The sequence below is a fragment of the Nicotiana tabacum genome, chromosome 1, assembly GCF_000715075.1.
Source record: "Nicotiana tabacum cultivar K326 chromosome 1, ASM71507v2, whole genome shotgun sequence".
NCBI classification, from domain to species: domain Eukaryota; kingdom Viridiplantae; phylum Streptophyta; class Magnoliopsida; order Solanales; family Solanaceae; genus Nicotiana; species Nicotiana tabacum.
The window spans coordinates 37029425-37101513 of NC_134080.1; the positions used below are offsets into that span (position 1 = coordinate 37029425).

At 38.4% G+C, this 72089-nt stretch overlaps 3 protein-coding genes and 1 non-coding gene across 5 annotated transcripts; all 4 read right to left on the bottom strand.

Moving 5' to 3' along the window:
- Positions 1 to 30735: 30735 nt before the first annotated feature.
- Positions 30736 to 32853, bottom strand: LOC107826611 (glucan endo-1,3-beta-glucosidase 12-like). The gene is made up of 2 exons (XM_016653615.2): positions 31441 to 32853; positions 30736 to 30912 (listed from the first exon to the last, which is right to left on the bottom strand). The coding sequence occupies exons 1-2, from the start codon at positions 32798 to 32800 to the stop codon at positions 30881 to 30883; spliced, it is 1392 nt and encodes a 463-aa protein (XP_016509101.1). The 5' UTR covers positions 32801 to 32853; the 3' UTR covers positions 30736 to 30880.
- Positions 32854 to 38723: 5870 nt separating this feature from the next.
- LOC107826601 (uncharacterized) lies at positions 38724 to 51706 on the bottom strand. Of its 2 annotated transcripts, XM_016653595.2 has the most exons (5): positions 51487 to 51706; positions 49987 to 50104; positions 49724 to 49820; positions 41247 to 41333; positions 38724 to 39067 (listed from the first exon to the last, which is right to left on the bottom strand). In XM_016653595.2, exons 1-5 carry the CDS (start codon positions 51539 to 51541, stop codon positions 38933 to 38935), a joined length of 492 nt encoding a protein of 163 aa, XP_016509081.1. In that variant the 5' UTR covers positions 51542 to 51706; the 3' UTR covers positions 38724 to 38932. The 2 variants fall into 2 exon arrangements, with proteins under 2 accessions (XP_016509081.1, XP_016509090.1); XM_016653604.2 differs by lacking the exon at positions 41247 to 41333 and having other exon boundaries at positions 51487 to 51685.
- Positions 51707 to 53804: 2098 nt separating this feature from the next.
- LOC142165165 (small nucleolar RNA R71) lies at positions 53805 to 53907 on the bottom strand. The gene has a single exon (XR_012696107.1). It is a non-coding gene; the product is annotated as a small nucleolar RNA R71 (small nucleolar RNA).
- Positions 53908 to 55576: 1669 nt separating this feature from the next.
- Positions 55577 to 55957, bottom strand: LOC107826588 (uncharacterized). The gene has a single exon (XM_016653578.2). The coding sequence runs from the start codon at positions 55955 to 55957 to the stop codon at positions 55577 to 55579; it is 381 nt and encodes a 126-aa protein (XP_016509064.2).
- Positions 55958 to 72089: the final 16132 nt, after the last annotated feature.

A 72089-nucleotide genomic window follows, 5' to 3' on the forward strand; every position in this document is an offset into this window, starting at 1 on the left:
TTAAGATAATAATGGGGAACAAGGGATAATGGAGCTGCTGAAAATCAGGATAAGATCACTTAATAGGATTTAAAGTATTCAAAAGCAGATTTTAATGGAACTTTCTGTTTTTTTTTAAAAAAGAGAAAAGGGTCCAAGCAGCACTAAAAGAAAAGGGGCAGACCTGTATAAATACAGGATCTGATTCACAGATTAAAAAAAAGATCAGTTTTTCAGAGAGAGTTTTTAAAAGAGGGGCAGATTTTTAGGAAACAGATTTGAAACTCAGATTTTGAAGAGAAAGAATACACCTAGAGTGAGATAAAAGAAAGAGAATTAAGCAGAAAAATCAGAAATGAAAATCTGAATAGGAAGAAGAAAGCAGAAAAAGAAACAAAAAGAGAATATTCACACACACACACAATCTGAAACAGATACAAAAGCAGAAACAGAAAAATCAGAAATATGAATTTGAAATAGGAAAGAAACTGAAATCTGAGAAATGTTATTCTAGAATTTGTCCGTTGTTTGTTTGTGGATATTGTTCAGTTTGAATCCGAAATTTTTCTCAAGTTTCTGTCACTGTTCATCTGGGTTAAAGGGTCTTGTTCAGGCTTGTTGTGTTATTGGTATATTCTGCTGATTTTGTTACTGCTGCTACTACTGAAATTTACTCCTTCTTCCTTCATTTCCAGGTACATATCTTTTAAACTCTTGTTGTGACGAGCTTCAACATGACAAATAAATAAAGTTTGAATTGTAATACTGTCTTCTATTCGTTTAAGCTCATTAGTTTTAAATTCAGCTTTGTTTCATGTTGGTTAAATAGTAGTATATTTCGACGTGATGGCTGTAAGTTAAATGTCATTTCTTGAAGTTTGTATAAGTGTTGTAATAAGGTTAATTTCGAAATTTTCATTAAGGGAAGGTATAATTAAGTTGTCAAGGTAGGAAACATGGCATAAAGTTGGCCATTATTTAAATTTTATGGTGTTGTTAGCTAAGTAAAGAGTAATGTAGAAATATCAAGAAAACTACATTACTAACTTCTGTTGTTAAATAAGGTTAAGATGGTGTTGGTGGTATGTGTTTTTTATATATATAAGATAACAGATGTGTGTATAACCATTGGCGAAAGGTGATTTGATATAGCTCGTTATGATGTTAGAACGTTATGAATGTTTACGACATACAGTTAGGTTGCATGTAAGGCAATTTTATTGAATCTGTTTGTATAATAATTCCTTTCTTATCAACTTGATGCCTATCTACCCTCGTAAACAAATTAACTAAATAATTAGGCCTATTAGATTAAAAGCAAGTATATGAGAATGAAATGAGATGTACAAGCATAAATCGCAACCCTTTATATCAATGGTAAGTAGAAATAGAATTTGCACTAAATAAAAATAATGAAAATTCTTAAAAAATATTTCTTCCCTTTATAAATCATTTTTTTTAGTTTCATATGCAATTCATTCTTTGGCAGATATATATGTTGTATTTGCTAAAAATAGTGTTAATCATATTTTTATTCTTTTCTTTGAATTTGAATAGTCTGGATGAATATAATTTATATGCGGGAATTATAATTGACGGTCAACATTTAATAAATTGTGAATTCTTTTAAAAGAATTTAAAGGCATCCCTTAAATGTGAATTTCTCAGGATTTTCATATAAAATGTGTAGATATAATAAATAATTCGTGGAAAACCCATAATACCATTAAGAATATTTGGCGTAATTAGAGATGCGTTCGCGTAACCTGATTATATTTCTAAAAGCAATTCGAATTATGCGTTCGCGCAACTTCGAGTGAACATTTTAATAAAAAGGATTTCCCCGAGGATGTCAAAACAATTTCATATAACCCGAGATGTGCAGTTCATTGTATAAATACAAGGGTGACGATGTTCTTAATTTTATTTTAAATTTTGAATATATGAGTTTTAACAAAAAATATAATATGATCAATTTAGTTGTGTACACGTATGTGTGGCACGATCCCCTGTAATTATAAAAGGTATATAATACGAATATACGTACGCGTAATTCGTTTATATAATTGTAAACAATAAGTAAAAGCGGTAGTAAAATCATGCAATAAAAACATATTTAGTAAAATCAAGATAATTAAGCCAAGAATAAAAGCAGTTGAGCGACCGTGCTAGAACCACGGAATTCGGAAATGCCTAACACCTTCTTCCGGATTAACAGAATTCCTTGCTTAGGATTTCTGGTTCGCAGAATAACAAACAGAGTCATATTCTCCTCGATTCAGGGATTAAAACCGGTGACTTGGGAGGCCTTAAAATTCCCAGGTGGCGACTCTGAAATAATTAAATAAATCCCGTTTCGACTGTCCTTCAATTGGAGAAAATTCCCTAAGCACCCTGCGGGTGCGGAAAAAGGAGGTGTGACAACTCTGGCGACTCTGCTGGGGAGAATACCACTGCGAACCCAGAACCACTGGTTCAGGTTTTAAGAATTCAAGATTAAAATAACTGTTATAATTGGCTTTATTTATTATCTGATTTTTACATGATATATGCTCAATATGCTAAATGAAATTTTACCGCTTTAATATTATTTGAATTATGTATATACAATTGCTACGAAACCTCCTTCTCTCTGAGTCTTCTGAATTTATGGTGCACACGTGCGCGTGGCCCACCTTTCTGTTAAAGTCATACCAAATAAGACGAAGTTGGGACAAGTAACTAGGCCGGGTAGACTTTCGTGCTCCCGGTACGTTGCCCCCGCTTCGGCTCAAACTGTCCGTTTGGGTAAGCCAGGTTTAGAACAATCAACCTCAGGTTTTTCACCTAGAATAACTTAGCCATGTACCGGATCCCTAGTAGGAACGTCTATTTGCATCATGTACATTTGACCTTGGAGACTCAACACAGGGGTTGGGTCTGTCTAGGACAGGTGAACCCGAAATAAAAAAACCATCATGATGCATCCTACTTGCTACCTGTGCATTCATTTGCCTCGAACATGCTTGTTGACCAGCTTAAATGAAATCATGGTGAGAACCGAGGAATAAAATGGGTTGTTTTAAAAATTCCTAAAAAAAATAGTTTTAAATCTTGAAATAAAGGTATTTAATAAATAAAAATTGAAAATGATTTTTTTTTTAGTGTATATTTTCAAAATGAGTCTTGACTTTATTAAAATTAAATTTCAGATATAAAATGAGCACCACACAAAACCCCTCATCCACGAATACAGAAGAGTTTCTATTTCAGCTTCAAATGTGGTGGTATGAATTAGGCGAAGATGGTCAAAAATGGGTCGTCAAGCATTTGAGAAATCTCCCGGATATTATGAAAGTTAAACCCCGTGATGATCTGATTGCGGCGTTAGTAACTTTTTGGGACCCTGTTCACAATGTCTTTCGTTTCTCTGACTTCGAGCTTACTCCTACATTAGAGGAGATATCTGGATATGCAGGTTTTGACGGAAGTCTAAGAAATCAAAGCCTGATATTCACAAAGGCTCCCTCGGTACATCGATTCTTCGGTCTTCTGAACATCAGCAGTCAAATCAGGAAAAGCAATATCATCAATGGATGTTGTTCTTTCAACTTCTTGTATTCAAGGTTCGGAAAGCCAGATGTATTTGAAATTCATGAGAAAGGCCTTACTAACAAGCAAAACAAAGACACCTGGCAGATTCACCGTCGCTTCGCCTTCATGGTGGCTTTTCTGGGAATCATGGTCTTCCTAAACAAAGAGCTAACAATTGATATTCGCACGACAAAAGTTTTACAGGTCCTCACCACCAAGAAAAATCACACCCTTGTCCCCATCATTCTCTCAGATATTTATCGGGCGTTGACTTTATGTAAATCAGGAGCGAAAGTCTTCGAAGGATGCAAAATTTTGTTGCAAATGTGGGTGATTGAACATCTCCAACAACAGCCCAAGATCATACAGTATGGGCCAAGCAATGATAATGTCATCGAAAGTTATGAGGAGAGAATGAAAGATTATAAGTCCCCAGAAGGGATAGAAGCCTGGGTATCTCATCTAAGGGCTTTAACGTCAAAACAAATTGAGTAGACTTTGGGATGGCTCCCGATGAGGGAAGTGATACACATGTCAACCTCAAATAGTTATTTGCTATTATTGGGATTGAGAAGCATCCATCCATATGCGCCACTAAGAGTTCTAAGACAACTGGGGAGATACCAAGTAGTTCCTGATGATGAAGATTTGAGTATGCAAGTAATCGAATTACATCCTGAAGCCACTATTCCCGAGGCTTTAATTCAGCAAATGTGGAATGGATGTCGATACTTGAAAAGTGATACTCAAGTCCCAGACACTACAAGGGGTGAAATAAATCCCGGGTATGCAAGGTGGTTCGAGAAACGGTCTCGCGTGGATGATGTACCAGAAACCGAGCTAAGTAGGCCAACAAAAAGACCCCATGTTCAAAGCTTTAATGATAAAATCCAAGAGCGATTGATTTGGGGAGAAAAGGAAAAAGGGTACAAAGCAACTATCCATGCCTTAAAGGAAAATCTGAGGAGCCTCAGTCTGGAGAAAGATTTGCAAGCACAAGAAGCCGAAGGCGAGAAGAAGAGTCTAGCTTGTGAGAATGAAAATCTTCACGCTCGATTCCAAAAAATGAAAAGAGTTTCTGAAACACCAAAGAGGAGTTGGAAGGATCAAAAAACCATCTCCAATCTTTTTGAAAGAATGCAAGATTATGATTCCATTCTTGCGGAAAACGAAAGGGCGTTGAGCAAAGCTAAAGAAAGAATCCAACAATTAAACGAAGAGGCCAGATCTAATAAGGAACGCCAAGTAAGGCAATCCGAAGAAGACAGGGCACAATTCAATAAGGAAAAAGACCATTGGATACGATCAGAAGACCAACTTCGTGCACAACTAGAAGAGGCAAGAAGATGCAACAGAGAACATCAACAAGCAGACATCAACAAGGAAAGAGCGCAGGCAAGATTAGAGCAGGCCAGACTCCGAGCTCTATTAGAGTCAGCTCTAGATCGTGAAAATCGTGTCAGAGATATAGCCACCACTCGCCAGCAGCAATTGCAGAACCAAGACCAACGTCTCCGGGATTTCAGGGCACAAATTCACGACCTGGCGGTCTACACCTCTCAAAGTTATGTAAACTGCCAAGGAATGGATTATGAAAGGTTTACAGAGCATGCACCTATTTTTGCCCGCCATCTAGCAATGGAGTTGGAAAGGATGTATCGTACGCTGGGAGGTCATCCAGGTCAAGCCCCACATTGAGCAGATAATCCAATAATTGACAACAAAAGTGGAAAGTGGGGCATGTTGTGAGATGTTAAGAATTGTATCTTTATTTTTATTTAAGTGTGTGTGTTTCAAACCATTTTCTTAAAGTTTTCAAATGTAATTCCATCTTTGTATAATGAATAAAAATGTTTGCCTTATGTCCGAACTACGCAAGGTCTGATTCATGCGGGGGCATGATACGTAGGCAATCTTTATAAGATTCGACCACCACAATAAGGAATATAATAAATAAAATAAAAGTGAGTAACAATAAAAATTTCAAGAAAGCTGGGACGACACAAGCGGCCGAGCAAATGCATAATAGAAAGGGGATATTTGTCTAGGAGCATTGCATCTCAACGTGTAATTATATATGTGTTAAACTCTCAAAACTAACAAGTTTGTTCATTTCCAGAATTCAAGCAGTTAGTTTCTCTAAAGAGTATACTGGCATATTATCATTATCACACGAGATCAAAAGGACCAATACCCGAAAGTATGTCTATCCCAGATGTTGACACAGGTATTGAGCTAGAGGAGATGGATGTCGGGAAAATGAAAGAAGAGATGTTTAAACTCAAGCAGCAAATGGCTGAGATGTACCAAGCCTGGTCTACAGGACAGTTACCCCCGTCTTACCCAACTAACCCTGCTCCATCAATGACCCAAACTCAGGATAATATTACCACTGAATTATCCCCAAATTTCCCCATTTACCAGCACTACCGAGGCACCACCTCTCAGACACCGCAATCTCCACCTCCGAAACCAGTTCCATATTTTCCTCCACCTATGACTCCTGTTTTCGTAGCACCTCCCCCGCTACATTCCACAAATCTCCTAGTGAGCCTACATTCCAGGCCCAGGACAACCAATATTACCCCCGGAGCCCACCCTCAAAGCCTCCGAAATCCATTCAACTGCTCCTCGTTTTGATCTCCCAACCAAAATTGACAAGCCAGCCAAAAATGCTGAACAAGAAGAGATGTTCAGGAAGGTCAAGAATATAGAACAATCGTTCAGAGACATGCGAGGATTAGGTGGGCAAGTCAGTGTAGCATACAAAGATTTGTGCTTATTCCCAAATGTACAATTACCAGTTGGCTTCAAGATGCCCAAATTTGACTTATACAATGGGCACGGCGACCCAGTAGCCCACTTAAGGGGTTTCTGTAGCAAGATGCGAGGAGCTGGGGGAAAGGATGAATTATTGATGGCTTACTTCAGTCAAAGTTTAAGCGGATCAACTTTGGAGTGGTATACACGCCAGGACCATGGGAGATGGTACACCTGGGATGACCTGGCACAGGTATTCGCATACCATTTCCAATACAATCTGGAAATCATCCCAGATCGTCTATCTTTAACAAAATTTGAAAAGAAACACAATGAAAGTTTCAGAGAGTATGGCTTCCGGTGGAGAGAACAGGCAGCAAGAGTGGATCCTCCTATGAAGGAGAGTGAAATGGTAGACTATTTCCTCCAAGCCTTGGAACCAACTTACTATGCCCATTTGGTTTCAGCGGTAGGTAAATCATTCAACGAAGTAGTAAAAATGGGAGGTATGGTGGAAGAAGGCCTCAAGACAAATAAAATCATGAGCTATTCAGCGATTAAGGCGACTACTCAAGCTATTCAAGGCGGGGTAGGAGGAATCGACAGAAAGAAGAGGGAGGAAGCAGCAGTAGTTGATTCAGGAATTTGGTCAGGACCAAGAGGTTCACCGCCTTACTATAATCAACAACTACCTCGCCAATCAACTTACCACCATGATTCATCCCAACACTACTATCACCCTTCGGAGCCTCATTTTTCCATTAACCATGCACAAGCATACAACCAGCCACCTGTTCACGCTAATTGGCGTGCTCCTACTATACCAAGTACTTACCCACGAGCCTATCCCGGACCAGGTTTCAGGCCTAGGCCAGCATTCAGGGGAGAAAGGGAACAGAAAAAGAAAACCTACACTCCATTTGGAGAGTCTTACACTAGTCTGTTCCACAGGCTGAGACAGCTAGACATGCTAAGACCAATACAATCCAAGCTACCCAATCCTCCTCCAAAGAATCTGGATTACACCATTAGCTGTGAGTATTGCTCCGGTACACCAGGCCATGATACGGAGAAATGCTGGCATTTGAAAAATGCAATACAAGAGCTAATTGATACTAATAAAATCGAGGTTCAAACCCCCGAAGCTTCCAATATCAACAGAAATCCAATGTCAGCCCATCAAGAGGCCAATATGATAGAAATCATACAAGTTGATGGAGAGACAAAGAAGCCGTCACAAACTGTCATGATGATCAAGTCTCATGAAGCCAAGCCAGATAAGCAGTTAACAGAGGAGAAACCGGTACCTAAGAAGAGCAGAAATGGTGATGAATCATCTGTGGTAGACGAAAAGGGGTCTTCGAGCAAGGTAGCCACAAAGCAAGAAAGGTTGAAAGTGATAGTACCAGGGGTTGCCAACAAACCCATTATATTCGTGGAAGGAGCCCGTACAGATCGGGTTATTATCAAACCTGTAACCCAGCTACCACTGATCAACAACAAAGCTATTCCATGGAACTATGAACGGGTGACTGTAATGTACAAGGGAAAAGAAGTCAAGGAAGAAGTGTGTGAGGTGCAAGGCTTGACTCGTTCGGGAAGATGTTTTACTCCCGAAGAGTTAAGAAAAAAATAAAAATAATCCAACACCAATAAAGAAGGCTGTGACGGAAGAAGAAGCGGAAGAGTTTTTAAGAAAAATGAAACTCCATGACTATTCTGTTGTGGATCAACTGAAGAAAACGCCCGCTCAAATTTCATTATTGTCATTACTGATCCATTCAGAGGAGCACCGTCTGGCTTTGATGAAAATCCTGAATGAGGCTCATGTTCCTGAAAAAATCTCTGTAAATCATTTGGGAAGAATAGCCAACAGAATCTTTGAGGCAAACAAAATTACATTTTCTGATGATGAATTGCCTATGGAAGGTACTGAGCACAACAGAGCTCTTTACCTCACCGTGAAATGTGAAAACTCCGTAGTAACCCGGGTATTGGTTGACAACGGGTCAAGTGCAAACATCTGCCCTCTCTCCACTTTAAGCAAATTGAAAATCAAAGAAGAGAAGATCCAGAAGAATAGTATTTGCGTACGGGGGTTTGACGGTGGAAGCAGAGATTCATTTGGCGACATAGTGTTGGAACTGACAATAGGGCCAGTTGAATTCACAATGGAGTTTCAAGTACTGGACATAACTGTTTCTTATAATTTGTTGTTGGGTCGACCATGGATCCATGCTGCTAAAGCAGTCCCGTCAACACTACATCAGGCTGTCAAGTTTGAATGGGATCATCAAGAAATAGTTGTGCATGGGGAAGAAAGTTTAAATGCTCACAGCAGTGCCATTGTACCGGTCGAGGGAATAGAAAATGACCAGGGACCATGGGTATACCAAGTATCCGATACAGTGTCGGTAGAGAAAATTCCAGAGGGGAAGTACCTTCCGAATCCAAAGATATCCTCTGCATCAATCATGGTAGCCTATGAAATGTTAAAAAATGGTTTTATACCCGGCAAAGATCTGGGCTCATCTTTGCAAGGAATTATACAACTAGTATCTCTCCCCGAGAACTGGGAAACATTCGGTTTGGGGTTCATACCCACTATCACCGACGTGAGAAAAGCCAGAAAGCTGAAACACAAGGCATGGGTTCTTCCAAAACCAGTCCCACATCTGTCAAAGTCTTTTGTCAAGACCGGTGCTAAAAATCGCCCGATAGCAACAATTCCTAAATCCCGGGTCAATCCTGAGGAGGAATTAATTGAAAGATTCGAGAAATTGTTTAATGACGTGAATATGTTGGAAAGCGGGGAAGGGTGTAGCAACGCAGAAGTTCAATTCGTCAGGCCAGAGACAAAGCTTAATAATTGGAAAGCCACTCCTCTCCCCATTCGAAAGGAGTCTTGGTAGTTTATTTTGATTTTCTTTCAGTTTGTTTGGGTTACCTCAGGGTTGTAATCCCAATGCTTATCTTACAGTTTGTTTGAAGTGTGCAAACCTTGTTATCTTTCATCATCCAATAAAATACAGTTTCCTTTTTCATTATCATTCCTGATAGTTTTCTTTTTCCCTTTCTTCTTTTTCTGTACAGTTCTTTTTACGCTGGCTCTAGTGATATGGCATGCATGAGGAATCCTCAGCCCAGTCTTAAAAATCAGTCTGGTTCCGAAGTAATAATTCAAGAAATATATTGTGATTATGAATCAGAATATGATAAAGATGAGGTTTTTGAAGAGATTAGTAAAGAGTTAATTCACTTTGAGGAAAAAATCAAACCTAACATGAGTGATACTGAGGACATCAATATAGGGGACGCAAGTAATATCCGGGAAACTAAAATAAGTGTCCATCTCGAACCAAAGATTCGAGAAGAGTTAATTAAAACACTCATAGAATTCAAAGATGTTTTTGCATGGTCATATGACGACATGTCAGGCCTGAGCACTGATTTAGTGGTTCACAAATTGCCCACCGATCCAACGGTGCCTCCTGTCAAGCAGAGGTTGAGAAAATTCAAACCTGATATGAGTGTGAGAATTAAGGAAGAAATCACCAAACAGTTGGAAGCAAAGGTCATTCGAGTCACTCGATATCCTGTTTGGTTAGCTAATATCGTTCCTGTGCCAAAGAAAGACGGCAAAATTAGAGTATGCGTCGACTACCGCAATCTCAACAAAGCAAGTCCGAAGGATAATTTCCCATTACCCAATATCTATATTTTGATCGATAATTGTGCCAAGCATGATATAGGGTCTTTCGTGGATTGTTATGCCGGGTATCATCAAATTCTAATGGATGAAGAAGATGCAGAAAAGACGGCATTCATCACACCATGGGGAACTTATTGCTACCGGGTAATGCCATTCAGTTTGAAGAACGTCGGAGCAACCTACATGAGAGCGATGACCACAGTGTTTCATGATATGATACACAAGGAGATTGAGGTATACGTGGACGATGTGATCATAAAATCAAAGCATCAGGCCAACCACGTTGGGGATTTGAGGAAATTCTTCTTAAGACTTCGCAGGTACAACCTCAAGCTTAACCCTGCCAAATGCGCATTTGGAGTTCCATCTGGAAAGTTGCTGGGATTCATAGTCAGTCGACGAGGCATCGAGCTAGACCCGTCAAAAATCAAAGCCATCCAAGAATTGCCACCTCCAAAGAACAAAACTGAAGTAATGAGTTTGTTGGGAAGGTTAAATTACATCAGCAGGTTTATTGCTCAGCTCACAACAACCTGTGAGCCAATTTTCAAATTGTTAAAAAAGGATGTTGCGGTCAAATGGACCGATGAGTGTCAAGAAGCGTTCGATAAGATAAAAGGGTACTTGTCGAACCCACCTGTGTTGGTCCCGCCAGAGCCAGGAAGACCTCTGATTCTTTACTTGACGGTCTTGGAAAATTCATTTGGTTGTGTATTGGGGCAACATGACCTCACCGGCAGAAAAGAGCAGGCCATCTACTACCTTAGCAAGAAATTCACAGCTTATGAGGTTAAGTATACTCATCTGGAAAAGACATGTTGCGCCCTAACGTGGGTAGCTCAGAAGTTGAAACACTATTTGTCGTCCTACACTACTTACCTCATTTCGCGTTTGGATCCGTTGAAATATATTTTTCAAAAGCCTATGCCAACGGGAAGACTTGCAAAGTGGCAGATATTGCTCACAGAATTTGACATCATCTATGTGACTCGGACTGCAATGAAAGCCCAAGCACTGGCCGATCATTTAGCCGAAAACCCGGTCAATGAGGAATACGAGCCGTTGAAAACCTATTTTCCCGATGAAGAAATAATGCATATCGATGATATCGAGCAGATTGAAAAACCTGGTTGGAAACTTTTCTTCGATGGGGTTGCTAACATGAAAGGAGTCGGGATAGGAGATATAATCATCTCTGAAATAGGGCATCACTATCCTGTTACGGCTCAACTGCGATTTTATTGCACCAATAATATGGCTGAATATGAAGCTTGTATTATGGGGTTAAGGCTAGCCGCAGACATGGGTATCAAAGAAATCTTAGTCATGGGAGATTCAGATCTTCTGGTACATCAAATTCAAGGAGAATGGGAAACCCGAGATTTGAAGCTCATACCATACCAACAATGTCTACATGATCTTTGTTAGCGGTTTCAATTAGTGGAGTTCCGGCATATTCCAAGGATCCATAATGAGGTCGCCGATGCATTGGCTACCTTGGCATCAATGTTGCACCATCCAGACAAAGCTTATGTGGATCCACTACATATTCGAGTCCACGATCAGCACGCTTATTGCAATATGGTTGAAGAAGAATTTGATGGTGAACCATGGTTCCACGACATCAAGGAGTATATCAGGATGGGGATATATCCCGCACAAGCCACAGGAGATCAAAAGAGGACCATTAGGCGATTGGCAAATGGATTCTTCTTAAGTGGAGGAGTTTTGTATAAAAGAACACCAGACCTTGGATTATTAAGATGCATAGATGCCAGACAAGCTACGGTTGTCATGTCTGAAGTACATTCGGGAGTTTGCGGACCCCAGATGAGCGGATATGTACTGTCCAAGAAAATCCTCCGAGCTGGTTACTATTGGCTTACCATGGAGCGAGATTGTATCAATTTTGTGCGCAAGTGTCATCAATGCCAGATACACAGAGATTTGATTCATTCTCCACCATCCGAGTTGCACACAATGTCGACACCATGGCCCTTCGTTGCCTGGGGCATGGATGTGATTGGACCAATTGAGCCGGCAGCATCCAATGGGCACAGGTTCATTCTGGTAGCCATTGATTATTTTACCAAATGGGTTGAGGCCAAAACATTCAAATCAGTGACCAAGAAAGTTGTGGTCGATTTTGTCCACTCAAATATCATATGTCGATTCGGAATCCCAAAGGTGATCATCACAGATAACGGTACTAATCTTAACAGTAACTTAATGAAGGAAGTATGTCAACAGTTTAAGATTACACATCGCAACTCAACCCCATATCGGCCCAAGGCGAATGGAGCAGTCGAGGCAACCAACAAAAACATAAAGAAGATACTTTGGAAAATGGTAGAAGGTTCAAGACAATGGCATGAAAAACTACCATTTGCATTATTGGGATACCGCACTACTGTTCGCACTTCAGTAGGAGAAACTCCTTATTTGATGGTATATGGCATTGAAGCAGTAATTCCTGCAGAAGTTGAGATTTCTTCCCTTCGGATCATCGCCGAAGCAAATATTGATGATGATGAATGGGTCAAAACCCGTCTGGAACAGTTAAACTTGATTGATGAAAAACGATTGGCCGCAGTATGTCATGGTCAATTATATCAAAGAAGAATAGCAAGAGCATACAACAAAAAGGTGCGTCCACGGAAGTTTGAAGTGGGTCAACATGTGCTGAAACGTATTCTTCCACATCAGGTTGAGGCAAAAGGCAAATTTGCCCCGAATTGGCAAGGACCATTCATTGTGACCAGAGTATTATCGAATGGTGCACTATGCTTAACAGATATTGAAGGCAAATGCATAGACATGGCGATCAATTCTGACGCGGTAAAGAGATATTATGCATAACTTTTTGAATGTTTGTATTTAGCATTATTTCGAAGATTGGAATGACAAAGGTAATTTATTCTGTTAACCAAACACTATACCCTTTGCTTCCCCTTTTGAGCCATATTTGTTTCTTTCCTACCCTCTCTTGGAATCAATGAAAATCAAATATGAAATAACAATAAATAAATTTAAAAAAAAATCACTATTATTTAGTGAACTACGTTCGACCTGATTCCTCAAAGAAGGATACGTAGGCGCCTCACGGCTCGGTCATAGGATGCACAATATACATTATGTGCACAAAAAGAAACATCAAGCGACCCCAATCAAGAAACTGGGGCAGAAATAAGAAAAAGATTCCAAGAGTTGTAATTTTAAACCCATATCAAAACTGTTTAGCTTTTGTTACCTTTCCATTTCCAACCATATACCAAAAAGACCTTTCGATCAATCTTAGAAAGATGCTGAGTCAAGCAAATGAAGATGGTCCATAACACTCTGGTACAAACAAGAAAAGAAAGTAAAAATGAGAGAGTCTTATAAGTGAAAACCCACCCGGGCACCATAAGATGACAGAAGTTGAGAGAAAGTAAAATGAGAGAGTCTTATTTGTGAAAACATTCGCAGGCACCATAAGGCGAAAAGGAAGTAAGAAATGAACAAATGAGGAAAATTTGTCGGTGAAAACTCTTTGAGATATTGCAAGTCAAACAGGTCTGTAAAATGAAAAATGAAGTTGGGTTATGGAAATTTTGGAGAAAACAAAAATGAGACAATTAAAAGGAGATTGATTAAAAGACTGGGTTGATTAATCCGAATGCATACCCTGATCATTGGCGCCAGTAACTCCAATCAGATAAGTTTTTATTCCTTCTCCAACAGTCATCCAAATTTGGAATTTTCTTTTCATTCTATAATTGTCGAAATCAGCGTGTTTCATCACTAATAATCTTACTCTTCTAAAGCCTTTGAGATGAGTTTTGTTCCAAACAAATAAGAAGGAATGTCAAGGTATACTACCAAGATTCAAGATTACATGATGCAAAATACGGCCATGAAAGGCGGGAGATAAAAATAATAAGATATGAGTGTAAGAAAAATGGAATCAAAAGCGGATCAGCAATGTCAGGAGAACATATGATTACGGTTAAAAGGGTTTAAAGGAAAACATACAGAGGGGAATCCTATAGTTAAGGATCAATTACAAGGACAAACAGTCTTTTCAACCATTTCAAGGCAACAAAACAAGACAGAGAAGCCCCACCGTCGGCGAGAATGCCCAGTTAACCCTCCTGTTTTAAACTAACAAAGTTTTCCTTGATTTTAAAACAGGGGCAAAAACAACATTTGTGTCAGGAAAAACCCGATGAAAAGAATTGAAGAAATCAGGCGTCCACCTGGAGAATGAGGACAAAGAATTGAAGAAGTCAGGCGTCCACCTGGAGAATGAGGATGAAGAATTAAAGAAGAAATCAGGCGTCCACCTGGAGAATGAGGATGAAGAATTAAAGAAGAAGTCAGGTGTCTACCTGGAGAATGAGGATGAAGAATTGAAGAAATCAGGCGTCCACCTGGAGAATGAGGATGAAGAATTGAAGAAATCAGGCGTCCAACTGGAGAATGAGGATGAGAATTGAAGAAATCAGGCGTCCACCTGGAGAATGAGGATGAAGAATTGAAGAAGTCAGGCGTCCACCTGGAGAATGAGGACAAAGAATTGAAGAAGGCAGGCGTCCACCTGGAGAATGAGGATAAAGAAGTTAAGAAGAAGTCAGGCGTCCACCTGGAGAATGAGGACAAAGAATTGAAGAAGTCAGGCGTCCACCTGGAGAATGAGGATGAAGAATTGAAGAAGTCAGGCGTCCACCTGGAGAATGAGGATGAAGAATTAAAGAAGAAATCAGGCGTCCACCTGGAGAATGAGGATGAAGAATTAAAGAAGAAGTCAGGCGTCCACCTGGAGAATGAGGATGAAGAATTGAAGAAATCAGGCGTCCACCTGGAGAATGAGGATGAGAATTGAAGAAATCAGGCGTCCACCTGGAGAATGAGGATGAAGAATTGAAGAAATCAAGCGTCCACCTGGAGAATGAGGATAAAGAATTTAAAGAAGTCAGGCGTCCACCTGGAGAATGAGGATGAAGAATTGAAGAAGTCAGGCGTCCACCTGGAGAATGAGGACAAAGAATTGAAGAAGTCAGGCGTCCACCTGGAGAATGAGGATAAAGAAGTTAAGAAGAAGTCAGGCGTCCACCTGGAGAATGAGGACAAAGAATTGAAGAAATCAGGCGTCCACCTGGAGAATGAGGATGAAGAATATAATTGATGCAGCAGTCAGGCGCCCGCCTGGAGAACAAGGGAATACAATTAAAACAGCAGAAGTCGGGCACCCACCTGGAGAACAAGGGAATACAATTGAAGTGTTGAAGTCAAAAGCTCGCTCATATGAGAAAGGAGCACATTTAGAGTCAATAAAGCAGAGGAGTCCAACAAAGTCCCCAGCAGGAAACGACAAGAGTCCCAAACAGATGAAGAAAATACGGGACACAATGAAAAGGAATACGGAATAAGCCAAATGCCCAAGAGTCACCAAGATATCAAGACAACAAGAAACGTAAGGGCATGATCTAGATAAGATTTTATAATTCATGTATCATAATCTAGTTTAGCTTTTTGTATTACCTTTGAAGTAAGGTGTAATAAGGAGGTCAGCAAGCAGTAAAAAACAGCACGAAACAGCAGTAGCATCACAGTCCCATGGTAGTCCCAGCTACTCAAAACTTCCCGAACTACATTGACCTGATTCCTTTATAGCCAAGGATATGTAGGAAACCTTTGAAGCAGGGGTTCGGTCAAATCTTTCAAAAAATGCTTCCCACGGAGTATTTGAACGGGCAAAAATCGCTCGTATCCGCTCACTTTATCTTTGCACGAAAACTCTTCGAGTTTCCGCACAAAGAGGGGCAGCTGTGAGCACGTGATTTTTGCCTCACGAAAACTACTCCAAAATAAATAATAAATAAAATAAATTTCTTTTAGTGTGCAATTTTTGAATTTGCGTGGTGTTTGTTAAATATTTGTGTTATATCCGTAAATGTTTACTTTGTCATAACAAAATGAATAAAAATAAAAATATATGTTTCATGCATATCTAGAATTTAATTATGCATTTAATAATTGATTCAAAATAAAATCACAAAATATGCATTTGTTCTATTTTAAATATTTCACTGTGTGATTAATGTTTGGTCTGTGTGTTAAATAATTGTTAAAAGGTAATTAATATCTTTGGAAGGGTAATTTTTGTTTTTATAATTTTAATTAAGATTTTAATGATTAATAATAAAATTAGAAAATAAAAAATATAAGTTGTAAAAAGAAAAATCGGACCTGGACCTAAATCCATGCCCAAACAAAATAAGCCCCATAAGCCCAGTCCAAACAAACCTGTCCGGTCCAATTTAAACGAGCCAAAACGACAGCGTTTGGTCACGCTTCATCAAGGACCGCTGGATTGAATCAATCCAACGGCGGAGATCTCACCCCCTTACCCGTAACCCTTTACCCGACCCTTTGACCCGATCCAGCTTGACCCCGACTTTCAACCAAACGACAACGTTTGGTTAAGTGAATTGATCTCAACCGTGCATCTTAATTGATCCAACGGATGAGATCAATCCACCCCACTCGTATATAAATCCAATCCACACCCCAGCCCCCCAGACTAAACACCCCCCCTTTCTCTCCTGTTCATCATCGTCTTCAGACGATGCCCCTAACCCTAGCCGCCCTAATTCCCCATCGCCTGAAACCCGGCGGCAACAACGCCGCCGGTCACCACCTTAACACCCCAGAACCCCCTGAACATCCTCTATCCAGATATGTTAGCCACTTGGTTCGAATCTTCCTGAAGGTTCTCGAATCTTCATTTGAAGATTCGAGCCAAACTCAGATCTAAACCAAACAGCCCCTAGTTAACACCATAGCATCCCTTATCCATCCTCATCACAGATCTGTTAGTAGCATGGTTCGAATCTTCATGGAAATACTCGGATCTTCATTTGAAGATTCGAGTGAAACCTAACCCTACTCAGATTCCTTCCAAATTAACACCAAATGACCCCTAGGCTTCCCTCACTCTTGTGTCGTCTTTGGTTCCCTTCGAATCTGCCCGGAAATGTTCGGATTTAAAATCCAAGATCTGAAACCCTAAATTTTCCAATCTTGGAATCTTTTTCAATTCAAACGAAGGATTGAGTTTTAATCGGCCTTAGTCAAAGTATTTTCAGTTGAAAATACTTCGACTAAGGTCTGTTTGATTTCAAAAAGTCTGAATCCAAGTTGAGCTTGAGTCTAAATAAATTTGAAGATTCAGAGGTATTTTTCTATTTCTTTTGTGTGTTCTACGTGTATTTTTGTTTGTTTTAATAACCTGTGTAATTTTTCATATTTTTGTTTATTTGTTCTATGGATTCTGTCTCCTACCCGTCTACTTAATCCAAATATGAATTGTTTCTGTTGGTTGTGATTATTTACAATGTGTGTAATCGACTCGATTAAGTTCGTCGATTAGTTGTATTATAAATCCTGCTTCTGAAAATGTTGACTGAAACAACCTGTTTTGGATGGATTATTTTGCTATAATCAGTTAATTAGTTATTGTTAATCAGTTGTTTCTTGTTTAATAAATCAGTAAATTCAAATGAATGTTGTGTGTATGTTGATTTCTGAACCAGTAAGTTTCCAGGCATTGTCAGTATATTGACAATGCTCCTGTGTTTGCCTGATTCTAGTTCAAAGTTGAAGTTCAGTATAATTTGTTATGTTGAAATTCAGTATAATGTTGTTGAGATGTTAGGTAAATTCAATTTCACAATTGTTGGGTAGATACAACTATGTTAGGAACTTAAGAGAATTGGTATTAGCTGTTTTAAATCAGGTTGATAATTAGGTTTGAACAGATTTTTAAATCTGTTTCATAATAGATCCTGATCTTGTATTAATGGGCAGTAAAAAATAGTAGGTCAGGGGCATTTTTGGGGATGAAACAGTAAAAACAGTGTGTTAGTGCTAGTGTATTATAATGGAATGTTAGTGGCTATAGCTTAAGATAATAATGGGGAACAAGGGATAATGGGGCTGCTGAAAATCAGGATAAGATCACTTAATAGGATTTAAAGTATTCAAAAGCAGATTTTAATGGAACTTTCTGTTTTTTAAAAAAAAAAGAGAAAAGGGTCCAAGCAGCACTAAAAGAAAAGGGGCAGACCTGTATAAATACAGGATCTGATTCACAGATTAAAAAAAAGATCAGTTTTTCAGAGAGAGTTTTTAAGAGAGGGGCAGATTTTTAGGAAACAGATTTGAAACTCAGATTTTGAAGAGAAAGAATACACCTAGAGTGAGATAAAAAGAAAGAGAATTAAGCAGAAAAATCAGAAATGAAAATCTGAAGAGGAAGAAGAAAGCAGAAAAAGAAACAAAAAGAAAATATTCACCCACACACACAATCTGAAACAGATACAAAAGCAGAAACAGAAAAATCAGAAATATGAATTTGAAATAGGAAAGAAACTGAAATCTGAGAAATGTTATTCTAGAATCTGTCCGTTGTTTGTTTGTGGATATTGTTCAGTTTGAATCCGAAATTTTTCTCAAGTTTCTGTCACTGTTCATCTGGGTTAAAGGGTCTTGTTCAGGCTTGCTGTGTTATTGGTATATTCTGCTGATTTTGTTACTGCTGCTACTGCTGAAATTTACTCCTTCTTCCTTCATTTCCAGGTACATATCTTTTAAACTCATGTTGTGACGAGCTTCAACATGACAAATAAATAAAGTTTGAATTGTAATACTGTCTTCTATTCGTTTAAGCTCATTAGTTTTAAATTCAGCTTTGTTTCATGTTGGTTAAATAGTAGTATATTTCGACGTGATGGCTGTAAGTTAAATGTCATTTCTTGAAGTTTGTATAAGTGTTGTAATAAGGTTAATTTCGAAATTTTCATTAAGGGAAGGTATAATTAAGTTGTCAAGGTAGGAAACATGGCATAAAGTTGGCCATTATTTAAATTTTATGGTGTTGTTAGCTAAGTAAAGAGTAATGTAGAAATATCAAGAAAACTACATTACTAACTTCTGTTGTTAAATAAGGTTAAGATGGTGTTGGTGGTATGTGTTTTTTTATATATATAAGATAACAGATGTGTGTATAACCATTGGCGAAAGGTGATTTGATATAGCTCGTTATGATGTTAGAACGTTATGAATGTTTACAACATACAGTTAGGTTGCATGTAAGGCAATTTTATTGAATCGGTTTGTATAATAATTCCTTTCTTATCAACTTGATGCCTATCTACCCTCGTAAACAAATTAACTAAATAATTAGGCCTATTAGATTAAAAGCAAGTATATGAGAATGAAATGAGATGTACAAGCATAAATCGCAACCCTTTATATCAATGGTAAGTAGAAATAGAATTTGCACTAAATAAAAATAATGAAAATTCTTAAAAAATATTTCTTCCCTTTATAAATCATTTTTTTTAGTTTCATATGCAATTCATTCTTTGGCAGATATATATGTTGTATTTGCTAAAAATAGTGTTAATCATATTTTTATTCTTTTCTTTGAATTTGAATAGTCTGGATGAATATAATTTATATGCGGGAATTATAATTGACGGTCAACATTTAATAAATTGTGAATTCTTTTAAAAGAATTTAAAGGCATCCCTTAAATGTGAATTTCTCAGGATTTTCATATAAAATGTGTAGATATAATAAACAATTCGTGGAAAACCCATAATACCATTAAGAATATTTGGCGTAATTAGGGATGCGTTCGCGTAACCTGATTATATTTCTAAAAGCAATTCGAATTATGCGTTCGCGCAACTTCGAGTGAACATTTTAATAAAAAGGATTTCCCCGAGGATGTCAAAACAATTTCATATAACCCGAGATGTGCAGTTCATTGTATAAATACAAGGGTGACGATGTTCTTAATTTTATTTTAAATTTTGAATATATGAGTTTTAACAAAAAATATAATATGATCAATTTATTTGTGTACACGTATGTGTGGCACGATCCCCTGTAATTATAAAAGATATATAATACGAATATACGTACGCGTAATTTGTTTATATAATTGTAAATAATAAGTAAAAGCGGTAGTAAAATCATGCAATAAAAATATATTTAGTAAAATCAAGATAATTAAGCCAAGAATAAAAGCAGTTGAGCGACCGTGCTAGAACCACGGAATTCGGAAATGCCTAACACCTTCTTCCGGATTAACAGAATTCCTTGCTCAGGATTTCTGGTTCGCAGAATAACAAACATAGTCATATTCTCCTCGATTCAGGGATTAAAACCGGTGACTTAGGATGCCTTAAAATTCCCAGGTGGCGACTCTGAAATAATTAAATAAATCCCATTTCGACTGTCCTTCAATTGGAGAAAACTCCCTAAGCACCCTGCGGGTGCGGAAAAAGGAGGTGTGACATCCACTTGTAGGGAATATAAAAAAAGAAGAAGAGAAAATCAAAATCTAGAAAAAGAAAAAAAGTGTTGGTGTTTGTATATATTATAAAGACAATTACTCCTTACTCGTAGTAAATATTGCTTTATCTGTGCTTAAAGAAATTGGGAGCTTAGTGTTAATATGATGTGAAGGTTAGGTTTGGTTCAACTTAAGTGTGGGGTTTGAATTTGTGAAGTTGTATGTATTAAAGTGCTCAGGAAGGTGAAGCCACTATTATCCAAATTGTATTCTACCCGTCCCGCAGCCTACATTACAACCAAATGAAAGTCCCACTTGATCTTTGACTGAATGAGCTCAATTAGTAGTGTATTACACTACAGGCAAGCCTATGATACATCTTTTGTGGCACATGAACTTTGATTCTGAGAGTGAGTGAATTATGTCTATTTTGAGTTCCTATTTATTCGTGAATTTTATTTTGTATGGAACTACTCCCTATTTTTTTGGTGTGAAGTCACATGACTTGCAAATGAAAGGTAATGACGTTGGCCTCTATGTTAGAGTAAGTGAGCAGGTTGTGAAAAAAATGAGTGGTGCTTTTGAGTCGAGTTTTGAGGCAAGGATGTTATGATGGGGTGCTTAGTCTGTTTTAAATATTCTTGGCATAATGTGTTTAGGGAAGTTGTTTAATGAAGAGGTCGTCCCTATGTGAAGTGTAGTTTGATTGCTCGAGGACGCGCAATGTTCTAAGTCTGGGGTGTTGATGGTAGGCTAGAAACTCGTGTATTAGTCGTAGTTTGCACTCCAATTACTGTATTTTACTTGTGTTTGAGCTTAAATGTTAGTGTATTGCACTTATTATGTGTGTTTATGCCTTGCGTGAAGTGATTTCGAGCTAATTTGAATATGTTGGAGCTTTGAAGTCTGAGTAAAAGCTCAAGAAATTAAGTTGAGATCACATTCGGGGGTCGAGGACCAAGTATATATATCAAAAGTGAGAAAAAAGATTACTCTGAGAAAAATGCACTACTGCGTCGCGGGGCCCAGGGCGCTAGTGCAAAATTCCTGCATAGTGAAAAAATTAACTCTCTAAAGAACCTCACTAATGTGGCGCATGGGGCGTCGCGCTAGTGTATTTTTGCGGTCCAATTGTCCCACTTTGACTTGGAAACGGTAGTTTTGTCTGGAACCGTTTCTACATAGTATAAATATAGCAAAACACGATTTTAGAGTACTTTTGACCTGAGAAGCTTTTGGAGAGAATTAAAGGCTACAAGACGCAAGATTTTCATCATCTTTCCATCAATTCAAGACGGGAGTTTGGATTGTAATGTTAGATTAAGGTTTTCTTACTTTTTAATTATATTTGTGATGACTTTTTCCATGATTATGGAGTAATTTTCCTTAGAGTTTGACGGATATGATGTTTTGATTGATATTTGAGGATTTTAACTCTATTTCTTTATTTGAATTCTTTTATGGTGCTTTGGATTGTTGCAACTTTATTCACCAGTTTATTTAATCGAAGGAGGAATATTTTGGTGATTATCTTTGCAGTATTTTATTTGGTTTAATTCAATGATTCTCTTATGTAGTCTAAAGAGCTTGTTGAATTGTTGATTAAATCAAGTTGGGAGAATATTCAAGAGATATTTTCCTAAAGACGAATCCATTAATGCATGTTTGTATATTTTCACCATGCTTATATTAGTTCACCTCGTAGAATTAAGATTTAACCGAGGGAGGAGTCTTGACTACACGTTTGAACTAATCATCGAGTGAATTCGTGAGAACCATTAGAACATTAAAGTGAATTAAACTGGAGTTAGATCCCAAATAGGTATCTTGCACCTATCCTGTCAACACCCTTATTTCTCACATTGATAAGAAACCAACTCTGCTAATCTCTAATTCTCTGCAATCAATTGTTAATTGCTTTACTTTTAATAGTTAGTTATAGTTCATCATCATTCCAACCAATGGGTTAATCATTTTGAATAGCATTTCAGCCAGAAATTACTTGAAAATGTTTAAATCCAATCCCGGTGGAAACGATAATTAAACTATACTATCTTTGGCTAGTGAGCATCGATTTCATATTGTGTTTTACGCTCTTTAGCGATAGTAGGCTCGTGATCGTGAAGCTTAAAAGCCAGTTTTCTACGCGTTCATGTAGAAGGAGGGCTGGGTTTGGGAGACAACGTCGTTGGTTTTCGCGTTCGCAAAGGGGCTCTCCGCGTCCGCAAAGAGTTGGTCTGGTTGACCTTCGCGAAGAAGCTTTTCTGGGCGGCATGCAGCTTTGGATTCGCGATCGAGAGCCTTCTTTCACGATCGCAAAGAAGGAATCACTGGGCAAAAACATGTTTTAAAATCGGGACTTAGGATATTCCTTTTCATTTCTCACTTCTCTTGGTAGAAATAAGCATTTTCACCTAGCATCTTAAGGTAATTAATTTTTACATAATTTGAGTTTAATACATAGTTTATGGATAGATATTAATATAGAAATGATGAAAATTTTGGGATTTAGTTAGAAAACCTAGGTTTTGGCAACAAAATTGATGTTAGAATTGGATATAAATTATATATTTGAATTCGTAAGGTCATAGGTAATATTTATCTACAAAAATTTTCAGAATCCGGGCATGTGAAAACGGGGTGACTTTTATGAACTTTCTAAATTGTGTTGGAAAATTACTCAAATAGTTAAATTTTGAACTTTTGGGAATATATTGATTAGTTTGTATGACCTTTGGCTAGTTTCAGATTGTTCGACATCGATTTGAGGCAATTTGTGAGGTTGGAGAGCCGGGTAGCGAACTTGGAAGTGTGTCACGACCCCAACCCCGGTCATGATGGCGCCCAACACACTGCTAGGCAAGCCCGACCATTCAACAACATTATCCCAAATTCTTATTTAGATTATAGATAAATATCACAGAGAATTTACTAAGTCATTTCATTCAAGTGTATAATTAATAATAAAATATGCGGAAGTTCAATTAAAATACCACACCATAGCCCAACAGAATCCGGTGTCACGAATATGAGCCTCTAATACAGAATATCCACCTATTACAAGTCTGTCTAGGAAAAATACGGAATAAAAGATAGAGATAGAGGGGAGAGATCAAGGTTGTGAATGCCATGCAGCTACCTCAACACTCCTGGATACTGCTGTTCAGCTAAACAAATCCTCACTCAGCCTGTGGTATACCTGGATCTGCACGCAAGGTGCAGGGAGTAATGTGAGTACTATGACCCAGTGAGTAATAAACATAAATAAAGGCTGAGAATAAGAAATCATGAAAAAATACAAAGTAAACTATAACTGGAAGTTTAGAACAACAAATAGTGAAGCAACAAGTCAATTAAGTCAGAGTACCAAATACTGAGATAGGTATAACAGATAAAAACAAATGCATGAGTGCAATGCAATGCATATGATGGTACACTCTAGTACCCACTACGGCGTGCAGCCCGAGCCATCCATTTATTTATCGTCGACGACGCTCACTGGGGGGTGTGCAGACTTCGGAGGGTCTCCTACAACCCAAGCGCAATATCAAGCCATCTCGTGGCATCAAATCTAGGCTCTCGACCTCATATCAATCTCAGTATAATCACCCAGGCTCCTGGCCTCAATATCAATGTAATCAACCAGGCTCTCGGCCTCAATATCAATGTAATCAACTAGGCTCTCGACCTCAATATCAATATAACACTGTTACGGCGCGCAGCCCGATCCATGCTCAGTCCAGAAATCATCATAATCTCCTTAGACATTTGTAAAACAGTAGTTCTCAGCCCGAAATATCATTTAGAAATATCATTTAAGTTTTCAAATCTTAGAAAGATGGCTGAGTTTGCAAAACAGTATTTAAAACCTTGGACTGAGCTCAAATGATATGCAAAATATGCGAAAACAGTGATATCAATCCCTGAAGGATTCAAATAATTGGCAAGAAGCCCAAATGTAACAATTAAATCCAAGTAAGGATGATTCTCAATTTCGTTCAAGTAGAAAATACGGTAAAAATATCTCTCGGGACGGACCAAGTCACAATCCCCAACGGTGCTCTAACCCACGCCCGTTATCCGGCGTGCAAGTCACCTCAATATAGCGTTACGATGTGAAATTTCGGGATTTCAAACCCTCGGGACATTAATTACTCACCTCAAGACGGTCAAAGTCTAGCTCGCTATGCCCTTGCCTCTCAAATTATCCTCCTCGTGCGACGAATCTGCCCAAAATCACAACGAATATGTCGCACTATGCTAAAGAGACAATACCCAATCGAAAGCAATCGAAAAATATCAAAATTCACGAATTTGACAAAACCTGAGCCCCGGGACCACGTCTCGAAAAATCAGAAAATTAACATCACTGGATTCCTTGTCTCGCCACGAGTCTATACATACCAAGAACTTCCAAATCCGAGTTCAAATGGCCCATCAAATCCTAATTGTTTAGTTTCAAAATTCAAGCCCTAGTTCTTGATTTGTAGGCTTATATTTCATGAATCTCAAGGTGGAATTCACAATAAAAACGAGTTCTAAGTCCAAGAAACTTACCTCAAGTTGTTCCCCCTTGAATCCCTCTTTAATCTCCACCAAGAAGCTCTCAAAATGATCAACCATGGAGGAAAAATGACACAAAATCGCGGATGATTTGTTTTGTAAACTCAAATTTTTTGGAAGTACTGTTCACCCGCGTTGTTACTGTTCACGCGCGTGGTCACTATTCACCCACGCGGTTATTGTTCACGCGCGGTTACTGTTCACGCTGCTAAAACAATACAGCAGCAGCCAAAGAAATTGCAGCACTTTTCTTTTTACTAAAATGGCTCTAACTTCATCATACAAACTTGGAATTCGATGATTCTTGTTCCTATGAGTCACAAATAATGATACGAACATAGTCCTTCAATCGAAACTCAATTCAGAGCTCGTTTGCTTAGTGCGATATCCATTTCACTCGTTAAACAATTAACTCATGTTTCATGTCAAAAACCCAATAGCGACTTGATGATATTAGACCAAACTTTCCAGATTACTCCTATAATTCATTAATTAAATTCTGGATATCTCGAAATAAAATTTCGATCTCTAGAACTAAAAATGGACCTTTGGATCATTACATGCTTATGCTCAAACGGCAAAAATCTTCCAAAAACTCTTCCAAAACTTATCCGAGCCTCATGGGACCCCGACTAAACATGACAACATAATTCATAACATTATTCAAACCTCTTCCAATCATCAAAACACCTCAAACAACATCAAATTACCCAAAACTCATCGAATTCAAGCCTAATTTTCTAAAAACTTCCGAAATACACTTTCGATCAAAACCCGACCAAACCATGTCCGAATGACCTGAAATTTTGCACACATATCCCAAATCACCTAACAATGCTACAGAAACTCTCGGAATTCCATTCCAACTTTCGGATCAAAATCTCACCTATCAACCGGAATTCGCCAAAATACTAACTTCGCCAATTCAAGCCTAATTCTACACCGGACCTCCAAAATTACTTTCGATCACACTTCTAAGTCACAAATTATCCCCCGAAGCTAACCGAATCATCGGGATTCAAATCCGAGTCCTCTAACACATAAGCCAACATCCGGTTGACTTTTCCAAAACAAACCTTCCTTAAAGAGACTAAGTGTATCATTTCCTACTAAAACCAATCCAAATCAACTCGTTCACACCCAACACTGATAATGAAGCATAAAGAAATAGGAAATGGGGAAACCGGGGTGTTAACTCATGAGACGACGGGTCGGGTCGTCACAAAGTGGGGTAAGTCTCTTGCCTAATTTTGTAAGAGGGAATTATCCTCGAAGTGCTTAAATTGTTATTTGATATTAGATGTGGATGCTACATACGCACGAAGTGATGAGAGTCCGTACGTAGCTAAAAAAATGCTTATGTTCGGTTAGACTTAGGATTTTATCATGCAATATTTGTACTATTTAAACTCAATTTGTTAGTTTGATTACTTGAATTTAATTTGATTAGGGATTATGTTAGGCCGATTTTCATTACCTGGAGTTTTGGCAGAATACTTGATTGTTGGTAAAAATTATGCTTTCTTTATGTGTCTATCCTTGTGTTGTAATTGTATGACTCATAGATCGAAGAGTTTCTCTATTTATGTGGATCAGACCATAGGCCTCGATAGTATATTTGGGATGCATCCATTGATTGGTCGTACGACCTCGGTAGTGTATGTACACAATTATTATGGATCGGGTCATATGACCTCGGCATAACTCGTGTGTAATATCGCTAAGAGTCAAAATATACTTGATATTCTTTCTTGACTTGAGATTTGATATTTACTTGATGGTACTTATTTGTTGAGATGTTACATATTATTTGGAGATTTTGGACTGTCATTATGTTAAAAGATCATGTTAATTATCATTTGTTATTACATTGTTAATGTTGTATTTTATGCCTGTTTATAGTTCTTGTACTTATTTATTGACCACTAGTAAGTGTCGATGTCGAGTTGTCGACCTCTTATCACTACTTCTTAGAGGTTATACTAGATACTTATTGGGTACGCGTTGATTTACGTACTCATGCTACAGGTCTGTACTAATTGTGCAGGTACTGAGGCAGGTACAATTGGTGGCCATTCAGGCGCGCATCCCCATTATCTACAGCCTTAGTGGTGAGCTGTTCATGCCGATCTGCAACACCTAGAGTCTCCTTCCTGTTATATTTTTTTCGGTCTATTTCATTTCAACGAATAGCTATAGTGGTAGATTGCTCATGCATTTGTAACACCGAATTTTAGAAAATTTCTAGTAGATGGTCACCTTCTAATTTTATGTTTTACTAATATTTTATATATATATCCAGGATTCTCTATGCATTAATTTTTTTATTTAATAAAAAGTCACAATTTTAAAAGTAATAAAATGAATAAGTAAATGGATAGTTAATAGTTGGCTCGCCTAACGACGACGTTGAGCGTCACCAAAGCCTAGAGTGGAAATTTGGGTCATGACAAGTTCATTATCCTTGACCGTATTTATTGTTTTAACTTTGTTATTCTTTCCTCTTATGTAGGAGAAAACACTGTGAGTGTAATACAGGGGTTGGGATCCCCTTCAGTATCAATTCGTCCAGTATTTCTCAATGGAATGGTAAGACATCGCCACGTGTCAATTCAAACTTTTAATGGCTAAGATTTGCTTTACATTTCATGAGTCATTTTTGTAGTACTTTAGGATCGAAGGAAAATTCCTTTATAGAGTTCCATTGCCGTGAACTTTGACGCCGGAAGCATAGATGGCTAGATGCGTAACCCAATATTCTAACTTACTCCAAGATTCCTTTTCGAAAATATGAGTTGAATTTGGATGTCCTCCCTCAATTTTCAATAATTCTTTATTTCATCTTTGCAGAAACATACCAATTTCATATTTTAATTATGAGTGAAAGTCACTAAGCATTGGATCATAGCATCACATACGCATTGCAAAATCATCATTGTCTTACCTTTGATGTCTCCTTCGATCATTTAGGGAAGTTTGTCCCAAAAAAAGTACAAGTACAAGATCAAGACAAACCTTCACGAACAGAGAAAAGAGGGGTGGCTGAAGGAGCGAATAGAAAGACGAGAGAAAAAAAACGGAAATGTTGCCGGCAACAAAGGTTCAGGTCATGTAAGTTGCAGTATTCCAGAAACAAGTTGTTGTTTGCTTTAAAATACTTTTTTTAGGCTTTAAAATAAACACAAAACGACTCACGAAATGTTAAGCAAATCTTAGCCTTACAAAAGTTTAGTTTAACACGTGGCAATGTCTTACCATTCCATTGAGAAATACTGGACGGATGGGTACTGGAGGGGATCTCAACCCCTAATACAGAACTTCTGCTTGAAAATTGTTTTCTCAGCGTTATGAAGAAAAACTCTAGAAGCTAGGGGTTCTCATATTTATCAAGTTCATCCAATATTTGATTAGCTATTAGAAATGAAAAAAATCCAGCAAATATTTTTGTCTGCAATTGTACTTTTTTCTATGATTAGGCGTTTACACGAGACTCTCCGTTGGTTGTTGACTTGTCAACCCCAGTGGATTCAGCTGCTGATCTTTGATTTGGTTAAGGAACATTCAGGTTTGTGTTTCTGAATTACTGTGTTGGTTATAAATTGTACTCATTTCCTCCTCTTCTTCTCCCCTATTCTTCCTTTCGATCTTTGATTTGGTTCAGGAACTTCAGGTTTGTGTTTTTGAATTAGTGTGTTGGTTATAAATTGTACTAAACTCACTTATGGGAAAGAAAGAACTATTGGGGAGTTGATTCTTCTATACTTGCCAATGGAGCTACTCAACTTCAATATGCCGATGCACAGAAAGATACTGTATTGGTGGAAAATTAAACTTAACACGTGGATTAATGATGTATTGACATCTGGCCTAAGGTTTAGAACAATAAAGAAGATTGGAGGTCGGAAGAAAGGCATGGGAAAACGCCCACGAGGTTGTTTACAAAGAAACCGTATCTGACGGTTGGGAAAGAAGAGATAGTCGCGTGATACTCAATTAACGACTATAAGAGAAGGAATATTCATTAATAGTCGCGGATATAGAAAAGGAATCGACATGATCCCTGATTTGGTGGGATTGATTATTATTACCATAACCGTTACAAATGATTCAAATAACGAGCAATCAATGTAATTAATATTGGTAACAAGAGAGAATTAAGTGTAGCAAAGCAGTTACATATTGTATCTTTATATAAATTCCCCTCACCAAATTTTGTATGATCATCAAGGAATTCTCAATAAATACTAGTAGTTTTATTTCTTTGCTTGATTCTTACTATCTACTCTTGGAAGGAGGTTACGATTATCTATAAGATTTTCTTTCCTTTATTCTCTTAATATTTAGTTACCATTATTTCTTACATTTTTTATATTAGAGAAAGTGAAGTAGAATTGATTTTCTTTCCTTTATTCTCTTAATATTTAGTTACCATTATTTCTGACATTTTTTATATTAGAGAAAGTGAAGTAGAATTGATCATTAGTAGAGCCGTCAATATGGGCTTGGCCCGTTGGGCCAGCCCGTGATTTAGCAGGGTTGGCTAGAATTTTTGGAGCCCGTTTAAAAATGAGGCTTTTAAGCCCGGCCCAAGTAAGCCCGTGACCCGTGAGGCTTGACTGAGGCTGGGCTGGGCGACTCGTGGGCCTAATAAAATATTTATTTAAAATATATAAAAAATAAAAAGTATATTGCCTTTAGAGGTGGAAAGTCAGAATTGGATCTTTACTAAGAGGAACCAAAACTTGATCTTGAGAAGTTTCAAGAGATAATGTTGTCATGTATTGGAAGGACCATTCTAGAAAATATTCCGATCTTTCAATGATGGTGCGTGATATATTTAGCATTCTTATTACCTACCATCGAAATAACCATTTAGCATTGGTGGCGTATTCTTACAAAGTACAGAAGTTGCATTTATTATGAAAATGTCCAAACACTTGTTACTACTCTAAATTGGCTGCACAGGTTTTCCCGAAATCAAACTGATAATATTTTTTTTATGTGAATTTAAATATTATTAATTTTTAAAATTTAATTATTGTTAATATTTAACTAATTAATATTGCATATGAATTGTAGATGAAAGTGAAGATGTTAAGACAACCTTGTCACAAGCAGATTCAAATGTGTTTGACGAAGATGATGTGTTGGATATCTCGTAAGCATCATGAACGTTCTCTTGAATAGTTTGTTTTAAGTTTTGACTTTTAATGAATGAAATATAGTCTTGTCTTTTACCTTTTTTAGTATTTATTGTGATATATTTGAACAATATAAAAAGTTATTAAATTTTGCAAATTTTTTCCAATAAGATATTTTTTAACTTTTAAATAATTATCTTTTTTTAGGTCAGAACTTAAAGAAAAAATATAAAATTATATTTTTAAAAATGATGGGTCGGCCCGTGGGGACCCGCGGCCCACATAGGGCTGGGGTGGACTGACCATTATAAGGCCCATAAAAATGGTGGGCTAGCCCAGCCCAGCCCGTCAATTGCTAAAGCCCACATGAACCGAGTTGGACTAGCCCGACCCATATCGACCGCTCTAATCATTAGAAACCAGATTTATTCTATATTGCTTTAACCACAAAAACTACTTTTTTGGTTAAAGAGATACCATTACCAAATTGAAATTATCTTAAAAGTACCCTATCTTTTGATTTGATATGTAGGGCATTGATGTAAATGATTTTGATATGTTTATTTTTCAAATTTGAAGGGGTCCCAACACCCCCATTGCTGCAGTAAACTAGAAAATTATGATGGGGTCTCTATCAAAAGAGAAAAAACTTTATCAGATGGTAACAAAAAACCTTTGATTAGGGATACTAATTCATGAAAGAAACATAACATTAATAATTACTCCTAATCCAACAGTAAAAATGGATTGAAAAGACTTTGAATTACATTGATCTCACACTCCTTCCCCTTTCTGATTCCTTTATCACTGCTGCGAATAGAAGCATCTTCCATAACCTGATTAAATGACAAAAGCAAGTAAACAAAGAAGTCTGCGTTGAATAATACTCCTATATTGATCTAAATGAGTAACTGAATTCGGATATGTATACATTACAAATGCAATTAATGTCCAAGTCAGATCTTTTAATAACATCATCTTTATATAACAAGGATTCATTATAACAACCAAGTTTTTCCGGAATGAAAATTCATGTTCTGTTATAATATACTCCCTCCGTTTCAATTTATGTGAACCTATTTCCTTTTTGATCCGTGCCAAAAAGAATGACCTCTTTCCTTATTTGGAAACAATTTACCTTTATGCAATGATTTATAGCCACACAAAATACATGTGCCTCATTTTACACCACAAGTTCAAAAATCTTCTCTCTTTTCTTAAGCTACGTGCCCAATCAAATGGGTTCACATAAATTGAAATGGAGGGAGTATATTTTTTATAATAGCAATTCGCTATAGCATCGAACAATATCTGAAACAAACGAGACTGTTATAAAGAGGTTTGCATGTATTTGATTTACTTACTTGGATCACTGAAGGTAACAAGGCCAGTGCCTTTGAAATCACAATTCCAGTAATTCCTTCCATGCATTTGGTAATATGTGTTCATCGCGTAAGAAGCATGAGCATGAATTTTATCAGGTTGAAAACAATCCCCATTTTCATAAATTTCTCTACAATCTACACCTCCAGGTCCACAACAAAAATCCAGCACTGCTTGTATTACCTTCTCATCTGCATGTGGTTTAGCCACACACCAAACTGAAGGTCCCCTTAACGACGCTTTTTCTCCGAAACCAAAACTGATTTTGCCATTAGTATTGCTGCTGCAGAATTGACAACTCAAATCCACATCATATACCTTTGATCCATCACCATTGAAAATCCCAAAATTTCTCTCACTTGTTCCTCCTTGTTTCTTGTTTTCGTTGAATAATGCAAAGACAAAAATATCAATGTTGTCTTTTGGGCTCATGGGAGTACCTTTATTTGACTGTGCACGTTCAACTAGTCGGGTGTTATAAGTCCTAGCATTATCAGTGGTTGCAGCGGTTTCTCCTTTATCTCCTTTAGACGGCCATCCAGATTCAGACACCATAATCTTAATTGTCCGGTTTCCAAAACCGAGTGCATTTACTGCTGATCTAATTGCATCAATTTGTGCATCTAACATGTTGGTGTACACGTAACCTTTAGGGTCACGTACCCCGGTTGCATTTCCGAGTAATGCGTACTCTAAATTGACCATACCGGGATTGTCCCGGTATGCAAAATACGGGTACGCATTAACCATGAATGGAGCACCGGTATCCGCCAAAAACCCGACAATGGAAGTCATAATAGGAAGGAGAGTAGTGGCAAATGTGGAAGATGAAGGTGGAAATGAAGAAGCAAGAACAGCCATGCTATGTGGTGTAGTCACTTTGATTTTTCGGTCTAGTCCACGTGCTAGTAAAACTGAATGCAGATTTTGCATAGCTTGGACCAAGGCATTATGGTCTAGTTTATCATCATCATTATCAGTGGTTAAATACTCATTTCCAACGGCAATGGCAACAATGGAAGTGGCAGGAATGAAGGGCAAGATACGAGCGGCGAACCACTCGTCAGCAGCAGATCGGGTGGCGCTTAAGTTTGAAACATGGGAGTTTTCTACAGCAACAATGAGGTCAATGGCAGTGTTGGAAAAGGCTTCAAGAATTTGAGGGTTGGTATCATAAATCTTAACCTTGTCAATGATGGTGGACTGAAGTAGCTGAGCCACTTTCTTTGGTGAGGGCAAATTGCTTCCAATTGTCCCATAGTTTATGCCCACGCCGTTAACAGGGCTCAGCAGGAGGAGAACGAGGAGTGGGAAAACAATAGTACTACAAAGGAGAGACATTTCCGCCAACTAGCGGTTAATTTTCCTTATGGGGGTGTGCATATGTTATGTATCTTATGGGAAAATCTTACAAAATTTACATGATTAACTATTACTGTGTCATGTGAACTATGGCAATTGGTCAAAGTTGTGGACTATTTGGGTGGGTCAGTTTGTGTCCAAAAGTGCTTACACAATTATGAGTACCCAAAGAGCTAAGCTGGATGGATTTGAAATCTTGCAATTGCAAAGACGAAAATGTCAAAAAAGGCGCTGCGCAAAGTCGATGTTAGATTGAAATCCGTGCGTTCTGCATCCAGCTAGTTGGAGTGACAGTGTTTGTGAGAAGGCAGGTCCCAGCTCCTCGACTCATCTCCCTCTGGTATCCAAAGAGTTGTTACTTTCACTTTGTTCTCTCTTTGCTAGTGCTATAGGTTTTAATTCTCAACTAGATAGGATAACAAGCAAATTTTTATTTTTTTTGGTTGTAATTGGGTAACAAGCAATTTCAATGGACTGCCTTTGATACATTTAATCACTACGCCACGCTACGTGTTTAAATTAAATCTCTCTTTTATTCTCTTTTTGATGATCGTGAAATTCGCCTAGAGCTAACCTTTAGGACTAACCACTTCCTCCTATATTCGGAGATAACAAGTCTACCCTTCTATCCTTCTTCACTTAAATACAAGGTGTTAACCCCTCGACAAAGTTCCTCGGCAGATGTGGATTGTGACAAGGATTTTCATGATGGCCTTGGCACACAACCTGAAAAATGAGGCAACAACATGACTGGCAGCTCAGCATGACAGACTATGCGGGGTTGACAAACGCACCTTGACGGAGGAAAGGCGCATTTCACATGGACGTGCGGGTTGGCATAACAATGGCAAGGCAAAGCCATGTCAAAACAGGGGCCAAGACATGGCAAGGCAAGGCAAGACAAGCAATAACATTGACGTGGGCAGATTTGATCAAGTTGACTTGACATAAGCGGGCAGTTATGGTAATGGCGTATGCAGCTAAGTCAATGGGCGGCAAGTTGTGGCCATGACATTGAGGTGGAGCAGTGTCAAAGGGTAAGGCTGGGTGCAATGCCAGCCTTGGACGCGCAGCAGCTGGGCAAAACAAGCACATGCAGTGCACAAACAGCAACTACAAAAAGTGTGCAGGGCATATGACAGGGAAGTTGGCGGTTATAACCACATCCAAAGCATGACTGATCATGGGGCTAAAGTGGATGCACATTTTTTAGCATGTCTATCATGTTTTCTCATCAGTTAGGGCTTGTCAACTGATTGGTTTAGATGCTGCCAAGTATAATTGGGCAACTTGCACTATATGTGCATAAGGCAGTCCCAAAGGGGCAAAACTTAGTCTTGTAGAAAAATTGTTAGCCAAACTCGTCTAAGTGTATTCTTAAGGGTGGAAAATCATTTTGGGGCAAGGTGCCATAGGGTTGGCTTTATTGTGTTCTTATATTCACATTAATACGAGTTGGGAAGAGACTCCTATAAATTTCGCGTGTGCCTTTACTTTACTTGTTGCCTAAATTTTCTAAGTCTTAAACATCCCTAAAATTATTCTAAGTTGTTGAAAGGCTGAAGTCAAGGCTGGACTTGACTGTCGTGCAGTGGTGAACCTCGGGCAGAATTCGAGTGACATAAATTACCCTTGTGACAACTTGTATCAGAGCGTAGTTGGATCGTGGTGAAGACACGACGTTTAGTGGTTGAATTTCGTGAAAGATGGTTGGTGGCAACGCAAAACTAAGGAAAAAAGTTGTTGCATTTAAGGCACTCGTCGGTACTGTTAATGGTGATCAATTCCTGACTATTGTGACTCGTCTCGCGTATCTTGAGGCAGAAATGAACAGGCTAAGCCAGGAGTGTATATATCTGAAAGCGAAAAATGGCTTAATGTGTCGTGCTGTTGGCAATAATGATACGCAGCGTGGGGTAGATCGTATCAAGGTCAAAATACCTGAGCTTAAAGAGTTTAATGGTGCAAGGAGTGCCAAGAAACTCGAATATTTCATGTGGGATATGGAGCATTACTTTTAGGCTGCCCATGTGCGAGATGAAGATAAGGTCACCATTACGACTATGTACTTAGTGGATAATGCAAAGCTTTGGTGGCGGACGCGTGTGGCAGACAATATAAGTGCTGGTACCTCTAAGATAGACTCTTAGGAAGGGCTAGAAAAAGAGTTGAATGATCAATTCTTCCCCAGCAATGCGGACTGGATTGCTAGAGATCGTTTGAAAAAGTTAAAACAAACTGGAACGGTGAGGGATTATATCAAAGATTTCAGTTATTTGATGTTGGATATAAGCAACATGTCCAAGGAAGACAAATTGCACAAATTCTTGTACGGGTTGCAGTCGTGGGCGCGGATGGAACTCCGAAGACAGAACGTGAAAGACCTTTCTAGTGCCATCGCTGCTGCGGATGCTTTGGATGATTTTTGGCTGGGACAAGACAGTCCTGATTTCTCTACACTTCAAAGTCCAAAAACGGAAACAAGGAAAAGGCAAAAGAGTGGAGGAAAAACAGTAATGACAAGGGAAATGTTATTGAGGGTAGTGGCAATGGAAAGGAACGACAATGTGTTGGACCTTCGACAACCAAGGGACAAAACAACAAGATTGGTGGTTATTTTATTTGTAAAGGACCACATATGGCGAGGGACTATCCGAAACTTGAACGGCTTACAACATTGTTTGATGATGAAAAAGGTGAAGAGGAGCTGAACGAGGAAGAACATGAGCAGGATACAACATATTTAGGGCCTATGGTGGTGCTGGAAAAATGCGAAAACTACTTCGAGGACAACAAATTCTTCGGGAAGGGGTGATTTGTTAGCCCCTTGACAAAGTTCATTGGCAGATGTGGGTTGTGACAAGGATTTTCATGATGACCTTGGAACACAAATTGAAAAATGGGGAAACATCATGATAGGGCACAGCATGTCTGACTATGCGCGATTGACAAACACACCTTGATGGAGGCAAGACGCATTTCATATAGACGTGTGGGTTGGCATAACAATGGCAAGGCAAAGTCATGTCAAAGCAGGGGCCAAGACATGGCAGGGCAAGACAAGCAATGACATTGACCTGGGTATATTTGATCAAGTTGAGGGCGACTTGACATAAGCGGGCAGCTATGTCAATGGGCGCGTGCGGTTAAGTCATGGGCGGCAAGCTGTGGCCATGACATTTGACATTGGAGCGGAGTAGTGTGAAAGGGCAAGATTGGGCGCAATGCCAGCCTTGGACGCGTAGCAGCTGGGAAAAACAAGCACATGCAGTGCACAAACAACGGTTACAAAAAGTGTGCAGGGCACATGACAGGGCAGTCGGCGGTTACAACCACATCAAAAGCATGACTGATCATGCGGCTTAAGTGGATGCACGTTTTTGTAACATGTCTATCATGTTTGCCCATCAGTTGGGGATTGTCAACTGATTGGTTTAGATGCTGCCAAGTGTAATTGGGCAACTTGAACTATAAATATGTGCATAAAGTTGTCCCAAAGGGGCAGAACTTAGTCTTGTGGCAAAATTGTTAGCCAAATTCGTCTAAGTGCACTCCTAAGGGCAGGAAATCATTTTGTGGCAGGGAACTAGGGTGTTCTTTGTTCTTGGCCATAGGGTTGGCTTTATTGTGTTCTTGTATTCACATATTAATACGAGTTGGTAAGAGATTCCTATAAATTTTGTGTGTTCCTTTACTTTACTTGCCGCCTAAATTTCTATGTCCTAAACGTCCCTAAATTTATTCTAAGTTGTTGAAAAGCTGAAGTCAAGACTGCGCTTGACTGCCGCGCAGTGGTGAACCTCGATCAGAATTCGAGTGACATAAATCACCCCTGTGATACAAGGCTCAGTTAGCATGACTCAAACTTGTGTATGTCTACATTAAGTGGGCATTTGGACATAAATTGTGAAATTCCGGAAAAAAGTGAACTAAAATTTCAAGTGAAAATGATATTTGAAAATTAGAGTTGTGTTTGACATGAGTACAATTTGGAGCTACTTTTGAATTTTTGTAAGTGATTTGAAGTGAAATCTTGAAAAATAACTTTCTGGAGTTTTTCAAATTTTTGAAAAATTCAGAAATTCATCTTCGAGTGAAATTTGAAAAAATTACATGGCCAAACAGAGATTTCGAAAAAAGTAAAAAATTCTTATGGACAAACAGGCCCTAAGTGACATAAGAATTGTAAAATTTCAAAAAAAGAAATGTAAAATAAAATTCAAATGAAAATAGTATTTGAAAGTTAGAGTTGTGTCTGGACATGAATATAATTTTGGGTTGTTTTTGAGTTTTTGTGAGTAATCTGAGTGAAATTTTTGAAAATCATACTTTTTCGAGTTTTTCATATTTTTGAAAATTTTCAAATTTCATCTTCAAGTGAAAATTGAAAATTTTATGGCCAAACACTGATTTTGAAAAAAAAAGTGAATTTTTTTCGAAAAGTAGTCTCGTACAATAATAATATACTAGCAATGAACTTTAGAATGAATAAAAAAGAACGTGAAAATTGCACGGGACGCCCTATTTGGTCGCCCCATTTAACATATACCTATTTTTTAAAAAGTTTTAACTTGTACCCACTTTTTAAACAACTTCAACCCTCTTTCTCCTCCTCCTTCTCCTCCTTTGTTTTCTTCTTCTTCTTTCTTCTACTGTTGTTGGTGCTGCTATGAAACTTTAGTTCATGGGATGATTGCCATAAGTATGTTTATCAGATTATTTAAAAATAAATTATAAATAATTACGTAAGTTAGTAGACAATAATTTGTGAATTTTTCACGTACGGGAAGTTTAAGATCACACTTAGTGATTCTTTTCATGATAATTCTGTTCTTTTCACGTTTATTGTTTCCAAAATTTATGATTTAGATACTGTTGGCAATCTGATTATTTTACAGTAGTAATATACTATGAAAGAATAAGGTGATTATTTATATATTATGTTAGAAAGCTTTTTCAAAAACTTCAGCTTATATAGTGCTGAAGTTTTTACAAATGAACTAAATAACTTCAGCATCTTCTACTGAAGTTTACGAAAAAACTTTATGACAAAACTAATGAATCCAAGACAAAAAAATTTCAGCTTATTTAGTGCTAAAGTTTTTACAAATGAACTAAATAACTTCAGCATCTTCTACTGAAGTTTGCGAAAAAGCTTTATGACAAAACTAATGAATCCAGGACCAAAAACTTCAGGTTATTTAGTGCTGAAGTTTTTACAAATGAACTAAATAACTTCAGCATCTTCTGCTGAAGTTTTCGAAAAAGCTTAATGATAAAACTAATGAATCCAGGACAAAAAAACTTCAGCTTATTTAGTGCTGAAATTTTTACAAATGAACTAAATAATTTCAGCAATTACAAATAAAAACTTCAGCAAATAGAGAATAAAACTTCAACAATTACAAACAAAAACTTCAGCACACTAGGTTTAGCAATTTTTGCTACTTCAGGCCCGTCTACTAGAATGCTGAAGTTTGCGTGATTGTCTTTGCTACTTCAGGTCCGTATGCTGAAGTTACGCGAAAAAGTGGGTACGCTTGTAATTTCTTTTACAAAGCGGGTACAAATTGAAAGTGTGACCCACAAAACGGGTATAGATGCAAATGCCCCAAAAAGAACATGATCCCTGATGAACGTAGTTGAGAAAGGCAGCAATGCATACAACAAATTCTTGTCGCAGCCTTAAGAACAATTGAGCAACGTCGTAATACCCTCGAAGATTTCGGAACGTAAGAGAGTTGGAAAAAGAAAAATAGAGAAATTTGACTTCAATGAATTTCTATGCTACCAATCACAAAGGTAGTTACAAAAGCCCGCACCAGAAGGTAACTCCAGAAGATATATATCAATGTACAGTCAACCAAATGTATATAGAGGCAGAAGAGAGGTATGGGCAGTGTGATAGAAAGGATTATAAGCATGTAAATTAGCATTTGAAGCTTGCACCACATTCATATAAAAAACAGAGATTGTAATTTTATTCCTCATTTTTAGGTATCATCTCATAGCGAAGATCAACTACACTAAAAATGCAATCAAGAATACTCCGAATATGCTCTATCATCTCAACTGAAGAGTCGATAACTTCACTTGTCCAAGTCAGGATTCTTAAACTACGGCTTCAACATCATCTGGGTTCCCAGTAGCTCCATCTTCAGTGTCTTCTGACCTCAACTGAGCAGAAATGCCATCAATAGAAGAATTAATCTGTTCAATCTTCTTTGCAAGTATCTTGCGTTGTTTCTGCAGGGAGAACATACACATTTCACAACTAGGAAAAGAAAAAAGAATATTGTCATCAGCTTGCGGGGTATTTAGAATTCCACAGTTCCAGCCCATGAAATAGCAACAAATTATTGATTCCAGAAAGGAGGAGACTATGCAGAATAACAAATTCAGATAATGGTGACAGTTTTGGTTCATCTTTTCTTTAGCTAAGGGTCTATTGGAAACAACCTCTCTGTCCGTCCACCCGTCCAGGGTAGGGGTAAGGCTGCGTACATCTTACCCTCCCCAGACCCCACTTGTGGGAATACACTGGGTCGTTATTGTGGTTGTTGTTGGTGACATAGTTTTGGTGGAGCAAGTCATTGGCTTCTTATGTCATTAAAAATAAAAGAAAGTAAGAGAAACCCCGAACCAAAATAAAGTGAAGAAACTTTTGGATGCTGCTTGTTAACTTGTTTAGAGAACACCTAAATGGGTTCACTGAGAGACAAAGGATAGCAGCCATGCTAGTTATTTAGAAACTTGTTATGAGGGTTTTGTCCAGTATCAGAATGAAGTAGAACTAAGAAAGTTTAGTTCTAAAACTGTAGAACACCCCACATTGGTAGCCTCAAATCCTAGTTATCCATGCTTGTGTGCGCGTGTTCACGTCCCTCAGGGCTCAGGATATCTTTTTTGGGAGAAGTTTTATTTTGTCATATAACTGACACTAGTTGTATGAGGCTCCTTTTTGTCTCACAAATTTGTGGACCCCAATCTTACACTTCTACGTCCACAAAACTATGAGACAAAAAAGTTATCTCATACCACTAGTGTTAGTTGTATAAGATACAAAATAAAACTTTTCCTTTTCTGCCATTTCCCCTTCGCATCGCAAATATAATTGGCACATATTTACATTTTTTTCTGATTGGTAGTTCATAACTACATACTATCTATTACCGACTTGTCCAAGTACAATACCCTGGTCACATAATCTGCTTCTATTTGGGTTATTTGATTTCAAATTCTCCCAAAATTTTAACTAGAAATGATTGCACTCTCGGTCCCTCAGTTATCAACCAATTCCAATTTTTGTCCTATGTGATATCTAACAAAGCCCATTTATTCATATTGTCCTCCCCAACATATTCCTGTAATTTCAATGGACCACGTGAGTAATCGTCTTTTTAAAGAGGGGATCATTTAATACTTTTATTCCATATCCAAGTTCACGAACTATTAGATGACAAGGATATGTTAGTGGACAGACCAATGAACATTAAAATATCAAGTTCAAAACTTAAGAAGTTTATCCAAGTTCACGAACTATAAATGGCGAGGATATGTTAGTGGACAGACCAACGGACATTAAAATATCAAGTTCACAACTTAAAAAGGTTTTGACAATAACTATAGGACCAAAAGCATTTTCCCTAAAACTTAAACAAATAAATTTACTATTTAGAGGTTGAATCGTGTCACCGTCTCATGTACACTCTTTAACTTTATTAGAGATGAGACTCTTTAATTTATTTATATTAGGTGTTCTATACACCATTTCATGCGCGGTTATTATTCCTTTTAGGGCTAAGCACCTGAAAATATTTTGTTGATAAAACTCGAAGGCAAGACTCCTGTTTAGGATGTTGAATTATGTGGCGATAAACTTATTTATTTATATTGCATCTTAAACATAGGTAAATTTGACCATAAGAAATGTTTCAGATTCATATAGTATTTAGCTTTACAACTACAACCCACGAGGATTTTAAATGACGCTAAAATAGAATTTGGAAGAGCTACTGAAAATGGTTACAAAGCTTAGATTTCTTTGGATAAGGTAAATAATTATTGATGTTGCCCAACAACCAGTACACCGAAAAAGTAAAGAACTTGCACCAAAATATGATTCTCTACAAAAGCCACCTAATCAACAAAATGCTTACATTTTAACAGGAAGAGTCAGCTCATTAAGTTATGCTTGGAAAATAGAAGTGATATGTGTAAATCTATGAATTTCAGATCATTTGAATCCAAACAGAGCCTAGGTGGATGCACTATATATACACAAGCAGAACCACCAAAGAGGAAGACAAATAGGAGCTCTATCAGGAATATGCACATTCAGCTTTAAAACTTTATCCATTCTTTAAATTATTCATGATATACGTTTCCTGCTTCCTAATGCAAGATATGTAGAAAATCAGCCTACCTCCAATTCCTTTTCTTCATCATATATAAACTTGGGCAATTTTTTCATGATGTCCTCCTTATCTGTTCCAGATATTGCTTTACTGATCTGTAAAAACAAAATTAGAGATAATTGGCGCATTTACAAAAGAGAATAACTGAAAAAGACAATCAACTAGTGATAGACTGGATGTATTTGTAATGCTTAGAGCATAGAAAACTAAGGCAGTGACGATTATAATACCCCAAAATTAAAAGGGTAGTTTGGTCATTTAATCCAATAAGTAAAGTAAACAATAAGAAGATAGATAAAAAAACCAACAAAGTCGCAAACACCATTCTGGTGCTTTCTCATTCTTAACTTGGGAGAACTAAGGAAGGGGGCTGCCAAGAGAGCCAAGGTATTCTCTTCAATACAAAGGAAAGAAAAATCTTAGAAACTCAGGTGGGAGTAAGGAGGTGAGATAAGAACTTTCGGGAAGAGGTCTCCACTATCTGAAACCCTATTTCTTTCACTTTCTAACCGTTGGGAAGAAGACCCAAGCTTTAATTAGGGAATCTTGGTTGGGCTTCAGATGCAACATTATTCAGGGCTGGGAATGGAATTAGCTTCTAAAGTCACGGGTGGAGCCGAAGGGACCAATTGAGGATTACATTCCTTTACATTTACAGGATATCGAGCCAGTGAGAGATGACTATTGGAGAGCCGAGGTATGCAAGGAGGAGATCCATGGGACCTGAGGCTTAGGAGGAACGTGCAGGACTTTTAGATAATCAAATTCCATAATGGAAATGCTTTACAAACACAAGATATGACAGACCAGCCAGGACCAGTGCATTTAAAAGAGAGAAGTGCCAAAAAGTGACAATGTAACGACCCGACCGGTCATTTTGAGCTTTTGCACTTCGCTCGCCAGTTCTCGGGCATGACTAGCACCGTGTGATGTATTATGACTTATGTAATCGTCGATTTTGGTTTTCAGGGTAATCGGAATGAATTAGGAAGAACAATTCTCAGTTTGAAGCTTAAATTTGAAAGGTTTGATCAAGTTTTGACTTGTTAGTATATGATCTCGGATTTAAATTTTGATGATTTGGTTAGCTCCGTTAGGTGATTTGGGACTTAGGAGCGTGATTGGAATGTATTTTGGAGGTTCGTGGAAGGTTTAGGCTTGAATTGGCGAAATTGGGATTTTGGCGTTTTCCGGTTGATAGGTAAGATTTTGATATAGGGGTCGGAATGGAATTCCGGAAGTTGAAATAGGTCCGTTGTGTCATTTGTGACGTGTGTGCAAAATTTCAGGTCATTCGGACAAGGTTTGATAGACTTTTTGATCGAAAGCGGAATTTGAAAGTTTTTGGAATTCTTAGGCTTGAATCCGATGCAAATTTGGTGTTTTAATGTTGTTTTGAGCGTACCGAAGGTTGGAACAAGTTTGAATGATGTTATGACATATGTTGGCATGTTTGGTTGAGGTCCCGAGGGCTTCGGGTGCGTTTCGGGTGGTAAATGGATCAATTTTTGGACTTTGGACTAGGCAGATTTTCTAGTATTTTGTTGCAGAGAAATCCTTCTTCGCGTTCGCGAGAGGTTCTCGCGTTCGCGAAGGGTTAATGAAAGGGGCAGTCAAGTTGTTCTTCACGTTCGCGAAGGTGTGTGAGTTAAGGCTACGCGTTCGCGATTGGTGTTCCACGTTCGCGTAGGGTCGAGCGGTGAGGTCAACGCGTTCCCGTGTGGCCCTCGCGTTCGCGAAGGAGAGAATTTGGCCAGTGAAGCTTTGAGCTTCCCGAACGAGAGGGTGATGTCGCGTTCGCGATGAAGAATATATATTTTTAAAATTGAGGGTTTGGTCCATAACTTCAAAATTTCATTAAAGAGCTCGGGAGAAGGTGAACTTTGAGGAGATTTTTAGTGGAGCTATTGGGGTAAGTATTCTTCACTCATATTTGGTTTAATTCCATGATTTAGTCTTGAATTTCATCATTTAATTTGAGAAATTAGAGTGAAAATTGGGGAAAAATGGAAGAAAAGTTTGAGAATTCTTTTGGGGATTTGAATGAGCAATTGATGTTGGATTTTGATGATTTTGGTATGTATAGACTCGTGAGAGGATAAGGATTTTATTGATGTGACTTTTATCGGATTCCGAGACATGGGCCCGGGGTCGGGTTTGGCCAATTTCGGAATTTTTGGTATAAATTGGATATTTTCGAATGGGCTTCGTTCCCTTAGCTTATTTTGATGGTATGAATCTGCTTTTGGCTAAATTTGGAGCATTTGGAGGCCGAGCCGAGAAGCGAAGGCATCGCGGGCTAGAGTTTGGACCGGATCAAGATAAGTAATGATTGTAAATGCTGTCCTGAGGGTATGAAACCCCAGATTTCACATCGTTGTGCTACTTTAAGGTGACGCACACGCTAGATGACGAGCGTGGAGTCATGCACCGTTGGGGATTGTGACTTGGTCCGTCCCGTGCGACTGTTAAGTCGCGTATTTGATTTAAAACTGTTTGATATCATTGTATTCTGAAAAATATTGCTATATTTTGGGCGGAATGCCATATTTGGGCCTCGTGCCAACTGTTTTGGACCCTTATGGGACTTTTACTACTTTTCCTCACTGTTTTGACTTAATAATTGTACTCAATCATGTTGTATTTTAGTAATTTTCTAACTCAGCCTTATTTACTCAATTTTACACTATAAATGATATTTGAGCTGAACGCCCTGTTTTATTGATAGTCCGAGTGACTTGTGAGGTTGATGGCTGAGAGAGGCCGAAGGCCTGATTGTGAGGTTAATGACTGAGAGAGACTGAGGTCCTAGTTGTGAGGATTATATATTTATGGATCGGGCTGCATGCCGCAGCAATATATATATATGGATCGAGTTGCACGCCGCAACGATATGTTGGATCGGGCTGCACGCCGCAGCGATATAGCGCTTGGGCTGTAGGAGCCCCTCCGGAGTCTGCACACCCCCAGTGAGCGCAGTCGACTATAAATATGGATTGGGCTGCACGCCGCAGCAGTTATTATATGGTAGCTAAGATCTTCAAGCTTAGAAGCAGTGAACTCATTTGGATAATATGTAGCAAGTTTCATAATCTTGTTTTTATCATAATTTGCAAAAGAATCATCGGGACTCAAACTAACCATACCAAGAAGCAGAGCAGTATTCACTTCACTAAAACGACTTCACTAAAACGACTGTTAAGCTCTGAAAGTTGCAAATCGATAACAACACAAAAAACCTCTACGTACAAATGATGGAAATATGTAACAATTGAGCTTTTACGCTTCGACTTTCCAAGTGCATACTTCTCATCCATTTTTGGGATTACAATACCATTCTTATCACATAACGAAGAGACATCTTCTATCAAAGAATTCCATTTAGATTCTCTCATTGTTTGCAATTGCCTCTTTGTGAAATCAACAAGTTTCATTGCACTAACAATATCTTGATCTTTTTTTTGTAGGGCCATATTCAAATCATATGTAATTGCCAATAGTTTTTACATCAAATGTAATATACAAACGAACTCATAAGATCTTATATCTTCCACTAGACTTTTGGCTAATGCTTTCTCCTGATAATTTGAACCCTCATTTGCAAGAACTCCAAGTATATGAACAATCGATGAGAATAAAGAAATAAAGTTACGCAATGCCTTAAAGTGAGATCCCCAACGGGTATCACCTGGTCTTTGAAGCCCAAGTTCTTGATTTAATCCACTTCTTGTATGAACTTCACCAAGCACTAATAACTCATCTAATTTTTCTGCTTGATCATCTCTAAGCATCTCCCTATGCTTATAAGAACCTCAAACAACATTCAAAACATTAGCAAGAATGTCAAAAAAATTATTTACATCATGGTGTTTCTTTGCAACAGCTACAAGAGTCAATTGCAACTGATGAGCAAAGCAATGTATGCAATGTGCCGAAGGATTATCTTTCAGAATCAAAGTTTTAAGACCATTGATGTTTCCTTGTATGTTACTAGCTTCATCGTACCCTTGTCCCCGTATTAGAGATGAACTCAATGAATGTTGTAAAAGCAAAGAATATATTTCTTTTTGTAATGCATGTGCAGTTGTACCTTTAACATGAACAAGACCAAGGAATCGCTCAATAAGTTCACCCTCTTTATTGACATAGCGCAGAACAAGAGCCATTTGTTCCTTATGAGAGACATCCTTAGACTCATCAACTAATATCCCAAAAAAATCCCCATTCAAGTCTTCAATAATTGCTTTCACCGTTTCTTTTGCACAAGAATTCACAATATCTTTCTGAATATCAGGAGAAGTCATGGTATTATTTTTTGGAGCTTTTTCTAATACCACATTTTTCACATCTTCCTTCCTATCTGCATACCATTTTAAGAGATCTAAAAAATGGCCTCTTCTAGTAGAAGTTACACTCTCATCATGGCCCCAAAAAGGAATTCCTTCTTTTCAAAAGATACCTTATCACTTCAATTGAAGCATTCAAACAAACTCGATGTTCACTTTTAATTTTCTCAGATTGCTTGTCCAAAGAAGTTAGAATAGATTGTGCTTGGTTCGTCAAAACTAGCATCATCTTGAAACATCAATTATGAACACTACTCACGTCACCCACATGTGATTTATTTCAACCTCTAAAACCATCCGTTGTGAAAGCATCACCTACTTTTTTTCCATATCCTCCAATCTCATTTTTAAACAAGTAACAACATAAACAAAATGTTGCATCTTGTTTAATGTTATATTCTAACCATTGAGAACATGAAGTTTTAAACCATTCAGGATTAAAGTGACGCATTATTCCTCCAAAATCTCTTTTTGGAAAGACAAAATCAAGAGGTTGACAAGCTCCATTTTGTATATAATTTCTCCTTACACGGTCAGGTAAATTAGGAGGATATTCTGAAATTGGTTTTCTTTTAGCAGGATCGGGCTCATAATCCCACACTTTATCCGATGCTTGGGAAGGATTAATATTGTTATTAATAACTGGACATGGGGAACTTGTCAAAGGAGAGCTAGAAGAAGCTGCAGAAGCTTGAGCTTTGTAAAAATTCGGATCATATCGACTTTTGCTAGAAAAACCTAAAAATCACAAAACACAAATTCACTTGAAGTTGTATGTTTCAAAATGCTATAACAAACTATTCTTCATCTCCTTTGACATAGTTCAATTTGTAAACTATAATATGATTTATTCCCAAAAATTTAAAAACTTAGTCTGGCTAGCTAGTTCCAATAAATTGACAAAGAGAATAAAGGTCAAATTGTGGGACAACCCTAGAATCAAAGATTACAGTCAATCAATTTATATGGCCCATTAAGTTGTTGATGTTGAATTACCAATTCTAACTTGAACTTAGAGTCAATCAATTAATTCAGTTACTTATGGAATCCTTTGATAGAAAATCTCATCAAGTATTAGACAAAGTAAATAATCCTGTTAGATTCTGAAATGTTGGCCTTATAAAATTATTCATAACTTTAGTCCTAAAATAAAATTCCTTCCAGCGAACCCACAGCCCTATTTTCAAGTAAATAATCCTATTTTCCTCTATGCATAACAGCTAGGGGTGTTTATAAAAATCCGAAAACCCGAACCAAACCGAAAACCAAACCAAACTGACCAAAAAAACCGATACTTTTTGGTTTGGTTTGGTTTTGGTTTTGAAATTTAAAAACCGATCAAATTTGGTTTGGTTTTGGTTTTAATTAAAAAAAAAACGAACCAAACCGAATATAGGAGTAGCTATTTTTAAATTTATTATTACACCTATATATATGTATAGTTTTATACAAAGTTTTAAAAATTTTATACTAAATATTAATCGTTTGCACTTTTAGTACAGTTCTTTATCTTTACATTCTAGTTTAATGGGTAGTTTTCTTTTGTTAAGTGTTAAGAATCTATTTCATGTTAAAAATAATATATTTTTAATTGAGTCCTTAAATTATTCATCACTATTTGATTCAATTATCATCAATATATCTTGGTAAATAATAGATTTCTCAAAGGATAACTGATTTGATAGTCTTACGTTGAAAATGTGTGTTTGGTAGTGTATGTCTTATATTTAAGAAAAAATCAACAAATAACCAAAGAAACCGACATAAACCGAATCGAGAAAAAACTGACTTAATTGGTTTGTATGGTTCTAATATTTAAAAAAACGACTTACTTGGTTTGGTTTCTTTTTAGGGAAAAACCAATCCAAACCGAACCATGAACACCCCTAATAACAGCATAAGAGCAGCTAATTAAAGTAAATTGGATTCTCGGTAAAAATCAAGATTAAAAATCAAATTTGCATAAATTATCAAATATAAAATATAAGATAAAAACATGAAGCAAAAAATCAGAAAATAAGAATTGAAGAAGGAAGAACTAAGAAGGGTCTAACTTCTAAGGGAGAAAGAGCATACACTGATACACAGTGGAGAGTTGGAGGCAGAGGCAGATTGTGGTACCAGTGATTGTCAATCAACAGAAGCAGCAGAACCCTAGTTTTTTTTTATTTGGGAATTGGAAGAAAAAGTTTGTCGTTTAAAGTTGGGAAGCTTCTGTTCTTTGTTTATTATAAAGAAAACAAGTTGTTATGTTTTATTTATTAAATAATGTTATTTTAGTGTCTGTTGAGAGGAAAGTCAGAAGAAAACGTCATCGTTCAGTTTGATTTGTGAAAAAATGTATTCAAAAAACGAAATAAAATACTGCTTTAAACGGGAATCGAACCCAGGTCTTTTTTCAGCGAACCCACAGCCCTTACCATTGAACCCAGACCTCTTTTGTTACTGGGTTCAGCATGATATATTTATATAGCTGTGGTAAATTTTTCAATACAAATACAGGGTTTCGGAAAAAGTCACTGGGTTCGCCCAAACCCGCACCCACTACTGTACCTTCGCCCCTGGTGATGTTGAGACTCATCTGCTTGCTCTGATATCATGTTGAAATATGTGACCGTTTAAGTTGTTAGAAATGATACTCTTTTATTTATTTTGTATTATCTTCATCATATAGTAATGCCAATATTAATTCAACTCGTCAAAGTTGAGATTTAAGTATGTTTGGTACGATGAATTCACTTTTCATGGAAAATGCTTTCATGAATAATGTTTTACATGGAGAATAATAATTTTGAAAAGATACATATTAACGATTAATAATAATATTAGCAAATCGAAGAATGTTTTGATGAAAATTTTGAATAATAAAGATTTATTACAATGTCAACGTGTTAGTTTGAGCAAATAATTTAAAGTTAAAATTCAAGATAGTTGTAAGGAAAATGACCTCCATCGATTAGTGAGGGAAGTCATTTTTACCCGGTTGATGGACAATATTTTCCTTGGACACCACTTTCCAGTAACCGCACACCATAAAATGACTTCCTCAGATCATTTTCCTGAAAAGTTACTACTGGCATACCAAAAACGCCCTCAAAGAACTGTCACTTTTTCTGTAGATCATTTTGTGCCATTGTTTTGAAGCGCACACTTCTCTGGAGCGCATGCCTTCACCCGTGAAGCAATTCACTTCGCATTGTTTCATCACTTTAAGCGATGGCTTTTAAAAAAACTCGCCAGGACTCATGGAGATGGATTGATGGAGGGCAATGAGAGATTGGATGTTCCCTGTCAAGTCATACTACCATAAGTCGCTGCTAAGACAGGAATCAGTCTTCTCGCATATATCAGTGTGGATACTTAGAGCACCAAGAAAGGTGTGTTTACTGTGAGGGGAGCAATCCTGACAGTCGAGAACCTAAGAAAGCATGGGTTACATACATCAGTTGGTATTTCATGAGTAAATGCTCAGACGAAGATATGGACCATCTCTGTTACACTGCAAGGTGGAAACATGGTTGCGGTGATAAGTACTAAAGTGGTTCAGTGAACAGGGGAAGATGCCAAACAGTGAAGGACATGTTACACAGTTGGGCCTATGAGAGACAGAAGAGAAGATGCAAGGCATGGGATGTCCCTCCACTTGCACTGATGTGGATCCTCTGGAAGGACAGACTACGAGAGCTTGATGGAGTAGAAACTGATTTTTAATTTGTACACTCAAGGTATAATGCTTTGCTGTGATTTTTTTTTCTTGTTGCACCAATAAGGCACCTGTTTGTATAGAAGATGGGGTTCAATTTGTAGAGAACCATGTTTTGCGTAGTGTTCTCTACTCTTTGGTATACTACTCATAAACGGGAGATTCTCTAACTTCAATGAAATTACTTTACTTCAGCAAATAAGTGGAACTATGTTGTGTGTGATTGGAATGATGGGCTGATGTAAGGTTTGCTAATCTGGATGGTCTGGTACAGAGGACACTCTATTGAATTTCCGACAAGGCAAAGGGTAGGCTTGCTAGGTGGGCTTAGCCTCACATAGCAACAGTCACGGCTTCCATGTTGGGTTGTGACACCGTTACACGGCCAACAACAATCTACAAAAAGAATTAGCTAATTTTAGCTGAGCATGATTACCTGAGGTGCATAGACACAACCAAGTGTGCCAACAATTAATCCTCCCAAAACAAAGCCACCAATAAAGAAGCCACCATTGCTTGGCCTTCCACCATCACTGCCATTTAACAAGAATAATTATACAATGAAATATTTTCTCCAATCAGCGGTAAGTAAAACTCCCATAAACAAATTGACAAAAATCCGATTTAACACCAAAAGAGAAGCACCAATAATTTCAGTTCATATCTTGCATAAAACTAGAGCACGTGACGAATAAATACCTATATCTCGCTTGAATAGACAATGATCTTCCAGATGAAGATGGTTTTGCTCCACGCCTGGCGCTGAAGAACAGCTTGGTGGAACAGCCACTTTCGTCAATTGATTTCAAAGGAGAACCTAACACATCAATAAAGTTAATAGGTTTGTATATCATAACCAGGTGAGGTTAGGGAAGTAGAGAGGAAACTATTAAAGCTATATATGATCTTCTCGTGCATTCATTAACCAATCATATTTGAGAGAAAAACTGTTACCTTCACACTGCTCATGAAAACGATTGATAAATAAGCAGACAGTACATTTGAAACAAAAAACTTTCCTTCACGGTTCTACTTCTATGCTGAAACAGTTGAAAATGCATAAAATGAACTTCAAATGCCATGATCCCTTATTCCAATCGTTTATGATGAGCTCTTCTATACTTAATTGGCTAGCAGCTGCTATGTTGCGTTTAGTGTAAAACATCATTTATCATGCATGCTCATTCAAATCAGAATCCCATTCAACCAATGATATTGCTTGGTAAAGAATATTAACTACGATAAGAAAAAACAAAAAAATGTAGAAAAAGTCAGCTAAGGCTTTATTAATAGGAGGATCCACTAGTGTCATGGAAGGTTAAAAATTGAAAATTGCTTTAGAAACTTCTAACTGTAATTGAAAGGAGTACTTATATCAAAACAACACTATGTTATAACTCAATTTGAATACAGAGAACATGAGAAAGATGCTAGAGGTTGGATTCCCCTTCAGGGGAGGAGCCAACATGTTGCCTGCGGGTTCGGTTGAACCCAGTAGCTTTGGTTCAAATCATGTACTTTTCCTAAAAATTTGATTGAATATGTATAAATTATTAATTTAGTAACTTAAAAGAATTAGAATCCCAAAACCATAAGCTTCAAATCATAGCTCCGCCACTGTTCTCCAACAACAACAACAACAATAACAAACCCAATGTAGTCCCACAAGTGGGTCTTGGGAGGGCAGAGCGTACGCAGACATTACCCCTGCCTTTAAAAGGGAGAGAGGTTGTTTCCGGTAGAAACTCAGCTCAGGGAGCCGCCTCGGTTCTCCTTTTCATAAATTAATTAGTTCATGTCCATTTAACGAATTTTACCTTACCAATTTCAGTGCATGTTCCATGAAAATCCAAAAACAATCCATGAACAATGAAAAACGTAGCTACTCATAACTTTATGCTTTTAAACTTTCCCAACATGTGGAAGAAGAAGAAGAAGAAGAATCAGATAGATATTATTGCCCTTTATCAAAACTCCACAATGTGCTGCAACATTTCTTTAAGCGCTAATTGATACGTACGGAAGAAGAACATAAATGTATAAAAAAAAAGAAGATATTCCTAATTATCTTACATGTAGTACATACGGAGGCCGATTGATGGATAAAAGAAGCTCAATAGGTGCTATAATGGGGACCAAATTAAAAGTAATGAAAACAAATAGATAGGTTTCAAAAAGAAGGGAGTGGAAAATAATTACCAGATGATAAATGGGGGCTTTTGGATATAAGCAGCGAATTCGAAAGAGTCGTCATCCAGTGAGTATATGAGAGTTACCGAACAAAGAAGTGAAGAAGCGACGGCCGAGAAGTAAAAAGGAAAAGTAGAGAGTGAGGTGATATTATTGTTTTCCCTTCGATGAGAACAATGCTGGCTAACATGGTTAACCACGGACGACCCATGGACATTTGCGTCACTACCAATGAAATAAAATTTTGGGGCGATTATAGTCCAAGATATTTGTATCTTGAAGTTTGAATGAAAAAAAACAACTTAAGATACAAAAACAAAAAACTTGAAGTTTGACTTGGAAAAAAATATGAGCTTAAGGAGACAATGTTTTAAATTGAAAAAACTGATTGACAAAGGATGAAAAGTGCATGTTTTGAGTGTGTTTGTGTGTTATTTAGTGCCCGAGTTGTGGGAGTTCACATTGCTTTTGAAGTGAAAATATGCTCGTTTCTTATGTATATGGATAAACTTGCGCGGAAAAGGATCTAATGGGAGAAAAATTGGTGAAAAAAGAACTGAAGAGAAAAGTCATGGACAACGAAGCGAGGTTCACTTCGCCAGATCGGGACCGAAGCAAAAGAAATCAAGAAAGTCTCGGACATCGAAGTGAGGGTCACTTCGCCAGACCAGGACCGGAGCAGAAAAATCAGCTTTTCCAATCCGAATTAGGAGAAGCCAATTCGGCCCAACTCAACCCTAAACCATATAAATATGAAAGTTAGCCACTTTTTGAAGGGAGAGAAGACTTTGGAGAGGCAAGAACACGCTTGAAGCAAGGAGAAGGATTCAACTTCACGTTTTCCCCCCTCTTTCTTCCTAATTTTCCATTGTTATGAACTCTAATCTTGTTTTTGTGCAAACAATTATGAGTAGCTAAATTCCCATCTAGGTTTTGATAGAACCTCTTGAAGGATGACTTTTTCACTACGTTTAATATGAATTTGCTATTTACTTTTCTCTACTTGTATAACTATATGATTATTGTGGTTGATTGAAGGGCCCTCAATTGACTATGCTTATTTAGTGTGTATTGCTTAGAAAAGGATAGTTGTTGACCAATATCACTTCTAATGTATATGAGGAATCAATACGGAAGGTTTAAAGGTGGGGTTAGGAATAACAAAACCTTGTTGCGATCTTAGTGAGCGTTGAACTAGTGCCAACTAGTGTAGTTCGGAAGAATGTGTCTAGTAAATTATTGTATTTGCTCGTAAGAGAATTACAGCACCTAAAGTCCTCACGATCGGTAGAGAATATTTAGGCGAATATATATGAGACGTGGCGGGGAGGTTTTCGACGAGAGGGGAAATCGTAATCGTAGACTTTTTCAATCTTGTCTACAACATTTGCTTTGTTAGTATTCAAATTACAGCTTTTTAATTACCTTGATTTTAGTTAGTAAACAATCAACTCATTATTCAATATTTTCTGAAGGTTGATTACTTGAATTCTTGCGAAACTAGTGGTTGTGATTAGTAGGTTAATTCCCTGTGGGATTCGACTCCGAACTTGTAAACCGAATTATATTTACAACGACCGCTAGACCTCTTAGGAGGCATAATTGGGCGTGATCAAATTTTGGCGCTGTTTCCAGGGATTAACGGTGTTATTAATTACAGCTAGAAGAATAGCTAGAATTCGTATTTTAGATAGCTTTCGCGACTTGAAATTCATTATATTGAAACTCTAATGTTTGTAGTCTTGTATGTTACAGGTGCATGCCTAGAATTGGTAAATTGTACGAAGCATTACAGGAACCTAAGAAAGCTTTCAAGGCACTAAATCGAGCAAACAAGAAAGACAAACGACAACAGAACTCAATATAATGAATTGAACTAGACATGGGGGATGTCAATGACAATCAACATAACAGAAACATTGTGAATGACCCGAACAAGGCACCTCTTATGCCAGAAGTAGCCTTGTATGATTGGGCACAATCCATCGTTAAAAATCTGGCAACTGCAATTACAGTCCCTCAGATACAAATGGAATCATTTCAAATCACAAACAACATGCTACATTTGTTGCAGAACAAGAGACTGTTCTCGGGGTCTTACATTGAAGATCCTCAGCAGCAACTGAAAAATTTTCTATCGATTCGTGTCACGCAAAGGCAATCAAATGTGACACCGGAAGCAATAAGGTTGTTGTTGTTTCCATTCTCAGTGACGGGAGAGGCTTAGACATGGCTAAATTCGCTCCCCATAAACTTCAGCACTACTTGGGAGGAATTACTCAAGCAGCTCTTGAACAAATTCTACCCACCTAGTAAGACTGCCAAGCAAGTTGATGAGATCTTAAGCTTTAGGCAGAAACCAACGGAAACAATGCAAGAAGCGTGGGAGAGATTCAAAGGGATGCTGGTTAAGTGTCCACACCATGACATTCCGGATAAGATATTGGGACAAAGGTTTTATATAAGGATTGGAAGACAGCTTGAAAGCCAACATTGACGCTTTAGCAAGTGGAGCATTTTTTAGCAAATCATTTAGAGAGTGTAAGGTTTTGCTTGATAAAATAGTTCAAAACTCAAGATGGATGACAAGGGACTTTACAATCACTACGGTAGTTCACTCAATAGACCTAGACCGAAACAACTCCATAACTAAGAATATGGCTTTTGTGATGACGCAATTGAGTATCCTAACCAAAAAGATTGATGAGTCAGGCCAAAAGCAGGTGCACATAGTTGACACGAATAATGGAGGCTGATGCATATCATGCATTAACCAACCATATGTGTGCTCGTAGAGTGGTGAAAGTGACACTCAAAACTATCAAGAGAATATGAACTATGTGGGCAACTATAGAGGCCAGAGGCAAGGTGGTCAGAATTGGGGGTAGCAGAATTAGTAGTATAGACCAGCACAACAGCAGTGCAATAACAACAACAATCCTGGAGCTATGTGACCACAGGGTCAAGTCGTGCCTTACCAAAGGCAACATGGATACAATCAACAAAATCAGCAACTAGCTTATCAACAGCCTCAACAACAACAGATAGTGAGACACGATGATGGGTTGTCTAAAATTAAAGGAATACTGCAACAATTGATCGGGTCTAATGGAAAAATGCAAGAGAAGGTTGAAGCACATGACTCAATGATAAAAGCCATTGAGATTCAATTAGGGCATATATTTATGGCTTTGAATAATCGTCCCTAAGGGACACTACCTACGGACACACATGTCAGTCCGAAAGAGCAGGGCCAACACAGCTAATGGCGGTGAGTCTGAGAAATGGTAGAGATCTTGATTTAGAGCAAGAAATTGCTCGCGAGAATCGACCAACTGAGATACTTGTTCCGGTACCAATTAAGGTAAATGAGTCAACTAAGCTAACTAAAGTAAGAGTGCAGCCAAACCAAGAGGAACTGAATAAAGAAAAAGAGGTTACAAATGAAACTGAGAAAGTGCAAGAAAAGGCATTAGAAAAAGTGTCTGATCAATATCTAAGTCAAGTCACAGGAAAGAAGAGGCCGCCAGCACCCTTCCTACAGAGGTTGGCCAAATATTAGAAGGATGAGCAATATAAGAAATTCATGGAGACGTTGAAGTAGATTCAGGTGAACATTCTATTGATTGATGTCTTAAGGGAGATGCCCGATTATGCAAAAATGATAAGTGACTATCGCAAGTTCGACTTTCAAGACTTGGCAACTATGACGCTGACTCAGACATGTAGTGTTGTTATAACAAGACATATAGCGGAGAAGCTATACGACCTAGGAGTTTCACAATTATGTGTAGCATAGGCAGCTATGCTTTTGCCAAAGCATTATATGATTTGGGGTCGAGCATAAACCCGATACCCTTATCTATCTATAAAAGGTTAGGCATTGGAAGGGCAATACTCACATCCATGTTACTACAGCTACCCGACTGAACGGTTAAGAGGCCATCAAGTATTTATGGTTGGCTTGCCTAACAGAGGTGTCCGGCGCCATCACGACCCTTAGTGAATTTTGGGTCGTGACAAATTGGGGTTTTAAAAGCGGTACGATAGGCCCAAAGTGCATCATCTAACTTTCTTGCCCAATCTGTTCTTGTAGCATTCACGACCTTTGTCCAACACTCTTTATCTCTCTGTTTGACACCTCCACTTGCCTGCTTGTTTGTGGGTGATATGTGGTGGCAACCTTGTAGCGAACACCGTATTTTTCTAACAACTTTGTGAAAGCTCGATTGCAGAAGTTAGTGCCTCCATCACTGATTATTGCCCTTGGAATGCCAAATCGGGTAAATATATTCTTTCTCAAAAAACCAATGACTCCTTTTGCATCTTTTGTAGGGAGTGCCACAACTTCCACCCATTTTGACATATAGTCCATAGCTACAAGTATGTACTTGTTGCCATATGAGATGATGAAAGGCACCATGAAATCGATTCCCCATATGTCAAACACTTCCACTTCCTGAATTGGGTTCATGGGCATCTCATGTCGGCGAGAAATATTCCCAGTCCGTTGTCATTCATCACAACCCTTCACCTAGAGGTGTACATCTTTGAACAATGTCAGCCAGTAGAAGCCCGACTCTAACACTTTCTAGGTTGTCCTTACTCTTCTGAGGGCCACCATATGAGGATGCGTGACAAGCCTACAAAACAGAAGATTGGTCTGTCTTGGGGATACATCTTCGTAACATGTTATCAGCATACATACTGAATAGATAAGGCTCATCCAAATATTACATGCGACAATCACAAAAGAACTTTTTCTATTGGATAGAGGAAAGGTCATAGGGGACAATGCCGCTCGCCAAGTAGTTTGCATTGTCTGCATACCATGGCACTACCTCAAGGCTCGTGGCCAACAGTTGTTCATCCGGGAAAGTGTCCAAAATTTCTTCTACCTCAACCTTCTTCTCTGCTCTTTCCAGCCTAGACAAATGATCAACGACTAGGTTCTCCATTCCCTTTCGGTCACATATTTCCAAGTCAAATTCTTGCAATAGTAGCAACCATTGAATCAGGCATGACTTTGACTCCTTCTTCTCAATTAGGTACCTGAGAGCAGCATGGTCAGTATAAACAATTACCTTCGAGCCTACCAGGTATGACCTGAATTTGTCAAATGCGAACACCATTAGGAGCATCTCCTTCTCGGTCACTGTATAATTTAGTTAGGCACTACTCAAGGTTCTACTTGCATAGTAGATTTTATGCATGACTTTATCTTTCGCTGCCCAAGAACTGCTCCCACAACATAGTCACTTGCCTCACACATCAGCTCAAAACGTTACTCCCAGCTATGTGCCACTATAATTGGTACAGTCGCCAACCTCTTCTTCAACTCCTCAAAAGCTACCTTACAGTCATCAGAAAACACAAAGGGGTGATCTTTTTCAAGCAATTTACATAAAAGGTTAGTAATTTTTGAAAAATCCTTTATAAACTACTTGTAGAAGACGGCATGACCAAGAAAACTTCTTATGTATTTTATGTAAGTGGTTGGAGGTAACTTCTCAATTACATCAACCTTAGCACGATCCACCTCAATGCCCTTACTTGACACTAGGTGTCCCAAGACTATATCTTCATGTACCATAAAATGACACTTTTCCCAGTTCAGTACCAGATTAGTCTCCATACACCTCTTCAATACTCTTTTCAATTTCATTATGCACTCATCAAATGAGTTCCCCACCACTGAGAAGTCATCCATGAAAACCACCATTATATCCTCTACCATATCTGGGAAGATGGACATCATGCACCTTTGGATATATGGCGGGTGCATTGCATATACCAAACAACATTCTCTGAAATGCATAGATGCCATACGGACAGGTGAACAATGTTTTCTCTCTATCCTCGGAGGCAATAGAGATCTGGTTATACCCCGAGTATCCATCCAGGAAGCAAAAGTGGGACCTTCCTACCAATCTATCTAACATTTTATCAATGAAAAATAGTGGGAAATGATCTTTTTGGGTGGCCTTATTCAACCTTCTGTAATCCATACAAATTCGCCAGCCTATGACTATTATTATTGAGATCAATTTGTTGTTCTCATTTTGCACTACAATCATTCCATCCTTCTTTGGCACACATTGAACATGGCTAACCTAGTTGCTGTCAAAGATGGGGAAGATGATTCCCGCATCCAACCATTTGATCACTTCTTTCTTCACCACTTCTTTTATGTTAGGTTCAACCTTTTTTGATGTTCTCTGGAAGGTTTGTGCCCATCTTCCAGTAGAATCTTATGCATACAAAATGTTAGGCTGATACCCTTTATATCTGCAATGGTCTACCCAATTGCAGTTACACTTCTTTAAAACCTGCAAAAGTTGTTCTACCTGCACATCTAACAAACCAGATGAGATAATAACAGGTAATGTCGAACTAGGTCCTAAGAAAACATACCTAAGGTGAGACGGTAACGATTTTAGCTCCAACTATGGTGGCTCTACAATTGATGGCTTAGCTGGAGGAGTCTTTCTTTCTTCTAAGTGTAAAGGCTCGACTTCGAGCTCTCTTTTCCAATACCCTTGGCCTTCAAGAGCCAAGACCTACTCCGCCAAGTCCTCACCATATACCTCTTCTAAGTTTATCAGGCAGACTGCTAGAGGGTTTTTTTGCGTTGAGTGCCTTATCTTCCTCCTCCAGAATCACATCCACAACTTCAATCAGAGAGCAGTTAGCGTACTCACTAGGTCGGCGCATAGACTTCTGCATGTTGAACGTTATTTCTTCATCATTTAGTCTCATCTTTAGCTTCCTAGTTTCACAGTCAATCAGAGCTCTTCCTGTGGCCAAGAATGGCCTCCCCAAAATTATAGGGATCTCTTCATCAACTTGGCAGTCCAGAATGACAAAATTGCCGGAAACACAAACTTTCCAACCTGCATAAGTACATCATCAATTCTCGTTTAAATAATTGTGAAAACTATGATTTTCCTTCAATTTGGCTAGTAAAAGATAATCTTTACAAAATAAAAATAAAAAGAATGTTTAGAAGTTAATATAGAATACCCCATAATCAACTTAGAACCTGGTATCACAAGTGCATGAGTAATTTCTAGCAAATAATGTAATACAACAACTGTCTGAAATACAATTGGACAGAAAAGAAAATATAGTACAATACTCTAAAAGAGACTCTGCTGGCTGCGGATCATCTCGAGAGGTGCAGCTCCCCTAAGTCCCTGTATCAACCATGCCGATGCGCCCAACTAGGCCACTAGACTTACATGCGTTTGTCCAACAAAAATGCACAGCAAATGTACTATGAGTACGAAAATAATATGTACCCAGTAAGTATCCCATCTAACCTCGAAGAAGTAGAGATGAGAGGTCGATTTTGACACTTACTAGTGGTCCAATAATAATATATTAATAAGGTAAATAATCATGAATTTATTAGAAACTGTAGTAACTCAAGTAAATCAAGAAACAAGTAAGCAATCCTTTTTATATTTAGAAATTTCCAAATTAATAATCCATGGTCTATCAATTTATCTTAGACCATGGAGGCAATTTCATTAATTACAAATTTTCCAAGAAAGCAATACAAGCATGCGCAAATCATGTCGAGGTCGTACGGCCCGATCCAATAATATTTAAATTGTGCACTACCGGAGGGTCGAATGATGCAAACCATATATGCATCCATTACCCCCCTCGCGAATCATACATGCGACACGGTCAAATATAAATAAACACAGCAAACAGTCAATCAAAAATTCATCAGGGAGCAATTATTTAAGGAAAAACAATTTCTCTTTTAAAAATCAAGAATCGATGTCCAGTCTTTTAGAAATTCATTTTACACGTTCGATATGTTTTAAGCATTTTAAATTGACAACAAGATTTCAAATATTGCAAGTCAAGCATGTTTTTGGGTCCTAGACTACCCGGACTTAAGCATAATAGTAGCTACGCACGAACTCTCGTTACCTCATACGTACGTAGCCCCCCCACAAATAGAAGCACAAATCCAATTAATTAATCTATAGGGACAATTCCCTCTTACAAGGTTAGAAAGGAGACTCACCTTGCTCCGAAGTTCCATAACCGGCATTCCACGCCCTTCCGAAGACTCAAATCGATGCACAATGCTCCAAAACTAGCCAACAATTATGTAAACATATTAATTACTCATAATAACCCAATTTATAATAATTTCTAATCCAGATCAAAAAGTTGACAAAATCTCCCTTGGGCCCACGTGCCCGGAGTTCGAAATTTTTCGAAGATAAAGTTTACCCACAAGCTCACGAACTCAAATATATAATTTGCTCTCAATTTCATGTCCAAAATCATGGTCAAAATTCAAGAATACAAATTTCCTAGATTTTCTTTAAAATCCCAAAATTCCTATTAATTTACATGATTTTCCATGTTAAAATCTAGATATAATCCAAGTAATTAACTTGCAATAGGTGGGAATCACTTACCTTGACATAGATGATGAAGATGGAGCTCCAAAATCGCTCCTAGGTCAGCTCCCATGGAGGAAATGAGATGAAATGAGCCAAACCCATTTCTTTACACTTATACACTTCCCAGACGACTCTTCTTTGCGTTCGCGAAGAAGAAAATTCCCAAAAACCATTTTCCAAACTCTTCTCAGACAACCTCTAGTATAATGGCCATAACCTTTTTTTATAAAACTCCAATTAACAAATGGTTTACTGTTTTGAAAACTAGACACCAGGATCTACAACTTTTATGTTTTGGTAATCTCCCAATTCCTTATAGATTTTGAGATATAAGCTTCCAAATTCAGCTCTGTGCAACACAAATTTCTTCTTCATCTTCCTGGACATCCTGTAGTGTACCAGCTATAACTTTTTGTACACAAATCCAAATGCTAAATAGTTTACCTTTTGTGAAAACTAGACACAAAGGCTACAACTTTTACTTTTGAATCATCTCCAAATTATTTATAGATTGCAAGATATGAGCCTTCACAGTCAGACCTGTGCAATAGAGATTTCCTTCTTCGCGAACGCGAGGATCTCTTCACGAACGCGAAGAATAAAGTCCCTGAAGCCAAATCCTCCATCGCGAATGCGAGAGGATCCTCGTGAACATGAAGAACAACACCAGACACCAGCATCAGCTATTGCAAAACAACCCGAAATGATCCGAAATCACCCCGAAATACAACCGAGGCCCCCGGGGCCCCGTGCAAACATACCAACAAGTCCCACAACATAACACAGACCTGCTCGAGTCCTCAAATCACATCAAACAATGCTAAAATCATGAATCACACTCCAATCCAAGCTTAATAAACTTTAGAATTTCAAACTTCTATATTCAATGCTGAAACCTATCAAATCACGTCCGATTGACCTCAAATTTTGCACACAAGTCATATTCGACATTACGAACCTATTCCAACTTCCAAAATCCGAATCCGACCCCGATATCAAAAGGTCCACTTCCAGACAAACTCCTCAAAAACCTTCAAATTTCTATCTTTAGCCAAATGACTCCAAAATAACCCACGGACCTCTAAATTCACTTCCGATCGTGCTCCCAACATCAGAATCACCATACAGAGCTATTTCTAGACTCGGAATCCCAAACGGACATCAGTAACAATAAAATACACTTCAACCCAAACTTATGAAATTCTTTCAAAAATGCCAACTTCCACAATAGGTGTCGAAACGTTCCCGGGTCTTCCAAAACCTAATCCGAACATACGCCCAAGTCTGAAATCGTCATACAAACCTGTTGGAAACTTCAAATCCTGATTCCGAGGTCATTTACTCAAAAATCCAATCTTAGTCAATTCTTCCAACTTAAGCTTTCGAAATGGGAATTCTCTTTCCAAATCAACTCCGAACTTCTCGGAATTCAAATCCAACCATGCGTAAAAGTCATAATACCTAAAGTGAAGCTACTCATGACCTCAAACTACTTAACGACACGCTAGAGCTCAAAATGACCGGTCGGGTCATTACACAATTGGCATGTCTCCATATAAACTAGTGTTTGGGAAAGCGTGTCACTTATCCGTAGAGTTAGAGCATAGATCTTTGTGGGTATTAAGGCAGCTGAATCTCAAAGTGGAAATAGCGGGTACACGTAGAATCACAGAGTTGCACGAGCTTGATAAGTTATGCTACCATGCTTTTGAGAGTACAAGGCTATATAAGGAGGGAATGAAGATGATGCATGACAAAAATATTCTTGAGCAAAATCTTAAACCTGGAGATATAGTATTGCTATACAATTCGAGATTGAAGTTGTTTCTAGGCAAGCTGAAGTCAAGATGGCCAGGACCATTTCGTATAGTAAAGATGCATCCCGCCAGAGCCGTACAAATTACATCAGAAGATGGCTCCCGCAAGTTCAAAGTTAACGGGCAAGAGCCAAAACATAATCAAGGCATGGTTAAGAAAGATAAATTAATCTCAACCATGTACCTAAAGAATCCGGATAGCCCGAGTCATGCCGCGACATTAAATCAGGCGCTTCATGGGAGGAAATCTATTGTAATGCTATAAATTCGTCGTGCCGCAACATTAAATCAAACTCTTGTTGGGAGGCAACCCAATTTTCTTATTTTCATCAAGTTGTCATTTAGTAAAGGGGCGTGTCTCCAGGTCGCGCGTCACATTGTCCTGGCGCGACCCCAGGTATTTTTTATTATTATTTTTTCCTTTTTTATTTGTTATATTAATATATAATAAGAAAATAAATTTAAAAATGGAGAAAAGCACCAAAAACAAAAAGGAGAAATTAACCCTTCCCTTATTTTTATTCCTTTCACCGGTGCCCACTATACCCCTACCATTTCCCGTTTTTTTCAGCAATTCCTCCGCCAGATAAGCCCCCCATGCTCTCAGTTTTTTTCATTTTTTTTGTGTCTTCTTCTTTTTATGGTCGGTTCTAGTAGTTGTTTTCATTAGGTTAGTTAGTTTTTGTTTTCTTTGTTTCTTTCTCTCTCTCTCTAGTTGTGTTGTTGGTTAGGTGGTAGGATGATTAATGATTTTTTTGAATGGTGGATCATATTTTGCTCCAAAAATTAGTTGGTGGTTATGCATAGTGAGGTGGAAAACTACAATTCCCACCACCTCAATCTAATTAGGAGGGTACACTATTGGGAAATTGAACTAAAGAAGCTTAACAAAAGTTGTGCACGTAAAGTGTTCGATGAATTGCCCGAATAAAAGTTTTGGTGAGGTTTCGTGAATTCTGAATAGCTAACCTACCTCAATTAACAATACAAGCATATCTTAAGTGTGGGGTAGCCGTTGGGTGTCCTATGAACTAAATTGTGCTCTTTCTAAAACAAGTGTCATCCGCGGCCAACTTCAGCATATAGTGAACTAATGTTGTTTCTTGGATCTTTCCAGGTACTATGACCACCTCCAAGACACCTACAAGTAACCATGGTAAGGGTAAGCTACCCTTAGAGAAGCATTCCAATAAAATAGGGGCACAGACTAAGCGTTCTACTGAGCTTAAAATAAAGACAAGGAACGATAGGGATGCACGAGAAATTTCTGAAGCAATACAACAGGAAGTGCAGCGCACACGATCGTCTAGGTCGAGAGAAGTACCACTCTTGATTCGTGAAGGAGCTTCGAAATCACCCAAGTCTAAGAAGAGCAAGTTGGTTGATGTGCAAGGGTGAGGCAAAGCTGTAGTCAATATGAAACCTAAGTATGAGGAGGACTGGTCCGATGAAAGGGAGTATGTAGATGTTGATTGACCTGAGGGTAATGGTGAACCTTGTGAACTAGTGGATGACTCAGTATGGAATAAGAACTTTGTTAGCAAGAAGACATGGCTACATTAGCAGACACTTAAAGGAAAGCAAGTCAACCCAACTTTGTTCGAGAGGCCGTTGAATTTTGAGGTTGTCGAGAAAGATTTCTTGTCGATCGTGCAAAAGATTGAAAGGAACAGTGGGACATTTTTCTCAGGGATCCAAGGGTGCGGATGTGACACCTGTATAGGAATTATATGCTAATTGGGATCCAGAAAAAGGTGATGATATCATCTGGGTCCGCGGTGGTAAGGTTTACATCTCTCCCAATGCAATCAATAAGCCTTACCGTATTTTATTCCAATATTATGATGAGTATTTACAACAATTTAAGAAGCCATACTAGCACCGCATGTTGCAACTAATATCTGATCCAATGATGGAGCCGTCGTGGACCAAAACCAGAAGTTTGGGAAAGGGATGCATGACTAGGGAGACTAGGACTTGGTTGAACTAGGTGAGTAACAAGTTAATGCTAGCGATGCATAAATCGATTGTATACCTGTGAATCTTGGGGAGGTGATGTGGAGTTAGATGCATCAAACATTAGGTAACCAGCAACTTCGCCTTCATTTTGTGCACACCTTGACCACACTCATGGCCAAATGTAAGTTAGCCAGACCTGGAGATGATATTAGAGTTGGCACTGAAGAAGCATTGCATGATATCTGTGATGTGTCAGACCCAAATGAGGAGAGATTCCAGAGAATCAATAAGGATATGTGGTTCACAATAATAGAGAGTGAGATACACCAGTTGACACTGGAGTTAGAGGCTCGAGATCCCGCACCTGATGCACCAGAGTCCAGGGAGCAAAGGATGTAGTCTCACTTTGCACACTTAGTTTCTGTCTTTAAATGTACCATGCCAACCTGTTCTATTGGGGTGCAGACTGATGCAGAGGGGCCCTACATCGTTGAGTTGAGTGTTATTGATAAAACTAGTACGGAGAAGCCAAGACTAGCCGCTGTGATTATAGCGGGCATGGGGAATACTGAGACTGAGGTTCCCCCGACGGTAGAGGGCAGGCTGATTAATACAGTTGATATGTCTGGCATCACCTTAGAGGATCCAACACTTCTGGGGACCGATGTCCACACCCGATCCTCACCACGACCTAAGTGATTTAAGGGAGTTTCTGATACCCACTTTACTTATTCTCTTACTTATTTGTATTTTTGCGATATTGTGTAATTGAGGACAGTGCAGATTTTTATATGTAGGGTGGGGTGTCAGGCTTTAATTTTCGTGGCATGTGCTTAATTGCAGTGATACATCTTGAACTGCATGATCACTCTTATAGCCATTGTAATTGTAGTAGTTTTTTTGTCGTGGCTTAATCCCGGGTTTTCTTTAAACCAAGGTTCTTTCCCGAGGATGCCATTTTCTTGAATCGGGTACTTTTAGGTAGATTTTTTAAAACTTTGTAAAGAATTGTGGTTTTTTCCCGACGATGGATTACCTAGATAGTTTTCTTGAGGGACTAAAGTCTAGAGAAAAACACAAAAAGATTTTTTTATTTTGTTTTCTGGTTGAACTGACAACGGAATTGGAAGACGCTTGAGGAATTTGTGCTTTTGACATGTTTTATATCGAGGCTTAGGTCTGTAGCATTTGAACTAAGTAATTTCTTCATGATATCTATAATTTACATGCCTTGGCAATATGTGTGGCTTTCTTTTGACATCGAGGCTCATATCTATACTCTTGTAATTAAATTCTGTATGCTGAAAGTTTATGATGATTGTGCTAGTTGCTTTAACTCGAGTCTCAGGTCTCAGACATCCTAAGTGAGTCATGTTTGTAAGTCTACAACTTGCCTTATGTGTGAGTCAACACTAAATGATTAAGTCTTGTAAGTTGGGAAGTGATATAGGCTTTCTTTGATTGACCATTTAACCTATTTGGCTACCAATGCTAATATTATCCATAGTCGCCCCTTTTGAGCCCGTAGACCCTTTCTTTGGCAACCACACTACAAGACGAATCCCTTTTGTTCTTAATCAAATTTTGTTGAACTTTTACCTCCGAAAGCACTTAGATAGCTAGAAGAGTAAATAAAGAGAGTAGGTAGCTTTTGGGTGGCACCGAACAGTTATACTTGTGTACAAACAAAAAAAGGTACTAGCCGAAAATATCAAATTAAGGAGAGTGAAAGAGAAAAAGAATAACACCTCTCATATCTTTGTCTGGGCTAGTAAATATCTATATGTTGATATGCTTAATAAAGAAGGGCTTAAATGTGTATGGTTTCATGGCAAGACATTGAATTGGTCATGACAAGAAGGCGCTTAAAAGTGAAGTGTAGTGTATTAAAGTAGCCTACATTACAATCTATTAAGTCCTACTTGATACTAGAATTTACAAGCTTAAATTAGTAGAGACTTACACTATGGGAAAGCCTATGGTATTAACTTGAGTGGCATAAGAGTTTCTTTATGAGAGTGAGCGAATTCTTTCTATATTTGAGTCTTTAAACTATACTTGAACTTATACTGAGTATGTGGACTACTTTCTCCCTCTGGCTTGTTGGTGAGGGCACATGATTTGTAAAGGATTGGTAAAGACCTTAATTTTTGAGATGGCACAAGAAGTAAGTCATAGTGTGGAATGTATTAGAGTCAAGTTTTGAGGCGAGGATGTTAGAAAGGGCCACATGAACATTTTAAATGATCTTGGAATGAGTTTAAAACTTTAAGAAAGGTATGAAGAGTGAATATGCTGGGTTCTAAGTGTTGATATAAACCATTGTTATTAGTGTGATGCTTGAGTATGTTTACATAAAGGTGTTTCTTGCTTATGTGCTTACTTTTAAATTGCTCGAGGACGAGCAAGAGTTTAAGTGTGGGGTGGTGATAAAGGATGAAAAGTTCATGTTTTGAATGTGTTTGCGTGTTATTTCGTGTGTGAGTTGGGGGAGTTCACATCGTTTTGGAAGTGAAAATATGCTTATTACGTCTTTCTTATGTGTAGGGATAAACTTGTGCAGAAAAGGATCAAATGGGAGAGAAATTTGTGAAAAAAGAGCTGAAGAGAAAAGTCCCGGACAGAGAAGCGAGGTTCACTTTGCTAGATCGGGATCGAAGCAAAAGAAATCAAGAAAGTCATGGATAACAAAGTGAGGGTCATTTTGCCAGACCGGGACCGGAGCATAAAAACTCAACTTTTCCAATCCAAATTAGGAGAAGCCAATTCGGCCCAACTCAACCCTAAACTATATAAATATAAAAGTTAGCCACTTTTTGAAATGAGAGAAGACTTTGGAGAGGCAAGAACACACTAGGTGCAAGGAGAAGGATTCAACTTCACGTTTTTTCCCTCTTTCTTCCTAATTTTCCATTATTATGAACTCTAATCATGTATTTGTGCAAACAATTACGAGTAGCTACATTACCATCTAGGGTTTGATGGAACCTCTTGAAGGATGACTTTCCCACTACGTTTAATACGAATTTGCCATTTACTTTTCTCTACTTGTTCAACTATATGATGATTATGGTCGATTGAAGGCCCCTCAATTGACTGTGCCTATTTAGTGTGTATTACTTGGAAAAGGGTACACATTTAGGTAGTTGTTGACCAACATCACTCCTAACATATATGAGGAATCAATACTGAGGGTTTAAAGGTGGAATTAGAAATAACGAAACATTATTGCGATCTTAGTGAGCGGTAAACTAGTGCAAGCTAGCATAGTTCTGAAGAATATGTCTAGTAAATTGTTGTATTTGATCGGACGAGAATTACGACATCTAAAGTCCTCATGATCGGTAGAGAATATTTATGCGAATTTATATGAGACGTGGTGGGGAGGTTTTCGACAAGGGGGAAATCGTAACCCTAGACTTTTCCAATCTCATCTACAACATTTGCTTTGTTAGTATTAAAATTACAATTTTTTAATTACCTTGCTTTTAGTTAGTAAACAATCAACTCATTATTCAATATTTCTAAAGGTTGATTACTTGAATTCTTGTGCAACTAGTGGTTATGGTTAGTAGGTTAATTCCCTGTGGGATTTGACTCCGGACTTGTAAACCAGATTATATTTACAATGACCGCTAGACCTCTTAGGAGGCATAGTTGCGCGTGATCACTGATCTTAGGAATACAAACATATGAAGTTTAAATAGAAAAAATTGAACTTATGAATGTATTATTATGAAGTTTTAAACTGAAAAACTATACTTTGCGATTAAAAAATTAAATATCGTAATATGTGTTTGACCAAAAATATGACTCTTGGTTCAAATAATTAAATTTATGTGATTATGATTTAAACTTAGTAAACAATAATATTTCTAGATGTAGCTTCCGGGAATATGATAAACGTTAGATATATTTGGCCGAATAGTGATAACAGTATGCAATAGCTATTCCAAATAGTATGAGTAATAATGTAACATTTAATAGCATGAATAACAATATATGGCACTTAAGTAAATAGGAGGAATGATTACCCAATAAAGGATGAATTAGATGGTTATTCCTCCTGACAATGATGAGTGATAGACAAATCCTTAAATGTTCGAATTATTCTCGGATTTTATGGAAAAGTACGGAATAATATGGACAAGAATCTTAGTAAAAAGGTGGTGTTTGTATCTTAGTAAGAGAGAGAGAGAGAGAATCTTTTTATCATAATGTTCTTACAAGTGAATATTACATGCCCCTATTATTGTCATTTTTTTCTATATATATGAGACATTTTCCTAAGAAACCCTAATAGTACAAGTAAAGAGAATATTCGCAAGAATATTCCCTTTTAATATTCTATCTTGAAAAACTAGTCGTTACAGCTCCTATCATCGATATTCAACCTCGGTCTCAACCCTTGCTGACATCTCGACTACGACTCTTGTCGACATCTCGACTACAGCTCATGTCGATACTTTGGCCAAGAACTTTGCTGCTTCTTGGGTCGCTTCGACTAACATCGTCTTCGAGAATCCTTCCCATTATACTATCTTGGCTTGGGTACTCTAGGGACAGATTTTGCCTCATACATTTAGTCCCTCCGCTTATTGAGACCAGCTTTAGGCGGGGTCCATGAGCGGATCTGCTCGTCACGGTAGAAACAATTGAACGAGCAATTCAGGTCGTGGTGGTCATGTGAGTCGGAAACGTGGCCCTTGTGGACCACCTATTTCGAAATGTCTCGATTTTCCTGATCAGTTTGTTGGAATTGGGCTATCCATGAATTAGGATGACGTCATAACATCTTGCATCATTATGATATATTTTCCTAATACGTTGCTTCGTTTCTCGTGCACCCTTTGATTGAACCTGCCACTTCGGTTACGGTGCCAATAATGATGAACCATTTTTGGTTTTGGTGCCCAGGTTCTTATAAATAGATGTGCTTGGGGGTATTTTTGAAGTTTTTGACCTACTCCAAAACTCTATATCTCTTTATTTCTTCTCTATGACTTAGCACTTTCTTTTCCAGGCGCTTTTGTTGTTTTCAATCCTTTATTGCTTGATACTTTTTTTATTCCAATAAAAACATGACTAACATACCTTCCGAAGCTGGTGAGGGAAGTGAGTCGATCCCTTTAGCGATGATGCTCCCTCCTCATGAGGAGAACATTCCAGTTGTCGTCAAGGACAGAAGCTTCCCCACAGTGGAGGAGATAGTTCCTCGTAACCCTGATACCAGGTCTGATTTCTCAAAATTACCCAAAGTCGAGTCTAGAATCTTTAAATCGACGATGAAGGAGGCCGATTTGTTAAAGCTTAAGGCTAAATACGGCCTCCCAATCACGTTGAGTTGATCCTTTCCTAGTGGGATGCGATGCAGGTCCACCATCTAGGGTACTGCGCTTTCTATGCCTTCTATGCCTACCTTTTTCACGTCGGCTACACTCTTCCTCTTTTTCTATCGGCGGAGGAATTCTTCCACTTCTACGATGTTTGCTCGGCTCAGCTCATGTCATATGTCTACAAACTTATAAGGATGCTCACCAAATTTGCGTAGTTGGATAGGGTCGAGCTCACACTTCGACATTTGACGCACCTATTCGCCCCTAGCTTTCATAGGGAGACGATGCTGAATCTTTGCTACTGAAGGGTAAATGTTTGGTGGTGAAGATGGACGACAAGGCTAACCGCCAATTCTGGCTCAACGTTTTCTTTGTTAGAACTGAGGATGTGGTGGCCAATGACGATGGTTTCCCTAAGGCTTGGAATTGTACTCATAAGTATGTGCCTCCATATTCGTAAGTATCCATTTTTCTTTCGTGTTTGGTCGTGGTGCTAACCTCCTGCCCTTCTTGTGCAGCTATTCGTTTGCATCTGCCTTTGGTTGACGATATTTCCAACTGGGTGGGTTGACTCCTTCCTCACATCGTGGGGATACCTAAATGGTCGGGCTTCTTCGAAAGGTTACGGCCCCATCTCCCTTTGACTGGTAAGTTATTCTCATATTTGGCCTCTTAGTTATTTCTCTTTTGTGGTTTACTTTGGCTAACTTTCTTTTCCCTTTGTACTTCCCTAAATTTTAGTTAGGGGGTCCTCGAGGAGGTCGAGAGCTCCCGTACCCGCTTCCGTAAGAGGAAATCTTCTGCCTCTTAGGCTCCCTCCTCTTCTACGACTACGACTGATTCTGCTCACTCCTTGGTCCCGTCCGTTGCTACTCCTGTAACTATTTTTTATTTAGCTGCGGAGGCTTCAACTGTAGAGCCTACGCCTTCTCCTTTATACCATCTCATAGATGAGGAAGAGGAGTGTTGTCAGGTGATGGAGACTTGATGCCTCTAAGAGGAGATCGGTAGACATCGACGACGAGGTCGCCCGGGCCGTTGGCTTAATTGCAGGTGATTTTACACTGCGCAAGACGATGACTATTATTATTAAAGATGATGTCAGGCCAGTATCTGAGATTCCGATATTGGTAGAGGCCTATGAGGGGATATCTCTCCCTTATATAATGACGAAGGCCGAAGGGCCGACCACTAGAGCTTTTGACACTTTGCAGCAAGAGGAGCCATCGACTTCGTGACCAACTAATGCTACTTCCTTGCCGGCCGATAGGAGAGGCAAAGGAATTGTCAAAGAAGGTAATAAGACGGGTTCAGACGTTGATGCTGGTGAATTGAGGATGATGGAGGAATGGTTTACCTAGCTCGAGGTAAGGCTGGAGGGGTCTACGAGGACCATTGCGATCCCCATGGATCGTTATTTGCTCAAGAATATAGAGAACGTAGTTCCTACCCTCGACCCTCTTTTCTCCGAAACAGAGGGTGAAACCCTAAAAGAATTAGACGATGTCACCTTGTCGAGGAGCATAGCCGACAGGGTGAGTATTTTAGGGTTTTGTCCTTTTGTGTTTTTTTGGTTTAGTGACTTGCCTTGTTAGCAAGGGCGTTTTCATTTTTGCCTTCCTTCTTTTTCTTTTTGTGACTACAGACCATGATTTTGGTGATTGAAAGTGCCCAAAGGGAGGAGAAGCATCGAGAAATATTTGAGAGGTTGAAAAATAAATATTTTGAGTACCGCATCAAGTACCGAGAGTTCCGTAGGCGGTTTGGTGAGGGTGGCAATTTGCAGGCCCTTTGTGATGAATTGAAGGAGAAGGATGATGAGCTGGTGAGAGTCATCGCGAAGTGTAGCATCCTTGAGGGGACGTTGAGGAGTAGGGAAGAAGAGCTTGAGGTCAGCAGATCTGTAGAGGCCCAGCGCGGTGATCTTCAGGCGCAAGCGGCCAAGTTGCGCAGGCAGTTAGAGGAATGCCGTCTCCAGATGGAGGTCCTTAATGCCAAAGTCGCTGAGAAAGTGGAAAGTTGGAAAAGGCTGAGGCGGCGTAGTAAGAGGCTTTAAATAAAGCGAAGTCTCTTGAGCTAGTGATTTGAACTCTTCATTCTGAGAGGGAGAATGACTTAGCAACGGACAGGCTCAAAGAAGAACGGCTTGACGAAAGGATTAGGGAGCTGGAAAGAGAGGCCTTGTTCTCCATGAACAAGTAGTTGCCTTGGAGGCCGAAAAGGGCCAATTACTAGCATAATTGTTCTCTTCCCGTGATTCGGACTTTCCCAACATTCCTCGGGACTTATATGAGGAGTGGATTTATGCGAGTCCCAATTAGATATCTTTCGAGATCTGCATGCGGCGAAGTCCGTTTCTGATGAAGCTCTTGAAGGTGTTCGTGTGAAGGCCTGCGAAGCCCGATTTGCTTGTGGGTATGATCCTGCTACACTTGAGGCCGGCGAAGGCGACAATGAAGGTGTGGATCGACTTGAGGAGGCTGCATGGTACGATACTGCATACCTAGAGGGCCAAGGCAATGATGGCAAGAGGGACCAAGGCGGTGACAGAGCAGAAGATTGCGATGATGGTGCTCAGTAGTAGTCTTTTCTTCTTCTCTTTTTTGTAAACTTTTGTGTATTTTTGGCGGCGTCTTCATGATACTTTGTAAAAAAATATTTTTAAGTATGAAATGCCAAATTTGTTCTCTGCATCTGCTTCTTTTCATGTGGTTTGTTTTCTATACTTGTATGGTTTTGCTTCTATTGCTTGTGTGTTACAGCATGGCCGAGGTCGTCGACTTATTTGGTTGTGACCTTCGTCGGACTACGGCCGAGGGCCAATAGGTGTTTATTTGAACGAGTTTGATCATAAATTTTCATTTAAGTTGTGGATGAGTGCTGGTTGTTAGTTTGAGCGAGGTCGAACACGACCTGAACTTAGTTATGGCTGAGGGCTGATAGGTGTTAGTTAGAATAAGGTCGTTTGTAACTTTTATTTGATCATGGCTGAGGGCCGACATGTGTTAGTCCGAACAAGGTTGAACATAACCTGTATTTAATTACGGCCGAGGGCCGATAGGTGTTAA

Bases quoted from the DNA above. Each gene is read 5' to 3' on its own strand.
- LOC107826611 (XM_016653615.2), bottom strand. From the start codon at position 32,800: ATGTCTCTCCTTTGTAGTACTATTGTTTTCCCACTCCTCGTTCTCCTC. The intron at 30,913-31,440 runs GTAAGTAAATCA...TCATTTAATCAG, and splicing joins TGTTACCTTCAGTGATCCAA to GTTATGGAAGATGCTTCTAT.
- LOC107826601 (XM_016653595.2), bottom strand. From the start codon at position 51,541: ATGACGACTCTTTCGAATTCGCTGCTTATATCCAAAAGCCCCCATTTA. The intron at 50,105-51,486 runs GTAATTATTTTC...TTGATGTGTTAG, and splicing joins AAGCCCCCATTTATCATCTG to GTTCTCCTTTGAAATCAATT. The intron at 49,821-49,986 runs GTATTTATTCGT...GTTAAATGGCAG, and splicing joins TCTATTCAAGCGAGATATAG to TGATGGTGGAAGGCCAAGCA.
- LOC107826588 (XM_016653578.2), bottom strand. From the start codon at position 55,957: ATGCCCATGAACCCAATTCAGGAAGTGGAAGTGTTTGACATATGGGGA.